The sequence below is a fragment of the Nicotiana tabacum genome, chromosome 19, assembly GCF_000715075.1.
Source record: "Nicotiana tabacum cultivar K326 chromosome 19, ASM71507v2, whole genome shotgun sequence".
NCBI classification, from domain to species: domain Eukaryota; kingdom Viridiplantae; phylum Streptophyta; class Magnoliopsida; order Solanales; family Solanaceae; genus Nicotiana; species Nicotiana tabacum.
Genome location: NC_134098.1, coordinates 76,838,362 through 76,910,450, shown reverse-complemented (window position 1 = coordinate 76,910,450; position 72,089 = coordinate 76,838,362). Strand labels below are relative to the sequence as shown.

The window sequence follows — 72,089 nt, the reverse complement described above, 5'->3', positions numbered from 1 at the left end:
CAAGGCTAACTCAGCCCGAAAAATAGCTAAATACAACTAGAGGAAGATAAGAGGGAGAAGAGCAGGGGCTGCAATCGCCAAACAGCTACCTTGCTATCTCCAAGAAAATCTGCAACCAGAACACTCAATAACCGCTACCGTGTCCAACTACACCTGAATCTGCACACAAGGTGCAGGGAGTAACGTGAGTATGCCAACTCAGTAAGTAACAACAATAAATAAAGACTGAGCAGTAATGACGAGCAATAAAGCATATAACGTTCATATCAGGAAATCTCAGTAAAATACCACATGCTCTTAAAAATCAGGATTTGAATCAAACATCTCGTTTAAATCCAGTTCCAGTAAAAAAATCATTTAAAGATATTTTTCCAACAGTTTTTCAAACAAAGGCTCAATGCAAAGGTGAGCAAAAATGATGAAATCATAAACAGCCCCTCGGGCAAAACATCACTCATATACAGCCCCTAGGGCAAACCTCACAGTCACTCGTGCCACTCGGGCATACCTCACAATCGCTCATGCCTCCCAGTCACTCAGCACTCAACACTCGCACTCAGTAGGTACCTGCGCTCACTGGGGGTGTGTACAGACTCCAGAGGGGCTCCTTTAGCCCAAGCGCTATAATCTGCACGGATAACTCACGTGCCAAAATAATAAAGTATGCTGCAGGCGGGCAGCCCCGATCCACACTCATCCTCACAAATCAGGACCTCGGCCTCACTCAGTCATAAATATGCTGCAGGCGGGCAGCCCCGATCTATACTCATCCTCACAAATCAGGCCCTCGCCCTCACTCAGTCATAAACCTCTCAAGCCACTCGGGCATTTCAGTAAAACAGGGCATTCGGCCAAAACATTTATATGCATCAAAATAGAGTCATACAACTAAGTTATGCGGTAAACAAGTATAAACATGACTGAGTATAGATTTTCAATCAAAAACAGTGAGAGGATGGTAAGAAACAGCCCCTAAGGGTCCAAACAGCTTTGGCGCAAGGCCCAAACATGGCATTCAGCCCAATTTACAGAAATTCTTTCTAAAACATATAAGTATCATATGGTTTCAACAAAGTATGCAACTTTACAGTTGCTACGGGGCGGACCAAGTCACAAAACCCCAACAGTGCACGCCCACACGCCCATCACCTAACATGTGCGTCACTTCAAAATAGTAGAATGATACGAAATCTGGGGTTTCATACCCTCAGTACTAGATTTACAATCGTTACTTACCTCAAACCGGTCAAATCTCTAACCCGCAATGATCTTGCCTCTGGACTCGGCCTCCAAATGCTCCGAATATATTCACAATCAGTACAATACCATCAATACGTGCTAATGGGATGAATTCCACAAGAAAAACTATAAAATTAGACCAAAATCCAAAATTGGCTCAAAAATTGCCTGTGGGGCCCACGTCTCGGAACCCGACAAAAGTTACAAAATCCGAAAACCCATTCAATCACGAGTCTACCCATACTAATTTTACCAAAATCCGATCTCAACTCGACCCTCAAATCTACAAATATTATTTCCAAATTTCTAAGTTCCAATCTCCGATTTACAACCCAAAATCATGTAATCTAGTCGGATTATTCGATGATAATTCAATATCATGTAATCATGATAATTCGCCTCTCCTCAAGCTCTAATTTGTCAAAAATGACAAATGGGACGAAGTCCCTATTTTTATAATTCTGCCCAGACAACCTCGGTTCTGCCTCGATCTTGGCCTTCGATCGAGGTCTTCGATCTTGGCCTTCGATCTTGGTCCTCGATCCTAGCCCTTGATTCTGGTTCTCGATCCTAGGCCTTCGATCATGGCCCTCGACTCTGGGCTCGATTATGGCTTCGATCGTGGCCCTCGACCCTGGGCTCGATCTGGGCTCACATCTGGGCTCGATTTCTGGGTTCGATTCCGAGAGATTTCTGGGCTCGAATCTGGCAGAAGAAATTTCCAACAGAAGGAAATTGCAGCAGTTGTTGTAGTTCAATTTTTGATCCGTTAACCATCCGAAACTCACCCGAGGCCCTCGGGACCTCAACCAAATATACCAACAAGTCCTAAAATATCATACGAACTTAGTCGAATCCTCAAATCACCTCAAACAACGCTAAAACCATGAATTACACACTAATTTAAGCCTAATGTACTTTGAAATTTCTAATTTCTACAAACGACTCCGGAACCTATCAAATCACGTCCGATTGACCTCAAATTTTGCACACAAGTCATAAATGACATAACAGAGGTATTCCAATTTTCAGAATCGGATTCCGAACCCGATATCAAAAAGTCAGCCCCCGGTCAAACTTCTCAAAAATTAAACTTTTGGCATTTCAAGCCTAATTCCTCTACGGACCTCCAAATAATATTTCGGACACGCTCCTATGCCCAAAATCACCATACGGAGCTATTGAAATTATCAGGATTCGAATCCGAGATCGAATGCTAAAGAGTCAAATTTTGGTCAACTCTCCCAATTTAAAGCTTCAACAATGAAATTCATTCTTCCAATTCGATTCCGAAATACCTGCGACCTAAAACCAACGATTCACACAAGTCAAAGTACATCATAGGGAGCTACTCATGCCCTCAAACAACCGAGCGAAGTGCAAATGTTTAAAATGACCGGTCGGGTCGTTACAGCCTCACACGATCAATAACGATAACTAACATAAGAATCAAGTATCATATACGTACCTCAAGGCTGTGATGTCTCAGTCTGATCCTCCTCCGGAAGTGGAAACAAGTGAGGATACCTAGTTTTCATTTCTTCTTCAGCTTCCCGAGGCATCTCCTCCACATTATTGTTAATCCAAAGTATTTTAACTGAAACTACATCCTTAGTTCTTAATATCTGAACTTATCTATCTAGTATAGAAATGGGAGCTTACTCATATGATAGCTGCTCTGTAACCTGAACATCGTCAACTGGAATGACTTTAGAGAAATCTCCAATACACCTACGGAGCATAGACACATGAAAGACTGGATGTACATACTTCAATTTGGAACGCAAGTCTAACTCAAATGCTACTTGGCCTACTCTGCGTATAATCTTATAAAGTCCAATGTACCAAGGGCAAAGATTTACTTTCTTACTGAATCTCATAACGCCTTTCATCGGTAATACCTTTAGGAATACCCAGTCGTCTACCTGAAACTCCAAGTCTCGTCGTCGATTATCTGCATAAGACTTCTGATGACTCTATGCTATTAATAGCCTTTCCCTTATAAGCTTAATCTTCTCAACTGCCTGCTATACCAACTCTGGTCCTACTAACTTAGTTTCCCCAATCTCGAACCATCATATAGGAGACCTACACTTTCGTCCGTAAAGAGCTTCGTATGGAGCCATCTGGAATGATAACTATTATTATATGCGAACTCAATAAGTGGAAGATGATCATCCCAGCTACCCCTGAAGTCCATCACACAAGACCGTAGCATATCCTCCAGTGTCTGAATAGTACGCCCAGCCTGACCGTCTGTCTGTGGATGAAATATTGTACTAAGACTTACCCGAGGCCCCAATTCTTTTTAGAAGGACCTCCAGAAATTAGGTGTAAACTGAGCACCTCTATCTGAGATAATAGATATAGGGACACCATGAAGTCGTACTATCTCCTTAATGTAAATCCTTGCATAATCCTCTGCTGAATACATAGTCCTGACAGACAGAAAATGGGCTACTTTTGTAAGTCTATCGACAATAACCTATATAGCATCGAACTTACGTTGGGTACAAGGTAAGCCTATGATGAAATCCATATTAATCACTTCCCATTTCCAAGTCGGAATCTCTATAGCCTGTAACAATCCACAGGGTTTCTGATGCTCAATCTTAACCTACTGACAATTAGGGCACTGAGCAACAAACTCTGCTATATCCTTCTTCATTTCGTCCCACCAGTATATTCCCCTGATATCATGATACATCTTCGTCGCTCCTGGATAAAAAGAATAACAAGATTAGTGAGCTTCTCTCATAACCTGCTGGCGCAACCCTGCCACATTAGAACACATAATTGACCTTGATATCTGAGGACTCTGTCGCACCCCATTTTCTCGCGAAAGCGGGTTTCGACATGTGACAACTCTTTTAAATAGGTAATAAAAGAGAAGATTCGCCACCTAACGATTTTTTAAGGTGCATTAGGGCACCTATTTGCGGATAACTCTCTGTTTGACTAGTCAACCCCATCAAAGATCGGGTAAGGGCTCAAATTACCTCGGAGAAAAGGTGTTAGGCACTCTTCGAGGTCCACAATTGTGGGTCCCGGCCAAATTTTAAACTAAGTGGGATGAATGAAAACTAAATTGCAAGTTAGTAATCTATATTAAATGACGCGAGTCGTCTATTAATTATCCTAAGTGAGATAGGCATGAAAAAGGAGAAAGAACACCTTCTAGCAATAGGTAAAAGAAAGGAAGTTTTGTATAAAATGAATCGCACATAAAGCTGTATCAAAATAGTCATTTAAAAAATATATTAAGGGGTAAGAAAAAATTTGGGCGAAAGCGAAACGAGTTTTTATTACTAATAAAAATAGCCTTTACATAGAAACAATACAGATTCAAGTAATAGTATAAAACTATTGGATGCAAAAAGTAAAGCGTAACTAATCCAGCAACAAATATGAATATGAATATAAATAAATAGAGTATGGCATGATTATTTAGTAAAAGAGGAGCCTAAGTTTTTACACCTAATGGATCAACTCCCGTGCAAAGCCTACTAAGACTTTTATAGCCAAAAGTGCAATGGCTATTTGGGCAATTTGTGTATTATGTCTGCTATCCTCATTAGTATTTTTAAGTTGTTACCTAAAGCGCACTATTTAATTCTAAATCGCGTCTTAATTCAAAATTACCCGTCCCTTCCTATAGTCCAGGAGGCTTTGAATACTATTTTAAAGGGATGGTTCTAGACTTAAGAAAAATCTCAAACTTCTACTTCTATTCTTATTAGCGTCACATAAAAGGAGCATATTGGGACTTACACAAATAACACATAAGGCAAGTAAGGGCTCATGTTGGCCTCCGAATTAATTAAGTAATTGTTAATGTAGTAAAAAATGGTCAAGCGTACTGTAAAATATGATAAGTCTTCTTGAATAATACTCATAATATAAGCATACGTATAAAGATGTGATTAGATCTAAAGAAATAAAAAATATGAAGCAGACGTTGGGCTAAATTAAAACGAAGTTCTGAATTAATTAAAAGGAACAGAAAAAAAAGTAAAGGCTTAGAAGCTTTGGTCAAAGACAAATGACAGTATTTATCTTTTAAAGTGAACCCAACATACAAGTAAGGACCAAGGCACCACAGAAAGCTCAAATGCAAAAGCTATCCAATTTAATGTGTTAACATGTTTTCAAGAAGAAATGAAAGCAAATAACAACAGGTAATCACATAGCACACACGCATGAAATATCCCTTATCCCAAGTAGCCCCGTTTCACTATTACATTCAGTTATTACATGCTATCTGAATAGAGCTTATAACTAGAGCCTAGGAAATTAGCTAACTGAACTTCAAACTTTGGCAGACTCCTCGTAGACTCTTATGAGCTTTCCTAATCTCCCTGTTACTCCAAACTCAGGTCTGAAAAGTTGAACTTTGGCCAAAACTATCAAGTCTAGGCCCCTGCAATCGAACAGAAGCAACAAACGCACAAAGAAAGCAGACAACTTGGACTATTTTCCAAAGAAACAACTTTGCTATTATTAGTTAAAGCATTATCTTCTAAACACATAATCTATAGGTGAATATGTCCAAGTTAAACCAAGTCAAGGAGAAAAACAACACTAGAAACTTCAAATTTGACACAGAAGCATGAATGAATGGCGTAGGTCCTAAAAAACATGATATTTAAGTGATTGAATTGAACTCAAACATCCCAGCTTGTAGTATTCAATAGCAAATAAGTTCTGTTAAGCATAAAGTCATGATATCAAAATGATTAAAATCCTCATAACATGGTACCTATTTAGGATAAGTCTAACAGTGAGAAAATAGGCAAATACAAATCATGACTTTCAAGCAAGAAACATCCTGGAGTTCATTGTTAAACATTGAAATCTCAAGCATTAGATATCAAGCTAACTTCCTTAGGTCTAGACAATGGTTATTAGGTGATCGACATGTTCACACTATCTCATTCAAGGATATTGCAAGACGTGATGTCAATTCAAATTCATATAGTTAGACCTAAGAGGTGACTTCTAATGTACAACGAATCAGGGAACCATACGGGAGGCACAACACATAGCGATTAAGTGACGTACCTGGTTATTAACTTGGCATGCTCGAAATGGAATGTCGCACAACATTCGGCATGTCCAAGTGCAAATACAACGTGCAAATAGAATAAAAGAGACGAAAATTTTAAGAGAGCAGAGGACAAAAAACAAGTCTATTCTACCATACAATTAACACATAAAGAAATTATCATGCGTCGTTCAGGGAACTAACCAGTTGGAGAGCGGAATAACAATATAATAAGAAGATTAGAAATCCAGTAACTTCAACAGCAACAAATAAGCCAGATACTCTCCAAAGTATGCAGTAATACGTGCGAAAATTCAAACAGCAATAAGGAGAAACCAATACTTGAACTCGATACATCCAGATTGTATCAAACTAATTTTTAAAAAAAAATAAGCCTTGCTTTGGCTTATGGTCGGCAAAGCATAGAAGTAGCGAAAAGAAAAAAAAAACTAGCAGTGAAACAGTGATCAAAGCAGTGATCAAAAGCCAGTTCTCTGAAGCGTGTAATTGGGAGCTATCTACAGATGTAAGGTATGGAAGTATAATATGTGAGTTGCAGAGATAAACAGAGCCTCCCCAAAACCATCCGTATTTATAATTGAATCCTTTATAGCCGTTACGGTCTCCAATTGAGCTATCAAAATCAGACCCAAACAATCACGGTAGAATTGGAGTCATAGCAATAAAAGGGGATAGGGGTTTCCATTTGAAAAAATTAATCGTAGCAGAGTAAAGTCCATCCAAATAAAAGATTTTCACTACTAAAAGATAAAAATAGTATTAAAATAGAGAAGAATTAGAGCTCTTACCTTATATCATGTCCAAGTTCATCTAATTAATTTGAACCTACGGATGTTGAGATGGAAAGAAGAACATACAAACCTTCAATTACGATAGTGATTTCGACTAAAATTGAAGCTAAAATCACGGCTCCCAATCACAATTTCTTTACAGATTTGAAGAAGAAAAGAATTAAGGAAAGAAAATTTTAAAAAAAGGAAAGAAAAGAGAAATAAATAAAGAAAGCAAATCAAAGAATTGGGGAAAGGTGTTGGCGAGTTGCTGGCGCAATTGAATTTTGGGAATTGGAAAAGTTATCAGTTTAGAGGCTAAAGGCTATTTAGGGGAATTCGGCTTAATTGATTTTGGGGTTAGGTGTAAGGTTGATAATTGAGCGACTATTAAATTAAAATGACATAATAATAAAGTAATTAGGAATGATAATTAGTAAATAAAAAATAAGATACAAGAAGTTAAAAAAACAAATAATATTTTATATAAATATTTGAACAAGCTAAAGAATAAATTGTAAATGCTTTTATATTTTTAAAAGTTGCTACTATGTAGTAAAAACAAATTATAAAGGATGTAACAACAACAACAACAACTTCAAACAATAATAATAATAATAATAATAATAATAATAATAATAATAATAATAATAATAATAATAATAATAATAATAATAAAAAGTTGTAGTACTTGTTATAATACATAAAAAAATGCTTATAAATATTATTATGACTCTTAAATAAAATAGTAACTCATTAGCATAATATGGAGTAAGGATGGACAAAATTGGGTGTCAACAGACTTTATCTCCTGTAATCTCAAATGATGTATTCTCCTTTTGAGGGGATGTATCTTTGTAATGAGCTAGCACAAGATCATCATGCTGGCGTTCCTTCACTTCAGTTACTAAAGAGGATGTTGTCGTATCCTGAATAGTAACTCCTGTATCACCTAAGTCCAGTAATCGAATTCCAAGACTAGTTAGCTGATGAATCTCATGGGCTATCCCATACTTCTCTGTCTGTAAATATGACATGCTATTCATAGATCTATGGCTGAGGGCGTCGGCTACTACATTCGCCTTCCCCGATGGTATAAAATATCAACGTCATAGTCTTTCAGTAAATTCAACCATCTTTTTTGGCGTAAATTCAATTCCTTTTGATTGAAGATATATTGAAGGCTCTTATGATCCGTATAGATATCAACATGAATGTCATACAAATAGTTCCTCCACATCTTTAGTGCATGAATCACCGCGGCTAACTCTAAATCGTGGGTCAGATAATTCTTCTCGTGTTTTCTTAGTTGTCTTTAAACAGAAGCAATTACTTTTCATGGTCGTTCTGCCACTTGTTGCATGAATACATGGCTTATCTCATTGCCCACAAATACTGGAATTTTCTCTAACTCATATGATCTCAAATATTATCTTTTGATTTTTTTTTCCGTTCGTTAGCCAAGATATGTGCCACTTTCTTATGGAGTGCATATAATGTTGTTGTGAGACTGTTGTTACAAGACCATTTCTTCCTTATGTCACTATGCTTAAGTTGAAGCCGTCTTCCTTATTCCCTCAGCTAGTCTTTCTTTGTAATACTTAAGAGAGACCCTTTGATTGCTGTAAAGCTGCGAGATTATTGCATCGTATACCCGAAAGAATTCTTGATGTTCTTACTCACCTATAATTATTCTTAATTACTTACCTTCACGCCCTTGTGCTCGTAAGGTTGATTCTAAACTAAAATTTTTGACTGTTTTCTCAGTGGCACCATTTTTTTTCGTAACAATTATACGGTACCTTTAACAACCCCAACTCCTATATGAATATTTCTCAAGAATTACAATGTCATCATATTTGCGAGACTGAATTCCCTATGTTGGGTTTCACTATGTTTATTTTGCACAACCTGTTGATTTGTCTGTATCCTCTTGTTTAGCTATGGCTAGGCTCTTCCTGAATCAACTACTAACTACACGTTAGTCCATTCTCATATTTATGTTCTACGTAATCTCTCTTGGGTTATATCCTTTGTCTTAACTTACCCCGCACACTGGCTCCTTATGTATCAAGTGTTCATTTGCACTTATTTATTAATAACATCTAGTGATGGAACCCTTACTACCTCTCCCCGTCGTCATGCTTACATAATGTTCTAGAGTTGTATCATATCCGTAGGATCTGAATAAATGCAATTTTATTCCTTTCGCCTTTCTACCACATTCTTCTTTTACTATTCCATAGTTACCTTAACCACATAACTCTGACTTAATACCATATCACACCATCTTCCCCCTTTAGGGGAGTACTGACATTCATTGCTATGAAGATTTACCTATAAATATTTCACCTCTTCATATTTGGCATCTTTTCACATCTTTACGGACTTTTACTTGCCTTGCGGTAACCCTTTTGTACCAGGGATAATTTAATTTCTTACATACAAAGGTGACACCTAGTGTAACTGGCACACTTAGTCCCTTAAGCTTAACTCTGTTCACAACGCTTGTTTTAGGGAAGCGTCTTCCTGAATGACCTTTAAAGGTTACTCTTCTGTTATCCATTCAATTATCGCCGGAACACAATCTCTGAAATTCTCACGATGTCAATTATTATCAAATCCTTTGGTCCCGAATTCATGTTCAGTTTATCTTATTAACTAGCCCATACTAATTTCTATTACCCCTGGGGTCTAACTTTTCCTTTTGGTAATCACGTATAAGTTACCAACTCATTTCTCGAAATGGGGACATGACTTTATGGCTTATACTCTTTTATTGTCTCAAGGCCTATAACTTTTTGTCTTTTCCTTCACTTGACTATAGAATCTGTAGTCCTGTCATATTTTAATTTACCGTTGTCATCCATTTATCACATCTTACTCATAATGCTTCATTTACTTTCTTCTTATTCTCCTGCTAATATTTCTGTCTATCACCTTATTATGAAAACTTCTTCAAAACATTCTTTCACTTTTAGCCCCCCTTGATTCAACTCACTGGCTCTTCGGGTCGCCTAACACTCTCTTTTTACTAGGGACGGGATTCATACAAAGGTAAATATTTATCCCTTCTAGGATTCCAATGCCAATCTTCTGAAATTTCTGAATATTCTAGTATCCATATCTGATTGTACTATTTTAGAGTGCACCATCTGGGTGTCTCACAAGGAGAACCATTATCACGTTTGTAATATCCCTCGAAAATGTGAGCTAATGATAACAATCCATCCATAATTTTGGGTTACTCTAACCCTAGCTGGATGATGATATCCCATCCTTCTCTTAATTTATATTTGTTAGCTCCCATAGGGCATAACTAAAATGGGTGTTGTCAAGTGAATATATCTTTGTTATTGTTGAAAGTAACTCAGAATGCTTATATTTCTCTGTCGGAATTGTAAATACAAATAATCTTCACTAACTGGGTACCTTGTATCCTTCTTCACCTAGCTTCTTTTACTTGTTGAAACTTGTATCTACCTTCTGATTCTCTCGTTGCTTTTTACCATAGGGGTAGATAGATATTCATGCCTTAGGGCTCCTTATCAAGAGGCTCACATGTCGTAGTACACACATATCTACTGAAGGCCTTACATTTACTCATCATAAGCATGACGCAAAATCGAATTCCTCTGACTCAATTCTTCCACAGCCGCATTCAATCTCTTACCAAACATGAGGGAATACTAGACATAGGACGACCCAACATAATATAGAAACTTATACATGTGACATACGGGCCTATAAGGCTGACATGATCATTTGTATACTCAAGACATAGGCCGATAAGGCCATACAAGTATCCATATACATATCATCTGTCTACAAGCCTCTAAGAGTACATAAATATTATAAAGATCGGGACAGGGCCCCGCCATACTAATCAATACATATTCAAATTATACTGACCAAATAGGCAACTCCGGAGCAAGTGGAGTGCACAAACACCTTCTGCTGAGGTGATAGGCTACTAGGAGAACTCTCAGCCTATCTATCGGGACCTGCGGGCATGAAACACAGCGTCCCTAGGCAAAAGAGACGTCGGTACAAATAAAGTACCGAGTATGTAAGGCATGAAAGAAACATGGAGTAAGGAACTCAACCTGTAAGTCTGAATAGCTCTGTGAATCATGAAAATATTTATAATGTCATGCATGTGCGTATAAATGCCATACCATGCATAAGTATATGCGTACATAACATCATCAAGCCTTTGAGGGCATCCCATCATATCATCTCAGCCACTGTGGGCGAAATCATCAATGTATACCAGCTGAACAGGTGGTGGTGCGTATATAACACCATAACCTTTCCCCATACCCCATATACATATACTATACACGTATATAACGCCATATGGTCGTGGGTTAGTATACATATATAAATGGATGCAATGCATAATGAAGTAAGTCAATAAGATCTCTCGGAATATCATGAGGCCCATGAACAGATGATATGATAGTAGGACATATGGCATATCAAGAACATAGGCAAACCTAGTACTTCTACGAATAGAATTATTTGTGAAAGTTGTGTACTTGCTTATTTCTTGCATCATATGGATCATGCCAAAAAGGAAAGAAGGGATAGCCTTAACATACCTTATCACAATATTTTCAATCACCAAGTTGAACTCGCCTCTTCGTACCTTAATCTACAACATCAATAATAATACTATCATTAAGTTACGAAAGGTACAACTATCGCACAACGAACGACAAGCTTATTTTGTATTAAAACGGGCAGCATCTCCCCTATAATCCTTACTTCCTTCAAATTCAAGATAACACCAAACACAACAATAACAACATGTATACATTATTTTTTAACCTTATATACACACCAAAATATTACAAAATATCCCAACATACCCCAATCTCTTCATACACAAAACGGCCACCGTAGTAGTATCAAGCGGCTCGAAAATGCTACGACGAACGACCAGCCCATCACTCTGCATTTATGTGGTGTTTCTCTACAATCTTACTCCTCCAAAACTCCACAAAACAGTAGTAAAACACGCAGCCCAACAGCAACATAAAATAATCCACAAAACAGTATGCTATAAGTGAATAACTCGAACTCACGGCTTTTGATCACCGTCCCGTGAGTTCTAACTATTAGGAAACGAATTTATCAACCTTCCTTAATATTTAAACACTTAAATACAGAAAGTACACATTTTATTAACTATGAAGTACCTTCCAAAACTGAAACTACAAAGAAAAGAGAGGCGATATAGCGATACTTACGTCGTAGGGATCGTTTTAAGGTTTTCGTTTCTTGATTTTTTGCCTGGGATGATAATATTTTTTGAAGATCTTACAGAGAGCTTAAGAGTAAAGTTAGGGGCCTTATTTGGTTGTGTGTTCTGGAAAATTGAAGAAAGAAATGAGATAAGGATATAAATATCCATTTTGTTTGAAAAGTCAAAAGGTGTTACTTGGCACCCTAGCATTGGTCCTTCTTCCAACGGTTATAACTTTTTGTCCGGGTGTCGTATGAGCGTACGGTTAAGAAAGTTAGAAACTAAATTCTAAGACCTTAAATTTGGTATATAATATATCCCAAAAAGACCTTATATAGTACACGAAATGTATTTCTCAAAAAGATCTATAACAAGGCAAATCCTTAGTCGATTTTTCCGCAACTTTAATCCGATTTTTCCCAAACTTCATATTTTCTATACAAACATCATATATAACCATATTATGACTTTAAAATCATTTAAATAATGATTAACAAGTCTCATATTTATTACGTCACCTTGGGACGCATAGGGTGTAACATTTGTAGTCGAAGAAGTGATTCCAATATCGATGCTTGCAATATCGAAGGAGCCGAATTCGGGCGCAAACCAAGAGGACAAATAGCAGTCACCGACACCGGCCACAACCCAGATGTATAAGCAAAAGACTTATGAAGACGACGATTACGGGGTTACGGGGTCCTTTTTGATCCTCGATGACTCCGACGCAACCAAATCGATAGTCGAATATCTGAAACAGGTTATATTGATAGAGCATATACCTGATCGGAAGGTATACCTGGGCACGGGGTTAACTCCCGAGATCAGGAAAAAACTTATTCAATTTCTTGTAGCTAACATAGATTGTTTCACTTAGTCCCATCTTGATATGACAGGGATCCCATCAGAGATAACAACTCACAAGCTAAGCCTAGACCCGAAAATCAATCCGGTCAAGCAGAAGAGGAGGCCCCAGTCCGAGGACAAACATGCTTTCATCAAGGACGAGGTATCTAAACTCCTTAAAATAGGGTCCATTTGGGAGGTTAAATACCTGGATTGGTTAGCAAACGTAATGGTAGTCCCTAAAAAGAAGAATAAACTAAGAATGTGTGTAGATTACAAAGATTTGAATAAGGCATGCCCCAAAAACTCTTTTCCTTTCCCCAACATCGATCGTATGATCGATTCCACGACCGGCCACGAGATCCTCCATTTTCTCGACGCCTATTCCGGGTACAATCAAATATGGATAACCTCCTTTATCACTAAATACGACACATATTGTTATAATATGATGCCATTCAGAGTAAAAGAAATTCTGGTGCCATCTATCAACGCCTAGTAAACTGGATGTTTGAGGAACAAATAGGAAAATCGATAGAGGTTTACATTGACGATATGTTGGTAAAGTCCCTGTGAGCAGAGAACCATTTAAAACATATGCAGAAAACCTTCAGCATATTGAAGAAGTACAATATGAAGCTGAACTCGGAACAATATGCGTTCGTAGTCGGATCAGGTAAATTTGTCGGGTTCATGGTATCCAACCGAGAAATCGTGATCAACCTTTTCAAGATCAAAACCATCAAAGATATCACGATCGTGGACAGCATAAAGATCGTGTAAAGGCTAACCGGCACATAGCCTCCCTAGGGCGATTTATTTCGAGGTCGCCTGACAAAAGCCATCGATTCTTTGCACTATTGAAAAAGAAGAATAACTTTTCGTGGACTCCGGAATGCCAACGAGCTTTGGAGGAGATAAAGAGATACTTATCGAACCCGCCACTACTTCACACACCAAAGACAGACGAACGATTGTACTTGTACGATCTCGGAGATAGCTTAAGTGGAGTCCTAGTTCGGGAAGAGCAAGGTACGCAATTTCCAATTTATTATGTTAGTAGGACCTTAGGTGTGGCCGAAACTAGGTACCCTCACCTAGAAAAACTGGCGCTCGCCCTACTAAGCGCCTCTAGGAAGATAAAACCATACTTACAGTGTCACCTCATATGTGTCGTAATTACTTACCCATTAAGGATTATTATTGTTACACCCCACATTTTTGTATATGAAAGCACGCCATAAATAAATTGACGAGAACTCGAAAATGAGATGTTACATCCCGTATTTTTTTGTACGCTAATATTTCATCGTAAGTTAATCGACGTAAGCTCGGGAACGAGATTATTTTGAGATGATAAGTATTATGCTATTCCAAACAAGTGATGAGAATATTCATGAAGGAGAGAGGGTAAGCAAATCAAAAAAAATGAAATTCCTCGAAATGTGACAATTTGGGATAAAATACGGTCCGAGCTATAATACCCGGTATTTATGGATTAATGCCATACAAGGTACCATATGGCCATGATAGTATGATGTATAAAGTGTATTAAAAAGGAGTAGTATTTTAGGTAATTTGAGATAATTCTCAATTATGTGGATAATCGGGTAATTATTAATTTTAGTGAGAGGTTAACAATTAATTAAGGAATTAAGTGGATAAATTTGGATAAGACTAACCCCCTCCCCAACGTGGCAGCAAACCCACCCCTAATAAATGACTCATAATGTCATTTGGTAATGTGGCAAAGTTTGAGAACTCTTTGGTTAAAGTATTAGAAATAATCTATATAATATTCTATAACTTATAAGATATGTTTGATCTTAAAAAATGGATAACTCTTTTACCAATTATAATCTTGATTCATAGACTTGCTTAAGCTCACGGGTGAAGCTCAAGAATTTCAAGAATCGCTTTATTCGCTACAAGACTTCTAATTCACAAAAGAACGTGAATTAGCAGTTAGCAAAGTAGCGGATTTTGAGCAAAGAATTTCATACAAAGTTACACTGCGTAATAGTAACGGGATTTGCAATTCTAAGAGAGCACTGTACAATCTTTTTCACGAATATCATACGGATTTTTCCCTACTTCGCTCCGCCGTTACGTGTTGTCGCAATCAACGGGTGTTAAAGGGATTGTCAAGAGAATCAGTTCAGGTATGTTAAGGCTATCCCTTCTTTTCTTTTGGCATGATCTATACGACACAAACAAAACGAGCAAATGAACAATTTTCATAAATGACTCTATTCATAGTAATATTAGGGGTGTCTATATTCTTGATTCCTCATTATTATATCTTCTGTTCGTGGGTCTCAGAAAAATACGTATTTGATAAAATTTATCCGACATGCATATTATTTTTATGACATTCTGAGAATATCTTATTAACGTGTTTCTTATGCATTTCATGCATTTATACATGTACATTGATCCATGACCAGATGGCATTATATACGCATATATTATATGTATATGGGATATGGAAAAAGGTTATGGCGTTATATACGCACCACCACCTGATCAGCTGGTATACATTGATAATTTTTTTCACAGTGGCCGAGATGATATGATGGGATGCCCTCAGAGGCTTGATGATGTTATGAACGCATATACCTATGCATGGTATGACATTTATACGCACATGCATGACATCTTAAAATTTCATGATTCATAGAGCTATTCAGAATTTCGGGTTGAGTTCTTTACTCCATGTTTCTCTCATGTCTATTATTTACTGATTTTTATTTCTTACATACTCGGTACATTATTTGTACTAACGTCCCTTTTTCCTGGGGATGCTGCGTTTTATGCCCGCAGGTCCCGATAGACAGATCGAGAGTCCTCCAAATAGGCGATCAGCTGAGCGGAAGATGTTGGTGCACTCCATTTATTTCGGAGTTGCTTGTTTGGTTAGTATGATTTAAATGTGTATTGTTTGGTATGGCGGGGCTCTGTCCCGACCTTTATGACATTTCTATACCCTTAGAGGCTTGTAGACATATGTCGTGTACGTGAAAGATTGTACGGCCTTGTCGGCCTATGTTTTGAGTTTATAAATGATCATGTTGGCCTATTAGGCCCGTATGTCACGTGTATATGATGATGTAATAATAAAGATACATTATGTTGATACTCGGTTGAGTAAGGTACCGGATGCCCGTCGCGGCCCATCGGTTTGGGTCGTGACAAAAGTGATATCAGAGCAGTTCTGTCCTAGGGAGTCTACAAGTCGTGTCTAGTAGAGTCTTATTTATGGGTGTGTTGTGCACCATACTTATAAGCAGGAGGCTACAGGGCATTTAGGATTGTCACTCTTTCTTCTTACTCTAGATCGTGTGGTAGAACTCAGTTGTAAGAACTCAATTTCCTAAACTTTATCTTATTCATAATACGACGATGCCTACATCTAAAAAGACGGTTGATAAGAGATTGCATGTGGCTGTAAAAGAGTTGAGTCAGAGGGACTCAATTTTGTATGATGCTTATGATGAGTAAATATAAGGTCTTCAGTAGATCATATGTGTACTAAGACGTGTAAGCCTTTTGATAAGGAGCCTTAAGGCAAAAATATCTATCCACCCCTATGGTGAAAGACAATGAGAGATTCAGAAGATAGATACAAATTTCAACAAGTAAAAGAAGGAAGATGAATAAGGGTACGAGGCGCCCAGTTAATGAAGATTATCAGTATTTACAATTCAGACAGAGGAATGTAAGCCTTTTGAGTTACCTTCAACAATAACAGAGGTATGTATAATTTGGCCACACCCATTTCATTTATACCCTATTGGGGGCTAACAGGTGTAGTTTAAGAAAAGGACAGGATATCAGGATCCGATTGGGGTTAGAGTAACCCAAAATAGTGAATGGATTGTTTGTGTTAGTTGACATTTCCGAAGGATATTACAAAGGTGCTAATAGATCTCCTTGTGAGGCACCCAAATGGTGCACTCTAAAATATTACAATTAGATGTGAATACTACCATGATAAAAAAAAATCAGAAGATAGGCACTGAAAGCCTGGAAGGGATAAATATTACCTTAGTGTAGCTCCCGTCCCCAGTGGAGAAAGAATGTTAGGCAACCCAAAGAGCCAATGGATGGAGCAAGGGGAGCTAAAAGCAAAAGAATGTCTTGTTCGAGTTTTCAGAATAAAGTGATAGACATAAATGTTAGCGGAAAATAAGAAGAGAGTTAATGAAGCATTATGAGTAAGATGTGATACATGGATGACAACGGTAGATCAAAAAGATGACAGTATTACAGAGTCTATAGTCAAAGTGAAGGAAAGGACGAGAGGTGACAGGCCTTGAGACAACAAAAGAGTATAGACCATAAAGTCATATCCTCATTTCGAGAAATACGTTCGTGACTCCAACGCGATTACCAAAAGGAAAAATTACACACCAGAGTAATAAGAAATCAGTATGGATTGGTGAACAAGATAAACTAAACATGAATTAGGGACTGAGTGATTCAATAATGGTCGACATCATAAAAATTTTAGATTTCGTTCCGGCGATAATAGAATGGACGACAGAAGAATACCCTTTAAAGGTCGTTCAGGAAGACGGTTCCCTAAAGCAAGCAAGGTGAGTAAAGTTAAGCTTAAGGGACTGTATGTGCCAGTTACACTAAGTGTTACCCTCGCGAGTGAGGAATTTTGTTATCCTTGGTACATAAGGATTACCGCTAGGCGAGTAAGGATCATCGATGATGTGAAATGATACCAAAGATGAAGAGGTAAAACATCTATAGGTAGATCCTCGTGGCTTCAGCTCTTAGTACTCCCCTAAGGGGAGAATATGGAGTTACGTGGCATTAAGTCGGAATTAAGTAATTCTATTAACTATGGAATAGTAAAGGAAGAGTGCGACAAAAATGAAAAGGGGATGAGATTGTACGTATTCAAATCCTACAAATGTGCTACAATTCCAGGATATTATGCAAGCACGATGTCAAGGAGAGGAAATAAGGGTTCCTGCCTGAGATGTTATTGATAAATAAGGAGCATGTGCGAGACGTAAGTTAAGATAAAGGAAATGACCCAAGAAAGATTATGCGGAATATTAATATGAGAAAGGGCCAACGAGTAGTCAGTAATTGATTCAGGAAGAGCCTAGTTATGGCTAAACATGGGGTTACAGACGAGGTAGCAGACCGTGTAAGATAAACATAGTAAAACCCAATATGGGGAATTCAGTCTCGCATATATGACCTCGGAACCCTTGAGAAATATTCAGATAGAAATTGGGGTAGTTAAATGTGACGTATAAGTGTTACATAAATAAAAGAGGATACCACTGGAAACAGTCAAAATTTAAGTTCAAAAGCAACACTACAAGCACACGAGCGTAAGCTACGGATAATTATAGGAGAGAAAGGACATTAAGTATTCGGTGTAAATAGCTCGTAGCTTTACAAGAGTCATAGAATCCTCCCTAAATACTACAATGAAAGACTAGCTGAGAAAGTAAGGAAGGAAGCTTTAACCTAAGCTGGGTGACCTAAGGAGGGAATGGTCTTATAACAACAGTCTCACAACAACATTGTATGCACTCCATAAGAAAATAGCACCTACTGTGGCTAATGAACGGGAAGTAAAATCAGAAGTGATATTCAACATCATATGAGTTGTATGGAATTTCAATATACATGGGCATGAAGATAAGCTAAGTATGCACGCAAAAAGGGGGCAGAAAGACCAGGAAAAGTAATTGCTTACGTTTGAAGAAAGCTGAGATAGAACAAAAAGAATTATTAGATTCATGATCCAAAGTTAGTTACGTTATGAACGCACTTAAGAGTTTGGAAGTTTTATACATGCAGCATATACAGCCGTAGAAGATTCCGGTATAAGTTAAAAGAAAGAATTGAGCCCAGGTCATAGATGAAGGATTGTATTATTAAAGGATTGTATCATGGACATTCCTCAGCGCCCATGAAAGGCTAAACTTAATAACTAATACCATGAGCCGCAGATCAAGAGATAGCTTAAGCCTACATAAAATCTGATCAGAAGAAGGAGGAAACTAAAGAGTTATATCAATGAAGTAAATCAAGAATCTAATTATTGGACCCAAAAAATTATAGAAATCGTGATTGAGAACATTACAGGATCACTCTTAATATCAAAGGTACCAGAGGGATAGTACAACAACCATGTTCTATAACGGCCCTATGATAAAGCCGGTTAGAAAAGTACCAGCCTTATAAGAAGTCAGTACGAAACTCCCACCGGATTGTGTATGTACCAGAGGTGCAAGTATTATAATAGAGCTTCAAGTTATGGACGTGAATTATACCTATGTGGAAGGGAGGTCATGAAAGAGATAGAAGATACGATGCGAGATTTTAAGGTAAGTAAGGTAAAGGTGAACAACGTACAAGATACTCAAAGGTAGAAGATCGTGAATATTCCATGCTTCGATAGAAGGCTAGAAGCATTGGGATTCAATATCCAAGAACGATAATAGCGTCATCAGTGACGTACCTTCCAGCCTATAGTTTGTAAGTACCGAGAGATCTAGTCAAGAGAGTAAAGAAGAGTTGGAGATGATGTGATGTCTCGCTTAATATTCCAGAATAACATAAGGGAATCAATGGTGCAAGAAAGTTGAAGTAAGGTTGTGAATAGTATAAATAGATACGTAGAGGTCGCAAGCTAAAGTATAGTAAAGCGACAAGATTTTATGACATGAGTAAGGATGAGAAAGGGCGAGTAAGAAAGTGACGAGAATGGGTCGGTTCTCGGGATTAATCCCATGAAAACATGAGAGACGATGTGTTCTCTAAGTTATATAAGGCTCAGTATAGCCTGAATGAACTCAAATAAGTCTAAGACTAGTAGCATTTAGAAGAGATGGAATGCTGCCCTGGTAGTGAAATGAAGGTGTAATTGTGACAGATAAAAGATAACGGTTGGGCCTTCGACTGAATAATGATTTGAAGAAAGAAAAATAAAGGGGAGAAGGAGAAAAGATTTCGCGAATGGCACGAGATCAAAATACCCCCATAAGGTGAATCACATCGAGATACTATGAAATACGATTACGGAAATCACTTCAAATATTCCTCGATGCAACGTAAGCCCTAGTGGCAAGGTTTTACGTAAGAAGATTCAAGTTATCAGTGGTATATTGTAGATCAATATTGAGGTGAATCAACAATGGATGGACAAAAATCACAAAGTACGAGATGAGATTAGACCGTCGTTCTTAAGATGAACAGTAATGAGGAAGCATTAAAGGACTTAGATTTATACATATGGGATAAGCAACAAGAATAACCTAGAGTTTGGTAGCAGGCCTCAGTAACGATAAATCAAAGTACGTGTTATGGTATATTATGACCTACCTAGATGTAGTAAAGTCATACGGATGGATAACCGGGGCTATGAAACAAGATATAGCAATAGCAGTAAGTTCGACAAAGTACTAAGGGAAGGACTTCAGTATGCCTATAAATGCCCAGAGGGACATCTTTAGTTCTGTATATGTTCACAAAGTGAAGCCTAGATATTGGCTAAAAGCTGAAGGAAAGAGTCGCATAGGCGCATTTATAAGGTCAGAGTCGCACATGCTGCATGATAGAAGGTAGCAACAGTTACGAGATTGGAAGGATTCCGATCACATGTCGTGGTGTGAGAAAGAGACCTAAATGGAGGGGATGCCCTGGCCTTTGGATTTATTCACAGAACAGTTGCCTAGATGGCAAGGAGAGTAATAAAGTATTCGGAAGACATAGACTATGAAAATGATCAGTGCACCAGTCAACATTCGAGGACGAATGTTCCAAAGGGGGGAATGATGTTACACCCCACATTTTCGTATATGAAAGCACGCCATAAATATATTGATGAGAGCTCGGCAATGAGATGTTACATCCCGTATTTTTTTTTGTACGCTAATATTTCGTCATAAGTTAATGGACGTAAGCTCAGGAACGAGATTATTTTGAGATTATAAGTATTATGCTATTCCAAACAAGTGATAAAAATATTCATGAAGGAGAGAGGGTAAGCAAATCGAAGAAAATGAAATTCCTCGAAGTTTGATAATTTGGGATAAAATACGGTCTGAGTTATAATATCCGGTATTTATGGATTAATGCTATACACGGTACCATATGGCCATGATATCATGATGTATAAAGTGTATTAAAAAGGAGTAGTATTTTAGGTAATTTGAGATAATTTTCAATTATGTGAATAATCGGATAATTATTGATTTTAGTGGGAGGTTAACAATTAATTAAGGAATTAAGTGGATAAATTTGGATAAGACTAACCCCCTCCCAACATGGCAGCAAACCCACCCCTAATAAATGACCCATAATGTCATTTGGTAATGTGGCAAAGTTTGAGAACTCTTTGGTTAAAGTATTAGAAATAATCTATATAATATTCTATAACTTATAAGATATGTTTGATCTTAAGAAATGGATAACTCTTTTACCAATTATAATCTTGATTCATAGACTTGCTTAAGCTCACGGGTGAAGCTCAAGAATTTCAAGAATCACCTTATTCACTACAAGACTTCTAATTCACAAAAGAACATGAATTAGCAGTTAGCAAAGTAGTGGATTTTGAGAAAAGAATTTCATACAAAGTTACACTGTGTAATAGTAACGGGATTTGCAATTCTAAGTGATCACGGTACAATCTTTCTCACGAACATCATACGGATTTTCTCCTACTTCGCTCCGCCGTTACGTGTTGTCGCAATCAACGGGTGTTAAAGGGATTGTCAAGAGAATCGGTTCAGGTATATTAAGGCTATCCCTTCTTTCCTTTTGGCATGATCTATATGACACGAACGAAACGAGCAAATGCACAATTTTCATAAATGTCTCTATTCATAGTAATATTAGGAGTGTCAATATTCTTGATTCCCCATGTTAATTATTATTATATCTTCTGTTCATGGGTCTCAGAAAAATACATATTTGATAAAATTTATCCAACATGCATATCATTTTTATGACATTTCGAGAAAATCTTATTAACGTGTTTCTTATACATTTTCATGCATTTATACATGTACATTGACCCATGACTAGATGGCGTTATATATGTGTATATTATATGTATATGGGATATGGAAAAAGGTTATGGCGTTATATACGCACCACCACCTGATCAGCTGATATAGGTTGATGATTTTGCCCACAATGGCTGAGATGATATGATGGGATGCCCTCAGAGGCTTGATGATATTATGAACCCATATACCTATGCATGGTATGACATTTATACGCACATGCATGACATTATAAATTTTCATGATTCATAATGCTATTCAGAATTTTAGGTTGAGTTCTTTACTCTATATTTCTCTTTATTTGTACTAACGTCCCTTTTGCCTGGGGACGCTGCGTTTCATGCCCGCAGGTCCCAATAGACAGGTCGAGAGTCCTCCAAGTAGGCGATCAGCTGAGCGGAAGATGTTGGTGCACTCCATTTATTCCGGAGTTGCTTGTTTGGTTAGTATGATTTAGATGTGTATTGTTTGGTATGTCGGGGTTCTGTCCCGACCTTTATGACATTTTTGTACCCTTAGAGGCTTGTAGACATATATCGTGTACCAAGTGCGACTCACTTCTTGTGGTAAACCAAGTTAATGGGACATTCGAGGTTAGGGAAGAACGAATGCAGATATACTTGGACAAGTTACATGTGACATTACATCGGTTCAGAGAATGGACTTTGCAACATGTAACTCCATAACCTCGGTACCTATAGGTAACGACATTACAGGTGACATTACATCGGTCGAAGACAACGAGATAAACTCGGGAGAAGTTGTACAGCTTATGAGATCGGTGGTGGAAGAAGGCCACGCCGAGATCAACTCAACGAGCCTAACTTGTGACTAGAGGAATAAGTACGTGGAATATCTCTGGACCGAAAAACTACCCTCGGACCCAAATGAATCAAGAGCCCTACGTATGAAGTGAGACCAATTTAGTTCGAGGATGGAACCTTAGTCAGAAGAACGATTGGTGGCCCGATCGCGATATGTTTGGGACCAGGGGATACCGAATACATTTTAAGGGGAATCCACGAAGGTACCTATAGGAATCATTCGGGCGCCGAATCACTGGTTCAAAAAATAATCAGAGCCGGTTGCTACTTGATCGACATGGAAAAAGACGCAAAGGAGTACATTCGAAAATGAGATGGATGCCAAAGGAATGCTTCGATGATTCATCGAGCATGAGAACCGCTACATTCGGTCTTATCACCATTGCCATTCATGAAATGAGGGATGGACATTGTTGGCCCCCTTCCACGGGTTTCCGGTAAGGCTCAATTTATTTTATTTATGACATACTATTTTTCTAAATGGGTGGAAGCACGGGCATATGAGAAGGTCAGAGAAAATGAAATTATCGATTTTATATGGGACTACATCATATGTCGGTTAGGAATACCGGCCGAGATCGTGTGAGACAACGGGAAACATCGACAGCAAAGTAAGCAAGTTTCTCGAAGACCATAATATCAAAAGGATCTTATCCACTTCCTACCACACTAGTGGGAACGGACAAGCATAATCCACCAATAAAACCATAATCCAAAACCTCAAAAAGAGGTTGACCGATGCCAAAGGAAGATGGAAGGAGATATTGCCCGAGGTCCTATGGGCATACCGTACAACCTCAAAATCCAGTACCGGGGCCACCCCCATTTTCTTTGGTCAATAGCACCGAAACTTTAATATCGGTCGAGGTCAGAGAATCGAGCATCAAATTCTGATATGCAACAAAGGAATCAAACGACGAGGCTATGAGTACGAGCCTGGAGCTATTAGATAAAAGGCGTGAAGCCGCCCTTATCCGGTTGGCCGCTCAAAAATAGCGGATCGAGAGATATTATAATCGAAGGGCCAACCTTCGATACTTCAATACCGGGGACTTGGTACTAAGAAAATTTACACTGAACACGTGAAACCCGAACAAAGGGAAATTGGGGCTAAACTGTGAAGGACCGTACCAAATAATCGAGATTACCTAAAAAGGATCCTACAAGCTCGGAATAATAAATGACAAGCAATTGCCAAGCAACTGGAATATAACTCACTTGAAGCAATATTACCGGTAAGGTACGATATCGTTCTTTCTTTTATTTTACATTTCAAACTAATACTTGCATGTGACCAACTAGGGATGATGCGAGATCCTAGGTCTGAAAGAATGCGTAGCACTCTTTTTCCGTTGAACCGGCTTTGTTCCAAATGGGTTTTCCGGCAAGGTTTTTAACAAGGCCACAAGTAAATTGTGCTAACTTAGAATTGAAGGCTAGCTACGAACCGGTGACAATAATCACAACAGCATTCGGGGCCAATCTTCAGTTAGCCCCGAACACTGGGGGCAATTCCCTCGAATATTGACTTTAACAAGGAAAGAAACTTCGTGATTGAAGGGTCTCAATCAATATGATTTATTGTAAGGGCCAAACGGTCAAATGAACCGTGCCCACACAAACCGCTCGAGCCCTGGCACAAAACATGTATACATGTATAACTATTGTGCACAAGAATATAAAGAAGATTCTTCCTTGTACATAAACATCTTGTCCTTTAAAAAAAATTCTTACATCTTTCAAGAAGATAAAGCTATCGAGCCCAAGGGCCACCTTAATATGAGTTCAAACATTCACTCTCACTCGGGGACTGGTACTTTGGCATTGCCCGAATTTAAAGGCTAAGGCCATTCCGAGTTAACAAAACCCGAGGGAACAAAACTTATTTGGCAATGCCCGAATTTAAAGGCTAAGGCCAGTCCGGGTTAACAAAACTTGAGGGCACAAAGCTTATTTGGCATTGCCCGATTTAAAAGGCTAAAGTCGTTCCGAGTTAATAACACTCGAGGGCATGAAGCTTATTTGGCATTGCCCGAATTAAAAGGCTAAGGCCGTTCCGAGTTAATAACACTCGAGGGCATGAAACTTATTTAGCGTTGCCCGAATTAAAAGGCTAAGGTTGTTCCGAGTTAATAACACTCGAGGGCATGAAGTTTATTTGGCATTGCCGGAATTAAAAGGCTAATACCGTTTCAAGTTAATAACACTCGAGGGCATGAAGCTTATGTGGTGTTGCCTGAATTAAAAGGCTAAGGCCGTTCCGAGTTAACAAAAACCGAGGGCACAAAAGCTTATTTGACATTGGCCGAACTAAAAATGCTACAGCCATATTAACACGACTCGGATACGTCCGAGACTCATAACAAAAATAAGGCCTTCCAAAAATTCTTATAACTGGTTCTAAAGGCTACCCTCGGCAAGCTATAAACCTAAATTATTTTGGGAAAAAGTTTTCGATAACACTGAATCCCTACAATGCCTCAACACAAAGTAACGTTAAAAGCAAGTCGAACATAACCTAACTATTTCATGCTAAGGCATTTCGACCTTTGCGAAGACAAATAAAAAAGCAAAGGAAAAATTCAAAAGTGATATATATATATATCAAATTTTCTTTACAAGAGCTGAATAACTCCGATACATATTTTTTACAAAGGCCGAACGGCCTCAACAAAAAAGATGGTACAAAAAGATGGCCTAATCTTCATCGGGGGCCACGTCATTGCCTACAGGGTATTCGCCACCATCAGACTCACCCGACTCGTCAGGCCCCTTGGAATCTTCCTCGGGATAAGCCAGCTTCCTGGCCTTGGCTTCGTATATCTTGGTTGTCTCGACTTCAGCCAATAAGTCAAAATTCTGAGCATGGACTCCCTTGAGGGCATCCCTCGACATCGGCCTTATGCTGGGCCACCTTATCGTCAGCCTTGGCTCTGACCACGGCAACCTCTGACTTGGCCGCCTTAAGCTCCTTGGCCAGATTTTCTTGACCGGAGACAACCGAGTTCAGTTGAGACTGAAGCCCTTCGATCTTTTTGGCCTGCACCAAGTTTTTCTCCTTTTTAGCCTGAAAATGAACCTCAACCGAAGCTAACTGAGCTCGGGCAGTCTCCTTCTCCGAGGCCAGGCGATCCATGTTTTTCTTCCATTCTTCGACCTCGGCTTTGACCGTATCCACCTCCCACCAGAGCTGCTCGATCTGCTCAAGCTTTTTTTGAACCTGCAGGTTCTGATCGTTAGCCATTGTATCTGACTCATCATGACTAACTTAAAAAACTCTTCTTACCTGCTTGAACAAATCGGCATGCTCCTTCCGAGCCGTTTCTAGCTCAGACTAGGATTTTTCACTAAGAAACTTGTAAGCATTCTTCTTCTCAGTAAGCTACTGGGTCTCGACCTCGTAACATTTGAACTCTTCCAGGTATTGAAGAAAAGCCTCGTGATGAAGTACTAACTCCTGCAAGAGCAAAGGAAAATGTCACTATTATTTACGAATAAATCCAAGTACATAATAAGGGAAATTCGAAGTTACCCGATTCAACGCCTATTGAGCTTCGTTGAATAGGCATGGCGCTTCCACCTCGTTCATTTTGGCATGATCCTCTTCGATCACCAAGCACCGAAGGTAACTGGCCATCCCCATGGGGGAAGAGAGAACCTGTGCATCCTCCGGAATGGACATAAAGATTGCTCGCTTCCGGTAGGATTAACACTCGGAGTCGGGAACCGATTTACTAATTTTGGGCTCGAAGAAGACCCACCAACTCCGGAGACGGTATCTTCTTTGGTACTGGTAGGTCACCCAACCTGGTTACATCCTCTGAGGTGGTAGAATCTAAGCCGTCGAAGAAGTTGTGAAAAAATATTGCTGCTCCTTGGGGGCCCTCCCTGAGAAGACCTTTCAATGTCTGAGCCTCGTTTATCATAGAATCAGTAAACAAAGGCGACCCAGAGAGATTTATCACACCGAGTGCCTCCTTCGGAACATTGTCTTCTGACCGAGAAGTACCGTCCATGATTTCTTTATCGGCCTCCCCATCTCGGGGCAAAATGGCCTCAACCATACCTAGTTCGGGGGCCTCGGCCATTGCTTCTTCTTCAGGCCTCCCTGGTTTGAGGCATTTTGGAACCGCTTCTCACGCGGGCCACCAATTCGGATTCTTCTTCTTCTTCGGACTCATCCCTCAACCGGTGGACTGAGTCCGATGGGAGTCTTCGGGCACTGGTATTTTCTTTAAGTTTGCGCGTCACCCGCTTCCTCGATCTCTTCTTTTCAGGGCTCGAGGAGCTCGAAGCTTTTTTCCTTTTATTCTCTTTATCCTGCTTCGGAGCAGGGGGCTCGGTGAAAATGTCATCATCACCGGACGGAGGCCTCATTTCAACATCTTTCGGTAAACCTACAAAAGGAAAGTAAAACAAGTTAAAAATCGACGGCGTGAAAGTAAGGTCGAATATAACTTAAAGAAAAAATCTCACCATGAGAACGGGCCTCCCATCTGCCCTTCGAAAGCTCACGATATGAGCGCTCAGAGTAATATCTATGTGTTCCAATACCCTTGACCCACTCCTTGAGTCAGGGTACTGCACCATGCATCCGAGCAGTAGTTGCACCATCACAAAATATCGATGAAGAAGGAAAGAAAAGGAAAAGCTATAAAATAAATCTTGAAGGCAAGGTTTTACTTACGTTTCATGTTCCATTTTTCAGAAAATGGCATATCCTCGGCTAGGATTAAATGTGAGGTCTTCACTCTAACAAATCAGCCCAATCAACCTCAGTCCTGATTCTTATCGATGCTCGAGAATGGGGACTTACTCCCCGACGTGCAAGCTTGATTAATCCCCCTCGATAAAGTCGGGGACTATACAAACACATTAAATGATCGATGGTGAAGGGACACCCCTCGATCTTGCTCATGAAGAAGCGAAGAAGAATTACTATCCTCCAAAACGAGGGGTGAATTTGACCAAGGGTCACCTCGTACCTCTTATAGAAGGCGACGATGACTTGATCCAAGGGGCCCAACATGAAGGAATAAGTGTAAACACTCAATAAATCCTCCACGTGGGTGGTAATGGCTTCCTCGGACTTGGGTACCACCATGTGCTTGTCAGCCCAGTTACAATCTTTTTTGACCTCGGAGAGAACGTCATCGGTGACCGAACAGATATATCTCGAGACCGGTTCACACCGAACCGGCACCGAGGAGGTTTTCTCGACCTTAAAATCAGTACCGGTTGGGCACCCCGTAGGTACGAATAATTTCAGAGGGGGTTCCGGTACCCGTTCCTCAACAGCAATAGACGAAACATTTTTTTCAACAGATGGTCGTGAGGAAGCGCAGTTTTCTTTTTGAGGAACAAACTTTGAAGTTTTTGCCCATTTCTTATAAACAGTGGAGAAAATAAAGTGTTGGTAAAAAAGGAGGCGAGCTTAGCAAATAACTTATGTAAATTTTCAAAGAACTAGAAGAGAAGAAGTTTTGAGGCTAAGCTAGAAAATCAGAAGATGAAGGTGATGAAGCTTTCTTTAGAAAACAAGAGAAGAGTTTGAATGTAAAAGTTCTAATGAATGGATTAAAGGATATTTATAGTTTTCTCAAACGGCGGTTCACATCCTGAAGTGGCCGACTATTAACTGACACATATTTAATGCCATGAAGACTGGGCCGACGGGACATTTCAACTATTCTTGTCACTTACATCATGAATTCGTCGTCATGATTTATCGAAATGGGAATCGGAAGCTCGTATCATTTCTCATCAATTACACTCCAAAAAACAAAGGGATTTTGACGTCATGTTTTTGTCACTTGCGTCATGATATATCGAAGTGAGAATCTGAGGCTCATGTCATTCATCGTCATCTACTCTCCGAAGAACGAGGGGACTATCAGTATACTGGTAAAATCGAGCTTGATATTCGATCGAGCTTCCGAACTCCCTGATTAGGCCAGGGTCAAAATATCTGTGGTCGAGTGAAGTCGAGCTCGAAGATCGATCTAACGTCTAACACCATCGGCCAAGATCGGCACATGGTGATTATGATCGAAACCCAAAGCATTGTCAACGTTAGCCATCGAAACCATTAGATTTGCCCTCGGTTTTACCGAAGGCGTAACCGGTCCTATTTCCAACGGCCTCGAAGAAAGCTTTGTCAACTCATCCGGCAGGGGTCCGTAATTCTCGCCATTAATCAGTCATTATGGCAGAAATCACAGAACAACTCAAAAAGAGAACTAACGGTCAACAAATCAAGGACTTTTGCCTTTTATAGAATAATAAAATAATATCTTAAAAAGTAGATATCTCCTAGTATATAAAGGGGACTTGACAATTCATTAGGGACATTGTAACATACACTCATAAGCAATACATTATCGTTATACTTATTTCTTTGCTATCTTGGTGTCAATCAAAGTGCATTCAATTCAAGGGTGGCTTGCGTTCTTAAGCTGAAATCATCAAATTCCTGTGGTTTGTAGTTATTTTATCGCTATTTATTTTAATTGTAATCTAATTTATCGCTTTGTATCAAGTTAATTCACACATCCTTATAACTACTAACAAATTCAATTGTTATCCGATTTTGAGGGTAAACAAGTGTAAATGCTCAATAGGAACAACCATAAATTCAAGTGTTTAAATGAAAAATTATGTCAACTTTAAATCTTTTCGTATGTGTTCAATCCTTCTAAAATTTTATGCCAACTCATCACTTATATAAATAATCCATAATATGCCCCTAACATCGCGACGCTACAGGAGTCGGGACTAATTCATTAATCAATTAAAAGAAATGAAAGCAGTAAGAACCGTACGTGATTGGTAATCTACACACGGCAGTAGATCGTTAGAATTACGCATTCTAGTCTCTAGAAAAGCCAATTGGATGGTTTCTTAAGTTTAAAAATGGGCTTGACAAACCGGTACAAATTTAAGGGGGGCGTTAGGCCATTTGTTAGGCTATTTTGCAATCGCTGAACCTATGTGTTAGCGTTAGTGATGGCAAAAGTGAAACAAGAAATTCTCTCAAAAAATTATTATATTTAAAAATTCATGAATAATATGCTTTATCTTTCGGTTAACTTTCTATTTGTATTAAATATAGATTGATCAGATAATTTATTAAGTAATTTTTACATTATACGTTTTCGATACATCCATATTCGACTCACCCGGCCGTTTGACCCCCTAGTTAGCGTGTTAGGTAATCTACACATGGCAGTTGATCCTTAGGATTATTAGTTTTAGTTTGGCGCTCTGAAGATTTTGCGGAGGCGACAATGTGTAGGTAGGCCACGTCAATATTATCTACCCCAGAAACTGCTTTAGCCATAAAGACGACAAACACACCTTATCACTATATATCACCGTCCATTATTTGTCCCCTTTAAATCCCAGCTTCACTGCTCATTACTCCATCGCCTTCTTTACTGCAACTTCAATCAAAGAATGGATTCTACCCCATCATCCGAAATTGTTTATGATATCCCAATGCTTTTTCAGGTCTACAAAGATGGCCGTGTCGAAAGGTATCGAAAACATGACTTTGTCCCTCCTTCCGACAATCCAATTACAGGTGTCCGATCCAAAGATGTCGTCATCGTACCAGAAAACAACGTAACAGTACGACTTTTCCTTCCTAAAATCACCCAAAACGACCAGAAATTTCCTGTCCTTGTGTACCTCCACGGGGGCGGGTTTGCAATAGAATCAGCGTTTTCTACTTACTACGATAGTTACCTTCACTCTGTAGCTGCAGAAACCAATGTACTTGCTATATCCGTCGAGTATCGATTAGCCCCAGAACACAAAATTCCTTCGTGTTATGATGATTCGTGGGCTGTTATGAAATGGGTTGCTCAGCACGCAAATGGTGAACAGGGAACTGAACCATGGCTGAAAATCCATGCCGACTTCTCCCGAGTTTTCTTGGCAGGTAAATGGGCCGGTTGGGTCAAATTTAAGTTGATGAAAACGGGTCAAATCGATAAATGAATCGTGATCTAGACTGTCAAAAGTTTGCACGAATAAGAATGGATTGGTTCACGACGGAGCATAACTCAACTTGCTGATCAACATGACCCGATGTCTCATCTCTTTTTACCACTAATAAAATATGAAATCTAATACTATATTTTTTAATGATCAATTATTAGGTTAAATTCTTTCCAAGTTTACAGAATTTGCATCTTCATATTTGAATTTGTATATTTGAGTTTTTTGGTTGCATTTTGATTGATTAAGGGGTAATTTTAGAAGTTATTTTGAATTCAACCTGTCGGATCAAGCAAATAACGGGACATAACTCAATCCGTTTAAACATGAGCAGGTTGAATTAGTTACCAAAATATGTAGTGATTTTGCCACCTCTTTTGGCAGGTGACAGCGCAGGAGCCAATATTGCTCATAACATGATGATGCGAGCAAGTGTAGATGAAGATAAATTAGGAGATGGCTTGAAACTTGTTGGAATGGCACTGGTTCAGCCCTATTTTGGTAACAATGGGCCAGATAGAATTTGGTCATATTGTTGCCCAGAAAATCCGAATACAGATGACCCAAGATTCAATCCAGCAGCTCATCCAAGTTTGTTGTCTAAGCTTATTTGCTCGAAGATTTTGATATGCACTGGGGAGAAGGATTTTATAAGAGATAGAGGCTGGACATACTATGAAGCACTAAAGAAATGTGGATGGAAAGGTGAAGTGGAGATTAAAGAGACAGAAGGAGAAGAACATGTTTTTCATTTGGTTAAACCAACTTGTGACAAAGCTAAGGCCTTGATGAAATGGCTGGCCGATTTCTTTCAATAATCAAGCTGAATTCTTGTTGTGTAAAATCTCTCTACTAGTTCAGTTGTTTCTCTTTTTTCATTTCTAATTAAATAAGTCAATGTCTCAGGTAACTTATATGCTTCACTTTCTCGGAATAAAACTTGAAGTGGAAATGCAAAGAAGATTTTAGCAGAATTCATAATCAAGCCATGAACTGAATGAATTTGAAGTGATCTTATCCTACCAATTTTATTAACGTCACAAAACGATTTCTGTATATGAGCACACTTGAGTAGATAAATTGGCTAATTGCATAAGGTTGTTTGGGACTGAGGCAGCTATTGTTGTTGTTGAAAGTTGTAGCAGCACTTTATACAGTAACTGCGCAATGTGCCTTGCTACTGCAAACTTTGGTCACGGAATAGCTCACGCAATTTTTCAATTTTTCGTTTTCATTTAAGAACAAAAATAAAAGGAAAATAGTCATTTGGTTAGATGGGAAAGGGAGTATTCAACGGGGAACTCTTAAGTAATTGCATTTGAACGTTTTTCAACTAATTTGAATGCAGTGGACTTTCGGTGATATGAGATGCCAACTTCAAAGGGATAAATTGTAACAAATTAATTTTTACACTTGCAGTACTTGTATAAACAAAAAAAAAACAAAGTACTTTTGAGTTTGAAGAAACTTGGACAACCGGTGCATTCGATGTTTAAGTGTGCAATAAAATTAGGAATTAAATTCATCCTCCAATTTTCCTCACAAGGTGAAGGAGGAAATCATATAATTCCCGTCCGGATAATTTTCCAAAACATATGCTTTCTAAACATATTACTATAAAGTATGATTTAGAACAAAGGTGAGATACGTTGCTAAGAAACTTATCTTGAAAACAGGACAAAACTTCTTAAGTTAAAATAAATATCCACACAACTAGTTTTGTTTGTCAAAAACTAATCGGGCAAGCCTACCGTAAAAATCCAAAGGCCAATGCAAAGTCTGGTTGTTGATTTTTCTAGTCCTTTTCCATAAATACGAAAGCCACAAACAATTTGGATTTGGCTCACCTCCTTTAGGTGATCTCTCTAGTTCCTTCAATGCCACTCTGTATAGTATACACGTGTCTATTTGTATACGGTCGAAATAGATTTCGGCCTTCCTACGTTCGATCGAGTTCGAATGTTAAAAAGTCGGAATTACATTTTCGGGAGTGAGCTCCGAAGTCGGTATTAACGAGCCTCGAGCCCGAAGGTCGATCGAGGGGTCGGCTCGATAACTCTATCGAGCCCGTGGCCGAATCGATCCGCAAGGCACTACTTCGAGGTCGGAAATACGCGACGCACATCTCGAAGGTCGGACTCGAGCCAAGACCGAAAGGCCCAACCCAGTAACGAACTCGAGCCAGTATCGAGCTCACAGACAAGAGTCGTTGCGACCGCACCAAGAGAGAGAATCTTGACAGGAATCAAGGAAGAGACAGGTCATCATGGGCCTTCCACTATATGTTTTATTTTATTATTTTTTGTAATAACCCTCTTCTATAAAAGGGGGAATCCTTTTTAAGCTAAAGGGCAGAATGCATTGTAACAAAAGATCACTTCTCATATTGAAAGATAGTTCCTCATGCTTGTTTTATTTTAACTTATTCATTCTTTTGCTCAATATTCCCATTCTTATAGTCAGGAATATACGTATCTCTATTTCCCTATACGATTTATATCACATTGTATCGTATATCCTTAGAACCACACATAAAATCTAACGTTATCCGATTTTTTCGGTAAATAGTTTGGCGCTCACCGTGGGGCTAAGGGTAACAGTGATCGTTTGATACAAATCTAAAGTGCACGTCAGCTTATAACTTCAAATCAGCAATGGCTTTACTTATCGACCACGAAGCCGGCCTTCAAGATGAAACCAATAACTTGGCACCTGGGGCCGGAAGGCCAATTAACGATGGCACCGAGGCTCGAATCGAAGTACCCGAAATTCGAGCCGAAATACCATTGGATGTCAATTCACAAATAGCTTTGGAGGCAAATCAGCGTTCCGAACCGGAATGAAGCATTCAGGGCGGTACTCGATCCATAGCCCGAGACACACAAAACGCGATGAAAATCGGGGCCAGCTTACGTACGATCTTCGAGATGCTACAAGCCCAACAAGTAGCGATAGCTCAGTTACAGAGCCAAACTCGCGCACAAAGCAGGCAGGATTCCAATCCACTTCGAGAAGTCACCCTCGGAACAGAGCCCGCCATAGTGAAATCAAATGAGCAAGAATCGGGGACTACTCCTAAAATTACTAAATTGCTCGAGGAACTCACAAAACGAGTCGAAGCCAACGACAAGAGAGTGGAAACATACAATGTTAGGGTCGATCAAATCCCGGGGGCTCCACCAATGATAAAGGGGCTTGATTCAAAAAAAATTCATACAAAAGCCTTTTCCGTCGAGTGCGGTGCCGAAACCAATCCCAAAAAAATTCCGTATAGCCCGAAATTCTCAAATATAACGGTACGACCAATCCTAACGAACATGTCACCTCTTACACATGTGCCATCAAAGGCAACGATTTGGAGGACGATGAGATCGAATCCGTGTTGTTGAAAAAGTTCAAGGAGACCCTCTCGAAGGGAGCGATGATCTGGTATCACAATTTACCATCGAATTCCATCGATTCTTTTGCCATGTTAGCAGATTCGTTCGTAAAGGCACATGCTGGTGCCATAAAGATTGCAACAAGGAAATCAGACATCTTCAAAGTAAAGCAAAGGGAGAATGAAATGCTGAGGGAATTCGTATCCCGATTTCAAATGAAACGCATGGAATTACCACCGATCACAGACGATTGGGCCGTACAAGCTTTCACCCAAGGGTTGAATAAGCTAAGCTCGACATCATCACATCGGCTGAAACAAAATTTGATCGAGTATCCAGCGATAACTTGGGCAGATGTACACAACCGATACCAATCGAAAATTAGGGTCGAGGATGATCAGTTGGGAGCTCCGTACGGACCCGTGCATTAGAATAGGACAGTTACTAAAAACCAAAAGGAGATCGACAGAGAACAAAGGTCAAACAGTGACCGATATCGACCGTATGTCGCAGATCGGGTGAACAACGGTTCAGTACGCAATGCAGTTCAAAATAATCGAAGGATTGATCGAGGGAAAAATTCTCGGGACTTATCAGTAAGAGCGGCTTCGATAAATATGCCGATCCTATAGAAGCACCTCGATTATCAGAATATAACTTCAGCGTTGGTGCATCCGCTATCGTGTCAGCCATCGGACGCATCAAAGACACTAAATGGCCTCGACCCTTGCAGACCGATCCTGCCCGAAGAAATCCCAATCAAACGTGCGAATATCATCGTACCCATGGCCACAGAACGGAAGATTGCAAGCAACTAAGAGAGGAGATAGTCCGCTTATTTAACAAAGGGCACCTTCGGGAATTTCCGAGTGATAGGGCGAGGAACCATTTTAAAAACAGGGATTTCAGCAAGCAAAACGAGCAAGAAGAACCGCAGCACGTCATCCACATGATCATCGGCGGCATCGATACCCCTCAGGGACCAGTGCTTAAACGCACTAAAACATCGATTGTGAGGGAAAAGCGATCTCGGACTCAAGATTATGTACCCATGGGGACTTTGTCCTTTGATGATGAAGATGCAGAAGGGGTCATCCAACCTCATAACGACGCACTGGTAATATCCGTACTCATGAATAAAACTAAAATTAAGCGTGTGTTAATCGATCCAGGTAGCTCGGCCAATATCATCCGATTGAAGATAGTAGAGCAGTTCGGCCTACAGGATCAGATCATACCCGTAACTCTGGTTCTAAACGGGTTCAATATGGCATGTGAAACCACCAAAGGCGAGATAATCCTACCAATAAATGTGGCCGGAACCATCCAGGAAACAAAGTTTCACGTGATCGAAGGTGATATGAGATAAAACGCCCTTTTCGGAAGGCCCTGGATCCACAACATGAGAGTTGTACCTTCGACCCTACACCAGGCCCTCAAATTCCCGACATCGAGAGGTGTCAAAATGGTGTACGGAGAACAGCCAGCCGCAAAGGAAATGTTCGTCGTCGAGGAAGCTAAACCAATGTCCTCACCTTCACCAATAAAAAGATCGGGCTCGGAAGGAGAATGGGACACCAAATAGCAATCACAGACATCGGCTTCGACCCAGCCAGACAACCAAAAAATCGAAGAGGATGATGATCAAAGGGTCCCTCGATCTTTCGTGATTCCCAAGGACTCTGACGCCACCAAATCAACAATCGAGGAACTAGAGCAAGTCACATTAATCGAGCACTGGCCCGAGCGAAAGGTATACTTGGGAATGGGATCCATTCGAGAGGTGAAATATCCCGAATGGTTAGCCAACGTAGTTGCAGTCCTTAAAAAAGGGAACAAACTTAGAATGTGTGTAGACTATAAGGATTTGAACAAAGCATGCCCCAAAGATTCCTTTCCGCTGCCCAACATCGATCGCGTGATCGATGCCACGGCCGGCCACGAGATCCTCACTTTTCTCGATGCCTATTCCGGGTATAATCAAATCTGGATGAACCCGGAGGACCAGGAAAATATTGTATTTGTCACCAAATATGGAATGTATTGTTATAATGTGATGCCCTTCGGGCTAAAGAATGCAGGGGTTACTTACCAACGCCTAGTAAATAAAATATTCGAAGAACAAATAGGAAAATCAATGAAAGTTTATATTGATGACATGCTAGTTAATCCCTGCGCGCATAGGACCATTTGACCCATTTGTAGGAAACGTTCGAAATTTTGAGGAAATACAACATGAAGCTCAATCCCGAAAAATGTGCTTTCGGAGTCGGTTCGGGCAGGTTCCTCGGCTTCATGGTGTCACATCGGGGAATAGAGATTAACCCCGATAAAATCAAGGCCATCGAAGACATCATCGTTGTGGACAACGTGAAGGCCGTACAAAGGCTAACGGGTCGGATTGCAGCCTTAGGCCGGTTCATTTCAAGATCATCTGACCGAAGTCACAAATTTTTCTCTCTACTCAAAAAGAAGAACGATTTTGCTTGGACCCCGGAGTGCCAACAAGCATTATAGGAACTAAAATGATATCTATCAAGCCTACCACTACTTCACACTCCAAAAATAGACGAAAAACTTTGTTTGTACTTGGCAGTATCGGAAGTCGCCGTAAGCGGTGTCCTAGTTCGAGAAGAGCAAAGTACGCAATTCCCCGTTTATTATATGAGTCGAACCTTAGGAGAAGCGGAAACTAGATATCCGCTCCTAGAAAAATTGGCACTTGCACTGATAAGCGCCTCTAGAACTCCTATTGAAATCACGCCAACCCTCGTACCCGAAGTCGAAAAAGAACTCCTATTGAAATCAGGTACATCATCGGGGGTATGGATCCTTTTTACGGATGGGGCTTCGAACGTGAAAGGGTCCGGGCTGGGCATAGTTTTGAAATCACCCACGGGTAACACTATTAGGGAATCTACTAAAACTATCAGGTTGATTAACAACGAGGCCGAGTATGAAGCCTTGATTGCAGGTCTCGAGCTAGCTAGAAACTTGGGAGCAGAAGTCATTGAAGCCAATTGCGACTCTTTGCTGGTGGTGAGTCAAGTAAACAAAACCTTCGAAGTTCGAGAAGGTAGAATGCAAAGGTATTTAGATAAACTGCTTGTCACTTTGCACCATTTCAAACAATGGACTTTACGGCATGTCCCACGGGAACAGAATAATGAGGCCGATGCGCTTGCAAATTTAGGGTCGTCGATCGAGGTAGATAACTTGGACTTGGGGAATGTTGTTCAACTTTCGAGATCGGTAATGGAAGAAGGTCATGTCGAAATAAATTCTACAAGCTTAACCTGAGATTGGAGAAACAAGTATATTGAATACTTGAAAAGCGAAAAACTCCCATCGGACCCTAAAGATTCCAGAACCTTACGGACTAAAGCTGCCCGATTCACGCTGGCATCGGACGGAACGTTGTACCAAAGAATATTCGATGGACCGTTGGCAGTATGCTTGGGTCCGGGAGATATCGATTACATCTTACGGGAAGTGCACGAGGGTACTTGCGGGAATCACTCTGGAGCCGATACATTAGTTCGAAAAATAATCAGAGCAGGGTATTATTGGATCGATATGGGCAAAGGTGCGAAGGAATTTGTTCGTAAATGTGACAAATGTCAAAGGTTTGCACCAATGATCCACCAACCCGGAGAGCAACTCCACTCAGTCCTATCCCCATGGTCGTTCATGAAGTGGGGAATGAATATCGTTGGCCCTATGCCATCAACCCCAGGTAAAGCCAAATTCATTTTATTTATGACTGACTATTTTTCTAAATGGGTTGAAGCGCAGGCATTCGAAAAAATAAGAGAGAAAGAAGTTATAGACTTTATTTGGGATCATATCATATGCCGATTCGGGATACCCGCCGAAATAGTGTGTGACAATGGAAAACAATTCGTTGGCAGCAAAGTAACAAGATTCCTCCAAAACCACAAAATAAGAAGGATACTATCGACGCCATACCACCCCAGTGGGAATGGATAGGCCGAATCAACGAACAAAACTGTCATTCAAAACATAAAGAAGAGGTTGAATGACGCTAAAGGGAAATGGAGAGAAATCCTGCCCGAAGTCCTTTGGGCATATCGGACGACGTCAAAATTCAGTACGGGGGCGACCCCATTCTCCTTAGTATATGGGTCTGAAGCATTGATACCAATCGAAGTTGGTGAACCCAGTGCCAGATTTCGATTCGCGATGGAAGAATCAAATAACGAGGCTATGAATACCAGCCTCGAACTATCGGACGAAAGACGAGAAGCTACTCTCGTCCAATTGGCCGCCCAAAAGCAGCGAATCGAAAGATATTATAATCGAAGAACCAAGCTCCACCATTTTAAGCCTGGGGACTTAGTGTTAAGAAAAATTACCATCAATACCCAAAATCCGAACGAAGGAAAACTAGGACCGAATTGGGAAGGACCATATCAGGTGTTCGAAAACATCAGAAAGGGATCGTACAGGCTCGGCATTATAAACGGCAAACAGCTATCAAGCAGCTGGAATGTATCACATCTAAAACGGTACTACTGCTAAGGTACGACCTTTCCATATTCATTTATATTTCAAAACTGACCCCTGCAGAAGTCCGAACAAGGGCTAAGATGGATCTCTCGCTTGAAAGCATGCGTTGCACTCTTTTTCCCTTAGACTGGTTTTATCCCAAATGGGTTATTCAGCAAGGTTTTTAATGAGGCAACCATTGATCGTGCAACATTTACAATAATATTCGAGGCCTCGCAAGAGAGTTATTTCATAACAACAGGGTTCCAATAGGAAAAATTGTAAGAGCCAAATGGTCGAAGCGAACCATGCTCATATAGATTGGCCCGAACCCAGGCGTGTAATAACGTGCGAAGAAAGTTCTCTTCTTTATCGGCATCTTATATCCAAGGAAAATTCCTCTATTTTGAGATTTATTATGCAAACAGAATCAAGTTAAATTCGACCATCACGCCCACGGGCTACATTACCTCGAGTTCGAATCATTCACTCGACAACTAAAGCCTACGAACTACTTTTATTTCGAGTTCGAGCAATCACTCACTCGACTATCACGCCCACAGGCTACAGTATCTCGAGTTCGAATCATTCACTCGACGACTAAAGCCTACGGGCTACTTTTGTTTCGAGTTCGAGCAATCACTCACTCGACCATCACGCCCACGGGCTATATTACCTCGAGTTCGAATCATTCACTTGATGACTAAAGCCTACGGGCTACTTTTGTTTCGAGTTCGAGCAATCACTCACTCGACCATCACGCCCACGGGCTATATTACCTCGAGTTCGAATCATTCACTCGACGACTAAAGCCTACGAGCTACTTTTATTTCGAGTTCGAGCAATCGCTCACTCAACCATCATGCCCACGGGCTAAATTACCTCGAGTTCGAATTATTCACTCGATGACTAAAGCCTACGGGCTACTTTTATTTCGAGTTCGAGCAATCACTCTCTCGACCATCGCACCCTCGGGCTATATTTCTTCGAGTTCGAATCATTCACTCGATGATTAAAGCCTACGGGTTACTTTTACTTCAAGTTCAAGCGAAGCACAACTCAACTATTACGCCTACGGATTATATTTCCTCAGGATCGAATCACTAACTCAACTAGTAAGCCCAAGGTCTATGTCACTTCAAACGAATCAATAATAGAGACTACAAAGTCCAAGTTTGATTGAATTGTTAAGATTCTTGTGAAAACATTTATAAAGGCACACATAAAGTCTGCACAAATCGGCCAAAGTTGTCTATATACAAAAATTTCTACGTGATTACAAACATAACTATGGACTAATCTTCCTGATCACCCTCGGATCCGCTCTTACTACCGTCATCGTCATCATCATCGCCATCAGAAACCAAGGCTTCAGCTTCGGCTTCGAGCTCTTTAGCCTTTTTTATTTCTTCAGTAAGGTCGAGACCCCGAACATGTATCTCCTCGAGGGTCTCCCTCTGAGACCTATATTTGGCAAGTTCGGCAATCCAGTGTGCTCGGGTGTCGGCAGTATCCGCCGCCTCTCGTGCCTCAATCTGAGCAGCCTCGGCATCATCCGGATACACGGCAATGGACCTATCCGCCAAGATTTTAGACGACTCAACCTCGGCCTTGGCCTCGGCAAGCTGGGCTTCAAGCTCCTCGATCCTTTTAGCTTGAGCCGAACTCTTTTGCTTGACGTTTCGAAGCTGGACATCGGCCGATAATAAGTTGGTCAAAATGGTCTCTTTTTCCGCAGCCAGGCGATCGATAGTCTCCTTCCACCAATTACATCCGGCTTTGATTTGATCGACTTCTTCCCGAAGTGACCCAATCATTTCAACCTTCTGCTGCAGCTGAGACAACGAAGGGTTAACTTCCACAGTCGAGTCAAACCCATACTTTAACAGAATCAGGCTCACCTGCTTGTCAAGTTCGGCCTCTTCTTCGTGAGCCTTAGCCAAATCCGCTTGAAGGTCCTTTATAGCCTCGTCATTTTGGCTGCAAAGAATCCGCAAGGCGTCTCTCTCCCCCGAGACCTTCTGAAGCTCGACCTCACACTGGCCAAGGTCGACCCGAAATCTACTAATGGCCTACACAATAGGGAAAGAACACGAGTCAAATTTGGAAAGAGAACAAAGAAACCAAGTATAGTAAAATCATTACCCGAGTAATGAAACGTTGGGCCTCTTCCAGTAGAAGAGAAGCGTCCCCGATATCGGAAGCATCACCGACTCCGGTAAAGCAATCCTGATAGGGATCCCCTGCACTAGAGCCTCCGCCCATATCGGGGGTCTTCAATTCTCGAGCTTCCTTTAACGCCTCCTCAGAAAAGGTGGGAAGAGAAGGCGAATGACCCACTGTCATAGTCCCAAGTGAATCACTCGGGGCGTTCCGATCAAGACTCGGGATCCCGGAATCAACCCCGACCGGTACAGCTGCCATCGGTTCAGGAGCTTCGGTGACCTCGATAGCTCTGGAAGATCGGTACACTAAGGCCGAGGCATCTCCTTCTTCCTCTTCTTCTTCTTCCTCTTCTCTCAATTGTTGGACCGAGTCACTCGAAAGGGAAATTGCTTTCCTCCTCACCCTTCGAGTTTCGGGCTTGGGGCCCTCTGATCAAGAGGCAGCTTTGCGCTTCTTGTCTTTCCCCGGTTTCGGGACTGGGGACTTGGTTCCTTCTTCACCACTCGAAGGCCTCAAAACAACATCCTTGGTTACGCCTGCATGACAGGAAATCGGTAACGAATGGAATACAGAGAGCGCTTCGAAGGAAACGGGAAGTAAAACCTTACCATGGTTCTTGGCTTCCCATCTGCCTTTAGCCAAATCACGCCAAGCACGTTCGGCATAAGAGGAAGTTGAGGCTAACTTCCGAACCCAATCCTCGAGGTCGGGCACCGCTTGTGGCATCCAAGGGGCAGCTGTATATCGGGAAGAAGCGTAAAAAAAAATTATCTATGAAAACAACTTACGATCGAAATTTCATTCCTCGGGGAACGACATCTTCTCTTCCGGAATAAGGTCACGGGTCCTCACCCGGATGTAACGCCCCATCCAACCCCGATCCTTGTCTTCGTCGATGCTCGACATCAAAGCTTTCGATGCCCGACGGTGAAGTCTGATTAATCCTTAGAAGATTTGAGGCCGATACAACCGAATGAGGTGATTCGGGGTAAAATCCAGCCCCCCAGCTTTGGTGGAGAAGAAGCGAAGTAGGATCACTATACGCCACACAGAGGGATGAATCTGACCAAGGGTGACCTGATATCTCTTGCAAAAATCGATGATCACCGGGTCGACCTGACCCAATGTGAAGGGATAAGTGTAAACACTTAAAAACCTCTCCACATGGGTGATGACACTCTCTTCGGGGGATGGAATTTGCAACAAAACCTCGGAACTCCAGTTACAGTCTTTTCTAATGGCCTCGAGATGACCCTCCGTTATAGAGCACATATACATCGACACGTGCTCGCATCGACCCGGGACGGATGAAGGATTCTCAACCTTAAAATCGATCTTTAGAATACACGGGCCGGGGATATAGTCATGGGTGGACGGCTCCACCGGCGCCTTGTCGCCGGACGGCCGTGAAGAAGAAGTTTTCTCCTTCTGAGGCACAGTTTTCGAAGTCTTGGCCATTGATACGGGAGGAAGAAAGATAAATGAAAATGAAAAATAGACTGCACCAAAACTCTGGTAGCAACAAGAAAGGAAGAAAAGATGAGAAAATTTGGGGGAGTGAACGCGTGAAAGAAGTAAATGATAGATGGAAGAGCTATTTATAGGCTCGCACCATGACGATTCAATATCACAGGTGGCCGGCCGCCATCTGACAAGCATTAAATACCTTGAAAGGCTGAATCGATAGGACAGCTATCACATACGTCATAATCGATCCCTGTGAAAATGTCGGCTTATGACCCGATCGAACCACTAAAAATCACGTCGATTCTCACCGCATCCTTCGTGAGAAACGAGGGGACTATCTATATACGGTCGAAATAGATTTCGGCCTTCCTACGTTCGATCGAGTTCGAGTGTTAAAAAGTCAGAATTACATTTTCAGGAGTGAGCTCCGAAGTCGGTATTAACAAGCCTCGAGCCCGAAGGTTGATCAAGGGGTCGGCTCGATAACCCTATCGAGCCCGTGGCCGAATCGATCCGTAAGGCACTACTTCGAGGTCGGAAATGCGCGACGCCCATCTTGAAGGTCGGACTCGATCCAAGACCGAAAGGCCCAACCCAGTAACGAACTCGAGCCAGTATCGAGCTCACAGACAAGAGTCGTTGCGACCGCACCAAGAGAGAGAATCTTGGCAGGAATCAAGGAAGAGACAGGTCATCATGGGCCTTCCACTATATGTTTTATTTTATTATTTTTTGTAATAACCCTCTTCTATAAAAGGGAAATCCTTTTAAGCTAAAGGGCAGAATACATTGTAACAAAAGATCACTTCTCATATTGAAAAATAGTTCTTCATGCTTGTTTTATTTTACCTTATTCATTCTTTTGCTCAATATTTTCATTCTCATAGTCAGGAATATACGTATCTCTATTTTCCTACATGATTTATATCGAATTATATCGCATATCCTTAGAACCACACACAAAATCTAACGTTATCCGATTTTTTCGGTAAACACTATTCAATAATTTATTGGATGAGATTTATTTTGTTAACCAATTGGTTTTAACTATGGTTACCAACAGTTCTCTCTCCTCTCTCTTCCCTCTTTCCTTTCACTGTCATAGCAGAAACCTTCCCTCGCTTCCAATTCTCTCAAGAAAATAGAGCAAGTGAATGCAAACATTTGTTTGTAATTTTATATTAACCAAATAATTGGAAAACTACAATTTTATAATATCTTATACCTCTGAAATTATTATCATGTATATGAACAAATGGGAAGAATGTCAACATAGAAATGCTGAAACTAAGAGAATAGTCTCAGTTGAATATTACAGTTATAAATGTAAACTAAGAGAAAAAGAAAACCCAAGAAAAAATATAGTTGATCTCATAAGAGAAATACAAATTTTGCATAAGTACATCAAGCCTTTTTCATTCTTCCCAATTTTCATGCCCTCTTTAGGTCTTTTAGTTGGCCTTTATAGTTTAAAAAAATCCCAAGTTAAAACATTTTCTTTCCTGGAGACGACAGCGAAGCTTGTCCATCACCATTGCCGTCAAAACAAAGCTTTAAAATAGTCCAATGCTTCTCGATCCTTGGATTTTTTAAATTTTATAACCAAGTGCATCTTTTTGATTTTGCTCCTCTTCTTATTGAAAGACTTGGGATAAAATGTGTTATCTTTTTTTTATAGTGATGTGAAAACAGTAATTTCGTATTAGCAATTTGCATCTACTTGTACTACTTTCGGAGAGATTGGATAGGTAAGGAAAGGTTCTTATTCGCCTTTCACGGGGAAAGGCGGAAGTGAGAAGGCAATGATAATTGGTAACCATAGTTAATACTAATTGGTTAACAAAATAAATCTTGTCCATTAAATTATTGAATGGACACGTGCAAATTACACAGAGTGGCATTGAAAGAACCGGAGAGATCACGTACAGGAGGTGAGCCAAATCCAAACAATTTAGCTTTTTTAGGACCACACAATTAGGATATTAACAAGTTCTAACAATTTGCTAGTAATTGTTATTCCATAATAGTCCTTGGCATTTTGTCAACACATGAGCACCCTCAGTCCCTCACGCATGAAATTCTGCGAAGATTTAAGTATTAGAGTGACAATGACGTATGGGCTATGCTCACTTGAATTGTTTGTATATATGGTGGTACAATATTTTTTTTTAATGCAATATTATTGACTTATTTTCAGCGGTCCAAATCGTCGGATAAAAAGAAAAAATAGACGTCTGAAAAAGAAGAAAACAAGTGAGGACAAAAAAGGTCTCTGTCCTCTAGAAACTGTTCAGTGTTGTTTCACTACAATTTTCTTGTATTTCATAAAATATTTCTATTATTTATAGTACTTTTTCTAAATATATTTATTTTATTTTATTTTAAAAAAAGAACTAAACAAACAATTTGTTAAGTCTTCTAATTGGAACAAACATGTAGGCAAACAACTAAAAGAGTACCAAATATTTGCTTTTAAAAGTACCTGTCACAGCACTTGAGAGCATGGTATACCAAACCTTCCTCTGCAACTTAGCTTTCAGCAATGGCGGAAATACAACATGACCTTTTCCCATTGATCAGAGTTTACAAAGATGGCCGAATCGAGAGGCTGATGGGCGAAGGCGTTGTCCCAGCTGAATTGGATCCTGAAACCGGAGTCCAAATCAAAGATGTCCAAATTGATCCAACAATTAATCTATCAGCAAGACTTTACCTGCCCAAAAATCTCGAACCCGGTTCAAAAAATTTCCCTTTTCGTCTACTTTCACGGCGGCGGCTTTGTGATTGAATCTGCTTCTTCAACTTCATACCACAAGCATCTTAATTTGGTAGCAACTGAAGCCAATGTTATAATCGTTTCTGTTAACTACAGGTTAGCTCCTAAATACCCATTACCTATAGCTTATGAAGATTCCTGGGTAGCTGTCAAATGGGTCGCTTCACATGCTAAAGGTGATGGTCATGAGCCATGGCTAAAAGACCACGCTGATTTTAATCATGTTTATTTTGGTGGAGATAGCGCTGGTGCTAATATTTCTCATAATATGGCAATTCGGGTCGGGTTGGAAAAGTTGGATGGCGTCAAACTTGATGGGATTTTTCTAGCCTGTCCGTATTTCTGGGGGATTGATTTAATTGACGGCGAGGCTGAAAACTTGGATTGCAAAAATTACATTGAGAAGCTCTGGGCTTTTGCGCATCCAAATAGCTCCGGATTAGATGACCTGTTGATCAACCCGGAAAAGGATCCGAAATTGTCTAGCTTGGGGTGCGACAAAGTACTTATTTATGTTGCTGGAAAAGATCCGCTGAGATACAGGGGATTGTACTATAAGGAGTTACTATTAGAGAAGAGTGGGTGGCAAGGAACAACGGAGGTTGTGGAGATTAAGGATGAAGAACATGTGTTTCATTTGTTTGCTCCTAAGAGTGAAAATGCCATTGTCGTGCTGAAAAAATTGGTCTCTTTCCTTAATCAGTCCAAGGCCTAATGCCTCAAGACGATGCTTTTTTCATTTTTAGTTGTTGCTCATGTATACTGGAAAGGATGATCTTAGCTTAATTTGTAACGATGAACGAAAATAGTTATGTTTTCGCACTTTTCACCTGTTAATTTCAATTTGAGCTAATTCCTTCTCTTTTACTTTCCTTGTTTGTTTAATCTTGCTGAAGTTGATTTTAATCACTTTCATTTTTTTCAATTAAAGCTTAAGTGTCGCGATTAATGAGATCCAAAATAAGTCATATGGTACCGATCTAATGATTTTAAACTAATGAAGACTTCCAAGTAAAACATCACCTCTTACTTCGTTGAAGTTCCTATACTTCAGTAGACCAAGTGAACAGTGTAAATATTTCATTTACTCTAATATTATTCTTTTTGACCCAAACACGTCTAATCGTCTAAATTAAATCCTTAGCCCCAGGGCTGTATCTTCCTGCTGCTTATGCACATTCATCATTCGTGACAAGTGCTGAAATGGTACTCCGTACGGTTCTTTTTATTTGTCGCTTTAGAACACAAATTTAATTCAAAATATTTGTTACTTTAGAAAATTAAAAAATATTAAATAATATAGAGTATTATTTTTCTAACTTAGACCTACTATTTTGAGAAGGTGTATAGTTAGGTGACTTTTTTTTTATAAAAATTAGTTTAATAACTTTCGTGATACTTATATATAGTTGATTGATTTTTTTATTAAGAAAAATAGTTCTGTGAAATTTAGGGGAATAAAATGAAACTTGAGTAGTCATTCGCGAAATTAACACTGTAGATTTATTTAAATTCAATTCCCATTTATCCTTTAATCTTGTTGCTCTTTATGCTTGACTTGTTTTATTTTCGTTTTCGATCCTTTCACGAGAAAAAGCTTCTGTTAATAAATCTAATGCTAAGTATTGTCTACGTTTCATTTAATGTGAAAGGATTTAAACTACGAAGATTAAACTATTTAATTTTTAGCGTAAAATTGTATAAAGAACACATTAAAAATGGATGGCTTGTTTTCTCTCTCGTTGCACGTTAAGCGTAACATGCGCCAATCATGGGGTAAGAGAGCCCGCATTCCATCCCAGAAGACTTTAATGTTCAAGGAAGCTTCAACTTCGGATGGCAACAATCAGCAATGTCAGAAATCAAGCATAGGAAGTGCAGGAACATAAGGAAAAATGCAATCCAGTCCACAATTTAATGAAACAGAAACCATAAGTAATGAAACAGAGAAAGTTCAACAAATTGCAGCAACGCGACTTTGGAATGAGGTGATACAGACTTCTCCAAGTAACACTCAAGCAGATCCCATGAGTAGCAGCAAAAAATCTGCTGATGAGGTAGAAGAGGAACTTGAGGCGCAACAGACGAAGGGTTCGATTTGGGATGATTTTGACATTGAAAAAATCTCAATTTGCAGGGTAAAAATTAGAGTATGTACTTGCCCCTTCCCTGGCTCTCGTTGCACGTATCCCGAGTCGGGAGGTAAACTAAAAGTGAAAATAAAATTCCATATCCGATGTGGTACTTTTCTCCCTCCGGTTCGTTTATCTGTAGGCATACGAGTCTTTTCTAGAAATAAAGGATTGTTACCCTTGTCCCTCACAGCACCACCCTTGAAGCTGAACCAAATTCTTGTGCCGCAAGTGACAACCGTTTTGCCACCATACGAACATGGTATATGGGATAAATCTGAGGCCCAAACTGAGAAGTGTTGCACCCCCTTGAAATGAGTGTATGCACATCATACCTCCCACGGTTGTTGCCAAAGCTCCAAGTGAACCCGAAATAGGACATGGACTTGGATCTACCAAATGATAAAAATGCCTCTGAGATTCAATCATAAACCACTTTATCTCGATTCTATGTACCCCCCCCCCCCAAGTAGTAAAGTAAAAAAGGGCTCTTTGTCTTAATTCCCTCGTTCAGGACATATGGAAGCAGGTTATGGATCTGTTTAAGTTGGCCAATCAATCCCTCTTTTCTTTTCCCTGCCTCCGGACACCTTAGAATAGATTTGATTGGAAGGAGGGTGAGGAACAAACACAGTGGTTTGACTGTTGGGATCCCAATCGGCCTGCATTAGCGAAAAATGGAAACTATCGAATCATGGGTAACTCGCTTTATCGGGATAGGAAAAATTGCAACATCGGCATTTCTTTTCTTCCCTAAATCGATCCACTAGTAGGTAGCGGTATGAAAGATCCATTATGGTGGGATGGACCATTCTCGAATTTGGCCGGTATTTTTGTCAATCAGCGGAAGACTCACGCATACTGGGAGGGTACGACTTCAAATGAGGGACTTGATCGAACGGCGCCGACTCAATAGAAGAATGAAATAGGTGGAATTAGAGAGGGAAATGGCATCTTGCCAAGTTTATGTCGGAGGTGCGGCTCAGGTAAGCCTTCAATCTTGCAATCTCATCAATATCATTGCTCCCAAAACACATGGTGAGGCTTCGATTGCTGAGATTAAATTAGATGATATAAGTTCTGAATTTGAGTATTGGGGGAAAGCGATGATTTGCTATTCTTAGGTGCTCACCCTCTTTTTGTTGTGATTCAAGGGTATATCAAGAGGCTTTGGGAAAAATTTGGATTTGATAGGATTGTAAAGCTTTAAAATAGAGTAATTGTAGTAAGGTTTGAAACTGAAACATGGAAGCAGGAGGTGATTCGAGGTGGAATATACCACTTTGATAAATACCCTTTTATCGTTAAGGCATGGTCTCCAAAATTGGAATTCCCCTGCGGAGGAACTATTAACTGCTCCAATTTGGGCCAAGTTTCCTGGTCTAGACTTTAAATATTGGAGTAAGAAAGGATTGAGCAAGATTGGCAACTTGGATGGAAAATCAATTATGGTGGACCATAATACTGAAAAGAGAAGTGACTTGAATTTTGCAAGGCTATTAGTTGAAGTAGAAATGAATGCACAACTGCCAAATGTGGTGCTATTCAGAAACGAGAGAGGCAAATCGATTGAACAGAAGGTGAATTATGACTAGAAACCTACTCTGTGCAGTCACTATTCAAAATATGGTCATGCAGAAGATGTTTGCAGTATAAAGAAGAAGAAGAAGCAAATTCAAAAGTAACAAACTGAATTACCTACTGCTAATCAACATGAGACGAATAGAGGAAAAGAAAGTGAACAAGACCAGCATGCAAAAAATCCAAACCACAAGGATAAATCCAAAGGGACTGAAGGTCCTCAGGAGGTTGTCCAAAAGAAGCCAGACTCACAGAATAATATATGGTGGCAAACTCCACTAAGAACCGGGAAGGCTCAACCAAGGCAAACAAAAGAAAGCTCAAATGTTTTGCAAGCATTGCATAGCAAGGAAACCAACCAATCAACCATCAAAAGAACGGTCTTAAATGTGGGAGGTCAGACTATCTATCACCAGAGGGATAGTTAAGTTACTTAGTTGGAATGTGAGGAGGCTTAATGCCCCTAATAAGAAAAAGGAGTAGAGCTCATTTGCAATGAAGAGAAAGTAGGACTTATAAGCATGCTTGAAACAAAAGTAAAAAGTAATAAGATTGAATAGTTAGCCAATAAAATGGTTGTATGATGGAATTATGTTTCCAATCTTGCTCATCACTATAATGGCAGGATTTGGATCACATGGAGACCTGACTACTATAAAGTAGTACCAGTTGTTATGTCTGCACAATTTGTCATTTGTAAAGTAGTACCAGTTCTTATGTGGATGCTTTTAATACAAAAGAGGAAAGGAAAGAGCTATGGGAAAGTCTAGTGACTCACAGCATGAGATGCACCAGACCTTGGGTGGTTTTGGGGGATTTCAAATCAGTTTTAAAGCCAGAGGACACGAGAAGAGGCAATTCAGTAACCTGGTTAAAGGTTATTGATTTTCATAACTTGTTGAAGAATGTGGATTACTGGAATTACCTGCTCAAGGAAATAGGTATACCTGGAATTATAAACATGAGGATCAAAAGGTATTTTCAAAAATTGATTGGGTATTCATTAATGGGGATTGGTTGGACGCAATGCCAGCATGTAGGGCATTATTCCTACCATAAGGCATAAGTGATCACTATCCTATTAAAGCATCATTGGCAAGTGAAAGAACCAAAGGTAGGAAGTCTTTTCTCATCTATAACATGTGGGCTCAGCATCCACAACTTGAAACCATTGTTACTGAGGGATGGAGTACTAAGATTTAAGGCAAAATGTATACAATAGTAAAGAAGCTGAAGTTGCTAAAGAACAAGCTCAAGGCATTAAGAGCTAGGTATTCCCACTCAATTGTAGCAGAAGCAGGTGAGGATGGGAAAGTGCTTAAACAGGCCCAGATCCAGCTGCAGAGTAATCCAACTAGTGCAGATTGTCAGCAGACTGAAGCTCAGGCATATTCAAAGTTCAGACAACTATCTTACTTGGCTGAAATCTACTTACAGCAAATGAGTAAAAATACTTTGATAAAGTTGGGAGATGATAACACTAGGTAATTTTATTCAATAATAAAGCATATGAAGTTGAAGCAAGCAACTACACAGTTGAAGGACTCGTCAGGAAATTGACAGACTGACCTTGAAGTTATTGCAAATATATTTATCAACTACTATGAAGAGTTACTGGGAAGGAGATCATATTCTAGAGTGACAACCTTTAATAGCATTCTTAAATGCCATGACATACTGAGGCACTATAATAGGAAGACATAGATGTCTTATGAAAATTAACCTTAGGAAAGCATATGATATGGTTGGCTGGAAATTTCTGGAAGAAACATTAAGAGGATTTGCTTTTCCAAATAAGTTCATCCAGTGGATTATGATATGTGTATCAACTACAAAGTTCTCAATTAAAGTCAATGGATAGAATCATGGCTTTTTGCAGGAAAGAGAGGTCTCAGGCAAGGGGATCATATTTTTCCCCTACTATTTGTCATAGTGATGGAGTATCTATCCAGAATGCTAAAGACAGTTAGGATGTTACCAGATTTCAAGTATCATCCCATGTGTAAGTTAGTGAAACTTACTCACCTTATCTTTGCGGATGGCTTGATGTTTTTTTGCAAATGAATGAGAGTTCAGTAAATAAAATCATGAAGGCAATAAGTAACTTTAGTGATATTACTGGATTGGTTACAAATATGGAAAAGTCAAGTATTCACATGGCTGGGATAAATGACAGTACAAAGGAAAAACTCCTGGCTAGAACAGGATTCACTTTTGGAACCCTTCCTATCAAGTATTTGGGCTTTCCCCTTTCTCCAGAAAAGTGGAACAAACTGGATTGTCATATGCTGGTGAAAAAAATCACACAGAGAATCAAAGTTACCTATTTACAGCATTTATCCTATGCAGTCAGATTGTAAGTCAATGCATGCAATGTTGTTCTCTATTCACAGTTTCTGGGGCACAATGTTCATCATTCCTCAAAATGTTCATAAGGAGGGGGATAATATTTGTAAGAACTGTCTGTGGGGAAGTTCTGAGGAGAAGAAGAAAATACCTTTGGTAGCTTGAGAAAGAGTCTGTTGTCCGAAGAAGTTAGGGGGCTGAATGTTAAGGGTAGCAAACTCTGGAACATAGCTTTAGTGGGAAAGTTGATATGACAACTGCTCGTGTGTAAAGAATCACTGTGGGTTAAATGGGTGCATGGTATATATGCGAGGACAGAAATAAATATCCGGGATCATAAACCTCCTATAGACTACAGTTGGTATTTGAAGAAAATTAATAGTCTCAAAGTTCTAATGCAGGGGTGGTACACACATGGCAAGTATACACTAATAGTGAAAGGTGACTATTCCATCACTAGTAGTTATCCTGCACTCTTGGGTGTCAAACCAAGGCTGGAGATAGCATAATTAATATGAACCTCCTTAGCTATGCCTAAGTATAGAATTATACTATGGGTGTGTAACGACCCGGCCGGTCGTTTTGAGAGTAATAGCCATGCCGGGAGGTTTCGTATTGATTTTTGGAGTGATTTGGGACACTTAGTCTCTAAATAAAAGCTTAAGTCTTAGGATTTTGACCGCAGTCGGAACTGTGTGAAGACGACTTCGGAATAGAGTTTTGTTAGTTCTGTTAGCTCCGTTGGGTGATTTTGGACTTAGGAGCGTATTCGGATTATGTTTTAGAGGTCCGTAGCCCATTTAGGCTTGAAATGGCGAAAGTCAAATTTTTGGAGATTTGGACCGGCAGAGAAAATTTTGATATCGGGGTCGGATTTTGATTCTGTAAGTTGAAGTAGATCCGTAATATTGAATATGATTTTTGTGCAAAATTTGGGATGAATCAGACGTGGTTTGGTTGGTTTCGGCATCGATTGTCGAATTTGAAAGTTTCAAGTTCTTTAAATTTGAATCGGAGGAAGGATTGTGATTTTAGCATTGTTTGATATGGTTTGAGGGCTCCACTAAGTTCGTATGGTATTTTAGGATTGGTTGGTATATTTGGTCGAGGTCCCGGAGGCCTCGAGTGAGTATCGGGTGCTTAACAGATTGAGTTTGGGACTTATACAATTACTGGAGTTGTAGCACTTGGTGTAATCGCACCTACGCATGGAGCCGTAGAAGCGGTTTTGGCCCTGTCCAGCTAGAACCGCAGGTGCGTCCATAGATGCGCAGAAGCGGAGGAGGAGCGCATATGTAGATTCAGTCCCCCTCAACTGTTTTTTGCACCTGCGATGGGATATCCACATGTGCGGTACCGGAGGTGCGGTTGACGGCTCGCAGAAGCGAGATTTCTGGGCAGAAAAGAGGAAAAATTGAGGTTTTGATTCATTTCTCTATTTTTTGGACTTGGGAGCTTGGAAGTTGGCGATTCTTTGAGGGATTTTTAGAGAGGTATTTGGGGTAACGATTCCTAACTCGTTTTTTGTTGTATTTCATTAATCTATAGTTGTTTTCTCCATTTAATTTCGGATTTGGATTGAAAAGTTGAAAAATGGGAAAAAAGTTCCCTAACCGAATTTCTAAGTTTTGATTGGGATTTAGATATCGGATTTGGTTAATTTTGATACGAGTAAACTCGTGAATGAATAAGTGTTCGTATTTTGTGGTTTTTACCCGATTCCGAGACGTGGGCCGGGTCGACTTTTTAGAGTGAATTTTGGAATTTTTATTAAAGTGTTGATTTCATTAATTAGATGGGTCTATTATGGTTGTATTTATGATATGTAATTACTTCTGGCTAGGTTTGGGCCATTACGAATCGGATATTCATGGGAAAAGCATTTTGACCGATTGATTGAGCTTGGTTCGAGGTAAGTGGCTTGCCTAACCTTGTGGGGGAACTCCCCATAAGATTTGTACTGTTTTTGATATATGAGCGTCGTGTACGTGAGGTGACGAGTACGTACATGGGCTAATTGTGTAAAAAACTATTTTTCTACTAAGTAATAACCTGATTTCTTTCTTATTCGAGTTTCATCAGCATGTGTAGTATCCTGCTAGATTAGAATAACATGCCTACTTGACTTAACCGTTTACTTGAACTACGTGCAACATGTTTAGTGAATTTACCTATATTTTCTTAACTGGTACTTAGGTTGAACTGTAGAATTTCGTGCCGTAACTATTGAATTCTATTGTTTTCGCTGCATATTTACTTTGGGACTACGGAACGGTATTCCGGGAGATCCCCATATACTGCATATTTACTTTGGGACTACGTAACGGTATTCCGGGATATCCTCATGTACTGCATATTTACTTTGGGACTACAGAACGGTATTCTAGGAGATCCCCATGTACTGTATATTTACTTTGGGACTGCAGAACGGTATTCTAGGAAATTCTCATGTACTGCATATTTTCTTTGGGACTACAGAACGGTATTCCGGGAGATCCTCCTGTACTGCATATTTACTTTGGGACTACGGAACGTTATTCCGAAAAATCCCCATGTACTGCACATTTACGTTTGGGACTACGAGACGGTATCTGGGGAGATACCCTGTTGTGTTTCTGTGTACTGAGCTGTTACCTTCTATGGTTTCATTGTTGTTAAATTTTAGCCTTTATTTTATTGCAGTATTACACTCTATCTTGTTTATTTATATATTTACCAGTAGGTCCCTAACCTGACCTCGTCACTACTCGATCGAGATTAGACTTGGTACTTATTGGTACCGATTGTGATGTACTCATACTACTCTCTGCACATGTTTTTTATGTGCAGATCCATGTATTCCTTATCAACCGCACTATCATTGAGCCGGGACAGCTTTGGAGACTTCAAGGTATATCTGCCGCGTCCGCAGACCTCGGAGTCCCCTTCTACTCTCCCCCATGTCCATTATCTTCTGTATTTTCTTTTGATAGACTATAATGTAGAGAGACACTAGATTTTCCGTCTGTAGTTTGTGATTCACAATGGTCCGGGTTTTAGGATTGTTGTGTATTTGTTTTTGAATAGTTGGTTAAATTTATATTTTTATTTCATTATTCCGTAAAACGTTAGGCTTACCTAGCTGTAGAGACTAGGTGTCATCACGACGTCACACGGAGGGGAAATTGGGTCATGACAAGTTGGTATCAGAGCTCTAAGTTCATAGGTGTCGTGAGTCACAAGCCGGTTTATTAGAGTCTCGCGGATCGGTACGGAGGCGTCTGTACTTATCTTCGGGAGACTATGGAACTATTAGCTAAATTTCACTACTTTGATTCCTTGTCGTGCGAAAATTATTGACTTCAAAAATTCTAAACTTTTGTATTTTATTCTCTCACAGATGGTGAGGACACGTATAAGCGGATCTTATGACCAGGCACCCGCGCCTTCTGCTAGAGCCGCGAGAGGCCGGTGCCTGGGTAGTGGCCGAGGACGTCCACATGGTGCAGCCAGAGCACCCGCACGAGGTGCTACAGAGGAGCCCCCAGTAGCTCTAGCTGGGGGACAGGCACCTGAGGTACCTGTTTTTGCACCAGCCCTCCAGGAGAATCTAGGCCAGTTTCTGAGCATGTTCAATACCTTAGCTCGGGCTGGATTGATTCCACTCGCTCCTGCCATATCTCAGGTCGGGGGAGGAGCACAGACTCCTATCGTTGGTACTCCAGAGCAGCGAGTTCAGGTCGACCAAGTTCCAGAGATTGTACGAATGCAGTTTGTAGCTCCAGCTCAGCCCGAGGTTAGGGCAGCAGCTTCTGAGGTAGAGCAACTCAGACTTGAGAGGTACAAGAAGTACCACCCACCTACCTTCAGCGGATTGGCTGCAGATGATTCTCAGGGTTTTCTAGATGAGTGTCATCGTATTCTCCGTACTATGGGCGTAGCGGAGACGAGCGGTTTTTTTTTAAACTATATTCCAGCTTAGAGGAGCAGCCTATCAATGGTGGTGTGGTTATGAGCTAAGTAGTCCGGATGAGGCAGTTTCTCTTACATTGACTCAGTTCTCGAACATATTTTTGAGAGAGTATGTCCCTCAGAGCCTCAGGGACTCATGTCGCGTGGAGTTTGAGCAGCTGCGCCCGGGATCTATGACTGTGTCAGAGTATGCAGTATGTTTTAGTGATTTTGGCCCGATATGCACCGGCCTTGGTTGCCACAGTTCGAGAAAGGGTTCAGCGGTTTATTGAGGGACTCCACCCCAGTATCCGGAGTAGTATGGCCAGGGAGTTGGAGATGGATATTTCTTATCAGCAGGCTGTGAGTATTGCCAGGAGATTTGAGGGCATGTTTGCCCGGGATAGAGAGGAGAGGGAGGCCAAGAGGTCTCGAGAGACTGGTTATTATTCTACAGCTCATGTCCTAGCAACTCGCCAGGGTAGAGGTTATGTGAGCTGCCCCATTCATTCAGCTCTTCCATCTGCCAGCAGTGTTCCAGCTCCTTCTAGACCCCAGGAGCCTTATTATGTACCGCTAGTATCTAGTGTGCCTCCTGCACGAGGTGTTCCTAGCGGCTAGTTCAACAGATCTGGCCCGAGCCAGCCACAACAGCTACGTCCTCCCAGAGCTTGTTTTGAGTGTGGCGACACTCGCCATGTGGTGAGGGATTGCCCTAGGATTAGGAGGGGTGCACCTTCACAGACTTCTCAGCCACAACGTGCTCCACCGGGTCCTCAGGCTATGATTAGGGCACCAGCTACCACCCCACTTGCTCAGCCAGCCCGAGGTGGAGGTCGGGGAGGTAAAGGTCACCCTAGAGGGGGAGGACAGGCCAGATATTATGCCCTTCCTGCTCGTACAGAGGCAGTCACTTATGATTCTGTCATTGCAGGTATTGTCTCGGTCTGTTATAGAGATACGTCGGTATTATTTGACCCAGGCTCTACATATTCTTATGTGTCCTCTTATTTTTCCCCATAATTGAGCGTATCTCGAGATTCTTTGAGTTCCCATGTTTATGTGTCTACTCCTGTGGGAGATTCTCTTGTTGTGGATCACATGTATCGGTCGTGTTTGATTGCTCTTAGTGGTTTTGAGACCAGAGCCGATTTATTATTTCTCAGCATGGTGGACTTTGATATTATTTTGGGCATGGACTGGTTGTCGCCCCATTATGCTATTCTTGATTGTCATGCTAAAATCGTGATGCTGGCTATGCCGGGTTTTACTGCGGTTAGAGTGGAGAGGTACCTTAGAGTATACTCCCAGCAGAGTTATTTCATTTCTTAAAGATCAACGAATGGTTGAGAAGGGGTGTGACGCGTATTTAGCTTATGTGAGAGATGTCAGTATTGATACCCCTACAGTTGAGTCAGTTCCAGTAGTGAGGGACTTTCCAGATGTGTTACCAGCTGATCTTCCGGGCATGTCGCCCGACAGAGATATTGATTTTGGCATTGATTTGTTGTCGGGCACTCAGCCCATCTATATTCCCCCATATCGTATGGCTCCTCCTGAGTTAAAGGAGTTGAAGAAGCAGTTACAGGAATTGCTTGATCAGGGCTTCATTCGGCCCAGTGTGTCACCTTGGGGTGCTCCTGTCTTATTTGTTAAGAAAAAGGATGGTTCTATGCGGATGTGTATTGATTAACGCCAGTTGAACAAAGTCACGGTGAAGAACATGTATCCATTGCCTCATATTGATGACTTATTTGATCAATTACAGGGTGCCAGAGTGTTTTCCAAGTTGACTTACATTCAAGTTATCATCAGTTGACGTACGTGAAAGTACGCCATAAATAAATTGATGGAAACTCGAAAATGAGATATTACATCCCGCATTTTCGTACGTAAAAGCTTCGTCGTGAGTTAATTGACGTAGACTCGGGGATGAGATTATTTTTGAGATTTATAAGCATTTATGCTACTTATAACACATGATAAGTAAAGTCTCGTGAAGGTTAAAGGGTGAACGAATCAAACATAATGAGTTTCGTTGAAGATTGTCGATTTGGAAAAACAAAATATGGTCCGAGCTATAATACCTGGTACTTATGGATTAGTGCCATACAAGGTACTACATGACCATGATAGTAAGATGTATAAGGTATGTTAAAAGTGAGTAGTATTTTAAGTAAGTTGAGATAATTCTTAATTATGTGGTTAATGGGTTAATTATTGATTTTTAGTGGGAGATTAACTAGTTAATTAATCATAATTTGGATAAGTTTAAAGAGGTATAACGTGGAAGCCCCTCCCTTTCAAAGTAATGACTCTTAAAGTCATATTATTATGTGGAAAAGTCTAAAAAACGTGAGCCACACATCTACTTTCAAGAAAGAGTTACAAATCCCACGTTTCTTGACACTTTTGGAAAATAAGGCAAGACTATTTCCTTTTCTCTACAACTACTACAAATATAATATTAGTAGAACTCCTTTTTAATTGAAAAGGCATGGTGCTTGAAAATGTTTCTGTCGGCAACAAAGAAAAATCACTCCCTTTTCTCAAAGTTCAATTATTCAAATTCACAAAGAAGGCAATGGAAATTCAAGTCTCTTATAGGGCTAAACTCATATACCTGTTTCCACTAATTATGATTGAGGCGTGGTGAGGATTGTTCATGGATACAAGTAGATAGTTGGTCTTAAAGGTATGTTAAGGCTATCCCTTCTTTCTTTTGTCATGATCAATACGATGCAAATGAAACGAGTAAAAGCACAACTTTCATAAACGACTCTATTCATAGAAATATTAGGAGTGTCTATATTCTTGATTCCCCATGTGAATTATTATTATATCTTCTGTTCATGGGTCTCATAAAAATACGTATTTGATAAAATTTATCCGACATGCATATTATTTTTATGATATTTCGAGAAAATCTTGTTAACGTATTTTTTAAGGCATATTATTTTTATGACATTCCGAGAAAATATTATTAACGTATTTCTTATGCATTTCATGCATTTATACATATACATTGACCCATGACCAGATGGCGTTATATACACGTATATATGTATATTATATGTATATGGGATATGGGAAAAGGTTATGACGTTATATACGCACCACCACCTGATCAGCTGGTATACGTTGATGATTTGCCCACAGTGGCCGAAATAATATGATGGGATGCCCTCAGAGGCTTGATGATGTTATGAACGCATATACCAATGCATGGTATGACATTTATACGCATATGCATGATATTATAAAAATAAAATAATTCACAGAGCTATGCAGACGTACATGTCGAGTCTTTTACTCCATGTTTCTCTCATGTCTATTATTTACTGATTTTCATTCCTTACATACTTGGTACATTATTTGTACTGAACGTCCCTTTTGCCCGGGGACACTGCGTTTTATGCCCGCAGGTCTCGATAGACAGGTCGAGAGTCCTCCAAGTAGGCGATCAGCTCAGCGGAATATGTTGGTGCACTCTATTTATTCCGGAGTTGCTTATGTGGTCAGTATGATTAGGACATGTACTTATTAGTATGGCGGGGCCCTGTCCCGACCTTTATGACATTTATGTACTCTTAGAGGCTTGTAGACATATACCGTGTACGTGAAAGATTATAGGCCTAATATGTTTTGAGTTTATAAATGATGATGTTGGCCTATTAGGCCCGTATGTCATGTGTATATGATGATGTAATAAGAAAGATACGTTACGTTGGTACTCGATTGAGTAAGGTATCGGGTGCCCGTCGCGGCCCATCGGCTTGGGTCGTGACAAAAGTGGAATCAGAGTAGTTTTGTCCTAGGGAGTCTACAAGCCGTGTCTAGTAGAGTCTTGTTTATGGGTGTGTCGTGCACCACACTTATAAGCAGGAGGCTATAGGGCATTTAGGATTGTCACTCTTTCTTCTTACTCTAGATCGTATGGTAGAGCTCAGTTATAAGAATTCAAATTCAAAAATTCTTTTTTTATTCATAATACAACGATGCCTACATCCAGAAAGACGGTTGGTAAGAGATATAGCTGTGGAAGAGTTGAGTCAGAGGAACTCAATTTTTGCCTCATGCTTATGAGTGATAAATATGAGGTATTCAGCAGATCATATGTACACTAAGACCTGTAAGCCTCTTGATAAGGAATCTTAAGGCAAGAATATTTATCCACCTTTATGGTGAAAGACAATGAGAGATTCAGAAGATAAATACAAGTTTTAAGAAGAAAAAGAAGCAAGATGAAAAAGGGTACGAGGTATCCAGTTAATAAAGATTATCATTATTTACCATTCAGGAAAGGAGATATAAGCATTTTGAGTTACCTTCAACAGTGACAGATATATGAATCGGTCACACCGATCTCAGTTATGCCCTATAGGAGCTAACATACATAGTTTAAGAGAAGGATGAGTTATCAGGATCCGGCTGGGGATAGAGTAACCCAAAATAGTGGATGGATTGGTAGAGTTAGTTGACATTTCCGAAGGATAGAGCAAACGTGGTAATGGATCTCCTTGTGAGACACCTCGATGGTGCACTCTAAAATAGTACAACTAGATATGAGTACTACAAAGATAAGCACTGGAAGCCTGAAAGGGATAAATATTACCTTAGTGTGGCTCCCATCCCTGGTAGAAAGAGAATGTTAGGCAATTCGAGGAGCCAGTAGATGGAGCAAGGGGAGGTAAAAGAAAAAGAATGTCTTGTTCGAGTTTTCAGAATAAAATGATAGACATAAATGTTTGCGGGAAATAAGAAGAGAGTTAATAAAGTATTATGAGTAAGATGTGATACATGAATGACAATGGTAGATCAAAAAGATGATAGTATTACAAAGTCTATAGTCAGGTGAAGGAAAGGACGAGAGGTGACAGGTTTTGAGACAATAAAAGAGTATAGGCCATAAAGTCATATCCTCATTTCGAGAAATAAGTTCGTGACTCCAGCGCGATTACCAAAAGGAAAAATTAGACCCCAGAGTAATAAGAAATTAGTATGGATTGGTGAATAAGATAAACTAAATATGAACTAGGAACTGAATGATTCGATAATGGTCGACATCATGAGAATTTCAGATTTCGTTCCGGCGATAATAGAATGGACGACAGAAGAATACCCTTTAAAGGTCATTCAGGAAGACGCGTCCCTAAAGAAAGCAAGGTGAGTAAGGTTAAGCTTAAGGGACTGTATATGCCAGTTACACTAAGTGTCACCCTCGCGAGTGAGGAATTTTGTTACCCTTGGTACAGAAGGATTACCGCGAGGCGAGTAAGGATCATCGATGATGTGAAAAGATGCCAAAGATGAGAAGGTAAAACATCTATACGTAGATCATCGTAGCACTAAATCTTAGTGTTCCCCTAAAGGGGGGAATATGGAGTGATGTGGTATTAAGTTAGAATTAAGTGGTTCTAGTAAATATGGAATGGTAATGGAAGAATGCGAAGAGAAAAAAAATGAAAAAGGGATGAGATTGCACTTATTCAAAGCCTACAGATATGCTACGATTCCAGAACATTATGCAAACACGGCATCAAGGAAAAGAAGTAAGGGTCCCTGCCCGAGATGTTATTGATAAATAAGGATCCAGTGCGAGACGTAAGTTAATGCAAAGGAAATAACCCAAGAAAGATTATGCGGAATATTGATATGAGAATGGGCCAACGAGTAGTTAGTAGTTGATCCAGGAAAAGCCTAGTTATGGCTAAACAAGAGGACACAAACAAATCAATAGACTGTGCAAGATGAACATGTGAACCCCAATATGGGGAATTTAGTCTCGCAGATACGACATCGTGATCATTGAAAAATATTTAGATAGGAGTTGGGGTAGTTAAAGGTACCATATGAGTGTTACAGAGATAAAAGAGAGTGCCGCTGGGAAGTCAGTCAAAAATATCAAGTTCAGAAGCAACCCTACAAACACAAAGGGGTAGAAATAAGTAACTACGGATAATTATAGGCAAGGAAGGACATCAAAAGGTATGTCGAGTATACAATGTAATAAGCTCACAGCTTTACAAGAATCATAGGATCCTCCCTAAATACTACAATGAAAGACTAGCTGAGGAAGTAAGGAAGAAGGCTTCAACCTAAGCTCAGTAACCTAAGGAGGAAATGGTCTTGTAACAACAATCTCACAACAACATTGTATGCTCTCCATAAGGAAGTGGTACCTACCGTGGCTAAGGAATGGGAAGAAAAAAATCAAAAGTAATATTCGAGATCATATGAGTTACACGAAAATCGGCATGCGTGGGAACTAAGATAAAGCCAAGTATACATGCAACAAGTGGCAAAACGACCAGGAAAAGTAATTGCTTACATTTAAAGAAAGTGGAGAAGGAACGAAAGGAATTATTCGATCAGTAATCCAGAGCAAGTTACGTTATGAATGCACGTAAGATTTCGGAGTATTATCCATGCAGCACATATGTGACATTCATACAGTTGTAAAAGACTCAGGTATAAGTTAAAAGAAAGAATTGAGCCCAGGGTATAAACAAAGGATTGAATTATTAGAAGATTGTATCATGGATATTCTATAGCACCCATGGAAGGCTAAAGTAATAACTAATACCAAGAGTCGCAGATCGGAAGATAGCTCAAGCCTACATAAAGGCTTATCAGAAGGAAGAGGAAACTAAAGAGTTACATTAACTGAGTAAATCATGAGTCTGATTATTGGACCAAGAAAATTTTAGACCTCGTGATTGAGAACATTGCAGTATCACTCATAAATACAAGAGAGATAGTACATTAACCATATTCTATAATGGCTCTACGATAAAGCCAGTCAGAAAAGTACCAGCCTTATAAGAAGTCAGTATGAAGCTCCCACTCGATTGTGTGTGCACCAGAGGTGCAAGTATTATAATAGAGCTTCAAGTTGTGGATATGAATTATACCTATGTGAAAGGGAGGTCATGAAAGAGATAGAAGACGTGATGCGAGATTTTAAGGTAAGTAAGGTAAAAGTGAACAACGTACGAGATACTTAAATACAGAAGGTTGGGAATAGTCCGTACTGCGGATATAAAGCTAGAAGCATGGGGGTTCAGTATCCATAAAGAAGAGTTTGAGACAATGCGATGTCTCGCTCGATGTTCTAGAAATAACGTAAGGAAATCTATGGTGCAAGTAAGTTGAAAGGAGGTTGCGAGTAGTATAAATGGATATATATAAGTGGCAAACTAAAGTATGGTAAAGCGACAAGGTTTTAGGAAGTCAGGAATAAGGATAAGAAAGGGCGAGTGAGAAGGTGACGAGAATAGATAAGTCCTTACGATTAAGCCTATGAAAATAAGAAGAGTTATGGTTTCTCTAAGTTATACAAAGCTTAGTATAGCCTGAATGAAATCAAATGAGTCTAAGACTAATGTCATTTAGAAGAAATGGAATGTTACTCTGGTGGTAGAATGAGGGTGTAATTATGATGGATAAAGAATAACGTTTGGGCCTTCGATTGAGTAATGACTTGAAGGGGATTAAAATACCCACGTAAGGTGAATCGCATTGGGATGCTATGAAATACGGTTATGGAAGTATAGTATCGCCCCTAGGTGGACCAATCTAATTACTCCAGGTGTCCCCAATGAGACGTGAGCCCTTGCGGCAGTGTTACATAAGAGATCAAGTTAGTAGTGGCAGATGATAGATCAATATTGAGGTGAGTCAACAATAGATGGACACAAGTCACAAAGTATGAGGTGAGATTAGGCTGTCATTCTTAAGATGAACAAGTAATGAGAAAGCATTAAAGGACTTAGATTTATACATATGGGATAAGTAACGAAAGTAACCTGGAGTTCAGTAACATACCTCAGTAACGATAAATAAAAGTAAGAGTTATGGTATAGTATGACCTACCTAGATGCGGTAGAGTCATACGAACGGATAAACGGACCTATGAAATAAGATATAGCAATATTCGTAAGTTAAAAAAAAAGGGTATCGAGCAAAGAACTTCAAGTATACCTATAGATGGCCAAAGGGACATCTTGTCAAGCTCTGTATATGTTTACAAAGTGAGGCCTAGATATTGGCTAAAAGTTGGAAGGAAAAGAAGAGAAGAGTCGCATAGGCGCACTTACAAAGTCAGAGTCATACAGGCTGCATGACAGGAGGTAGCAACAATTACGAGATTGGAAAGATCTCGACCACAAGTCATGGTATGAGAAAGAGGACTAAAGGGGGGTATACCCTAGACTTTGGATTTATTCAAAGAACAGTTGCCTACATGGCTAGAAGAATATTAAAGTATTCGCAAAAGCTATGGGTTATGAGAATGATAAGTGCATCAGTTAACATTCGAGGACGAATGTTCCAAAGGAGGGAATAATGTTACACCCCATATTTTTGTATGTAAAAATATGCCATAAGTAAATTGATGAAAGCTCGGAAATGAGATATTACATCCCGTATTTTCGTATGTAAAAGCTTCGTCGTAAGTTAATCGACATAGACTCGGGGATGAGATTATTTTTGAGGTTATAAGCATTTATACTACTTATAACACGCGATAAGTAAAGTGCCGTGAAGGTTAAAGGGTGGACAAATCAAAGATAATGAGTTTCATTGTAGATTGTCGATTTGGAAAACAAAATATATGGTCCGAGCTATAATACCTAGTATTTATGGATTAGTGCCATACAAGGTACTACATGACCATGATAGTAAGATGTATAAGGTATGTTAAAAGTGAGTAGTATTTTAAGTAAGTTGAGATAATTCTTAATTATGTGGTTAATGGGGTAATTGTTGATTATTAGTGGGAGATTAACTAGTTAATTAATCATAATTTGGATAAGTTTAAAGAGGTATAATGTGGCAGCCCCTCCCTTTCAAAGTAATGACTCTTAAAGTCATATTATTATGTGGCAAAGTCTAAAAAAACGTGAGTCACACATCTACTTTCAAGAAAGAGTTACAAATCCCACGTTTCTTGACACTTTTGAAAAATAAGGCAAGACTATTTCCTTTTCTCTACAACTACTACAAATATAATATTAGTAGAACTCCTTTTTAATTGAAAAGGCATGGTGCTTGAAAATGTTTCTGTCGGCAGCAAAGAAAAATCACTCCCTTTTCTCAAAGTTCAATTATTCAAATTCAGAAAGAAGGCAATGGAAATTCAAGTCTCTTATAGGGCGAAACTCATATACCCGTTTCCAGTAATTATGATTGAGGCGTGGTGAGGATTGTTCATGGAAATATTAGGGGTATCTATATTCTTGATTCTCCATGTGAATTATTATTATATCTTCTGTTCATGGGTCTCAAAAAATATGTATTTGATAAAATTTATCCGACAGGCATATTATTTTTATGACATTCCGAGAAAATCTTGTTAACGTATTTCTTAAGGCATATTATTTTTATGACATTCCAAGAAAATATTATTAACGTATTTCTTATGCATTGCATGCATTTATACATATACATTGGCCCATGATCAGATGGCATAATATATATATGGCGTTATATACGCGTATATATGTATATTATATGTATATGGGATATGGGAAAAGGTTATGACGTTATATACGCACCACCACCTGATCAACTGGTATACGTTGATGATTTGCCTACAATGACCGAAATGATATGATGGGATGCCCTCAGAGGCTTGATGATGTTATGAACGCATATACCAATGCATGGTATGACATTTATAAGCATATGCATGACATTATAAAAATGAAATGATTCACAGAGCTATGCAGACGTACATGTCGAGTCTTTTACTCTATGTTTCTCTCATGTCTATTATTTACTGATTTTCATTCCTTACATACTCGGTACATTATTTGTACTGACGTCCCTTTTGCCTGGGGACGCTGCGTTTCATGCCCGCAAGTCTCGATAGACAGGTCGAGAGTCCTCCAAATAGGCGATCAGCTCAGCGGAAGATGTTGGTGCACTCCATTAGTTCCGGAGTTGCTTATGTGGTCAGTATAATTAGGACATGTACCGATTAGTATGGCGGGGCCGTATCCCGACCTTTATGACATTTATGTACTCTTAGAGGCTTGTAGACATATACCGTGTACGTAAAAGATTGTACTGCCTTGTCGGCCTATGTTTTGAGTTTATAAATGATGATGTTGGCCTATTAGGATCGTATGTCATGTGTATATGATGATGTAATAAGAAAGATACGTTACGTTGGTACTCAATTGAGTATTTAGGATATCATCAGTTGAAGATTCGGGAGCCAGATATCCCGAAGACTGCTTTCAGGACCAGATATGGTCACTATGAGTTTCTTGTTATGTTTTTTGGGCTAACCAATGCCCCATCAACTTTTATGCACTTGATGCACAGTGTGTTCTGGCTTATCTTGACTCATTCGTCATTGTATTTATTGACGACATTCTGGTGTACTCTTGGACTCGGGAAGATCATGAGCAGCACCTGAGGACTGCACTTCAGACCTTGAGAGAAAAGGAGTTATATGCAAAATTTTCAAAGTATGAGTTTTGGCTAGACTTAGTGGCATTCTTGGGTCATATAGTATCGGGTGAGGGGATCCATGTGGATTCGAAGAAGATTAAAGCAGTACAGAGTTGGCCCAAACCGTCCTTATCTACAGAGATCCGGAGTTTTCTTGGTTTGGCGAGGTATTACCGTCGCTTTATAGAGGGATTCTCATCTATTTGTAGCACCTATGACTAGGCTGACCCAGAAGGGTGCTCCGTTCAGGTGGACAGAGGAATGTGAGGAGGGCTTTCAGAAGCTCAAGACATCTTTGACTACGGCCCCAGTATTGGTATTGCCTACAGGTTCAGGGTCTTATACTGTATATTGTGATGCATCATAGATTAGTCTCGGCGTGATGTTGATGCAGGATGGTAGGGTGATTGCCTACACGTCCAGACAACTGAAGGTGCATAAAAAGAACTATCTTGTCCACGACCTTGAGTTAGCAACTATTGTTCATGCCTTGAAGATTTGGCGGCATTATTTGTATGGTGTTCCTTGTGAGATTTACATCGATCACCAGAGTTTTCAGCATCTGTTCAAGCAAAAGGATCTTAATTTGCGTCAGAGGAGGTGGTTGGAGCTACTTAAGGATTATGATATCACTATTTTGTACCACCCTGGGAAGGCCAATGTGGTGGCCGATGCTTTGAGCCACCGGGTAGAGAATTTGGGGAGCTTAGCATATCTACCAGCAGTAGAGAGATCCATGGCGTTGGATGTTCAGGCCTTAGCCAGCCAGTTTGTGAGATTAGATATTTCTGAGCCGAGTCGAGTATTGGCTTGTCTGGTCTCTCTGTCTTCTCTTTATGATCGTATCAGGGAGCGTCAGTTTGATGACCCCTATCTACTTGTCCTTAAGGATACAGTCCAGCACGGTGATGCTAAGGAGGTCACTATTGGAGATGATGGTGCATTGAGGATGCATGGCAGGCTATGTGTGCCCAATGTAGATGGTTTGCATGAGTTGATTCTTTAAAAGGCTCACTGTTCGCGGTACTCTATTCATCCGGGTGCCACGAAGATGTATCAGGACTTGAGGCAGCATTACTGGTGGAGGAGAATGAAGAAGGACATAATGGAGTATGTGGCTCGGTGCCTAAATTGCCAGCATGTGAAGTATGAGCATCAGCGACCAGGTAAGTTACTTCAGAAATTGGAGATTCCGGAATGGAAATGGGAGAGGATCACTATGGATTTCGTTGTTGGACTCCCACGGACTCAGTGGAGGTTTGATGCAGTTTGGGTGATTGTGGATATGCTGACCAAGTCGGCTCATTTTATTCTTGTGATGACTACCTATTCTTCCGAGCAGCTAGCTCAAATCTACATCCGTGAGATCGTCAGGCTTTATGGCATACCGGTATCTATTATCTCTGGCCGGGGTACGTAGTTTACATCACGGTTCTGGAGAGCTGTACAACATGAGTTGGGTACTCGGGTTGAGTTGAGCACAATATTTCACCCTCAGACGGACGAGCAGTCCGAGCGCACTATTCAGATACTGGAGGATATGCTCCGGGCATTTGTGATGAATTTTGGGGGTGCTTGGGACCAGTTCTTGCCACTTGCGGATTTTGCTTACAACAACAATTATCAGTCCAGATTTCAGATGACATCGTATGAGGCTCTTTATGGTAGGCGGTGTCGGTCCCCAGTGGGTTGGTTCGAGCCCGGCGAAGCCAGATTATTGGGTACGGACTTGGTTCAGGATGCCTTGGAAAAGGTTAAGGTGATTCATGATAGATTTCGCACATCCCAGTCCAGACAGAAGAGTTATGCGGATCGGAAGGTTCACGATGTGGCATTCATGGTTGGAGAGCGAGTCTTGCTCCGGGTTTCGCCTATGAAAGGCGTTATGAGGTTTGGAAAGAAGGGCAAGCTGAGCCCAAGGTTCATTGGTCCATTTGAGGTATTGCAGCGAGTTGGGGAGGTTGCTTATGAGCTTGACTTGCCTCCCAGTCTAGCAGGAGTTCATCCGGTATTCCATATTTCTATGTTCCGAAAGTATCACGGCGATCCGTCTCATGTGTTGGATTTCAGCTCAGTCCAGTTGGACAAGGATCTATCTTATGTTGAGGAGCCAGTGTCTATTTTAGACATGTAGGTCAGAAAACTAAGATCAAAGAATATTGCTTCCGCGAAGGTTCAGTGGAGGGGACAGCCGGTCGAGGAGGCGACTTGGGAGACCGAGCAAGATATGCGTAATCATTATCCTCATCTTTTCACCACTTCAGGTATGTCTCTATGCTCGTTCGAGGACGAACGATTATTTTAAGAGGTGGGGATGTAATGATCCGGTCGGTCGTTTTGAGAGTAATAGCCCAGATCCCCTAGTTACTGCTTCTCCCATATCTATTTCTGCTATTGTGATTTACCGGGAGGTTTCGTTTTGGGTTTTGGAGTGATTTGGGACACTTAGTCCCTAAACAAAAGCTTAAGTCTTAGGATTTTGACCGCAATCGGAACTATATGAAGACGACTTCGGAATAGAGTTTCGTCAGTTCTGTTAGCTCTGTTGGGTGATTTTGGACTTAGGAGCGTGTCCGGATTGTGTTTTGGAGGTCCGTAGCCCATTTAGGCTTGAAATGGCGAAAGTCGAATTTTTGGAGATTTGGACCGGTAGTGAAAATTTTGATATCGGGGTCGGATTCCGATTCTAGAAGTTGGAGTTCCGTAATATTGAATATGACTTGTGTACAAAATTTGGGGTCAATCGGACGTGATTTGGTTGGCTTCGGCATCGATTGTCGAATTTGGAAGTTTTAAGTTCATTAAGTTTGAATCGGAGGATGAATTGTGATTTTAGCGTTGTTTGATATGGTTTGAAGACTCGATTAAGTTCGTATGGTGTTTTAGGATTGGTTGGTATGTTTGGTCGAGGTCCCGGAGGCCTTAGCTGAGTTTCGGGTGCTTAACAGATTGAGTTTGGGACTTATGCAATTGCTAGAGCTGTTGCACCTGGTGTAATCGCATCTGCGCACTTTGGGCCGTAGGTGCGGCGCTGCAAAAGCGGCCATGGAGCCGCAGAAGCGGTTTTGGACCTGTCCAGCTGGAACCGCAATGTGCAGAAGCGGACGTGCAGAAGCGGAGGAGGAGCGCAGATGCAGATTCAGCCCTTAACTGTTTTTCGCACCTACGATGGGATTTTCGCAGGTGCGGTACCGCATGTATGGTTGACGGCTCGCAGAAGCGAGATTTCTAGGCAGAAAAGAGGAAAAATCGACGGTTTGATTCAATTCTCCATTTTTTGGACTTGGGAGCTCGGAAGTTGGCGATTATTTGAGGCATTTTCTGATAGAGATTTGGAGTACTGATTCCTAACTCGTTCTTGGTTGTATTTCATTAATCTATAGTTGTTTTCTCCATTTAATTCTGGATTTGGATTGAAAAGTTGGAAAAATGGGGAAAAAGTTCCCTAACCGAATTTCTGAGTTTTGATTGGGATTTAGACATCGGATTTGGTACGAGTAAACTCGTGAGTAAATGAGTATTCGTATTTTGTGACTTTTACCCCGATTCTGAGATGTGGGCCCGAGCCGACTTTTTAGGGCGAATTTCGGAATTTTTATTACAGTATTGATTTCATTAATTAGATGAGTCTATTATGGTTGTATTTAGGATATGTAATTACTTTTGGCTAGGTTTGGGCCATTCAGAACCGGATATTCGTGGGAAAGGCATTTTGACCGATTGATTGAGTTTGGTTCGAGGTAAGTGGCTTGCCTAACCTTGGGGGAAGGGGGGAGAACTCCCCGTAAGATTTGTACTGTTTTGATATATGAGCACCGTGTACGTGAAGTGACGAGTACGTACATAGGCTAATTGTGTTAAAACCCGATTTTCTACTAAGTAATAACCTGATTTCTTTCTTATTCGAGTTTCATCAGCATGTGTAGTATCCTGCTAGATTAGAATAACATGCCTACTTGCCTTAACCGTTTACTTGAACTACGTGTAACATATTTAGTGAATTTACCTGTCTTTTCTTAACTGGTACTTAGGTTGAACTGTAGAATTTCGTGCCGTAACTATTGAATTCTATTATTTTCGCTGCATATTTACTTTGGGACTACGGAACGGTATTCCGGGAGATCCCCATGTATTGCATATTTACTTTGGGACTACGTAACGGTATTCCGGGAGATCCTCATGTACTGCATATTTACTTTGGGACTACAGAACGGTATTTTGGGAGATCCCCATGTACTGCATATTTACTTTGGGACCGCAGAACGGTATTCTAGGAGATCCTCATGTACTGCATATTTTCTTTGGGACTACAGAACGGTATTTCGGGAGATCCTCCTATACTGCATATTTACTTTGGGACTACGGAACGTTATTCCGAAAAATTCCCATGTACTGCACATTTACGTTTGGGACTACGAGACGGTATCTGGGGAGATACCCTGTTGTGTTTCTGTGTACTGAGCTGTTACCTTCTATGGTTTCATTGTTGTTAAATTTCAGCCTTTATTTTATTGCGGTATTACGCTCTATCTTGTTTATTTATATATTTACCAGTAGGGCCCTGACCTGACCTCGTCACTACTCGGCCGAGGTTAGACTTGGCACTTATTGGGTACCGATTATGGTGTACTCATGCTACTCTCTGCACATATGTTTCGTGTGCAGATCCAGGTACTCCTTATAAGCCGCACTATCAGTGAGCCGGGACAACTTTGGAGACTTCAAGGTATATCTGCCGCGTCTGTAGACCTCAGAGTCCCTTTCTACACTTCCCCATGTCCATTATTTTATGTATTTTCTTTTGATAGACTATGATGTAGAGAGACACTAGATTTTCCTTCTGTAGTTTGTGATTCGCGATGTTCCGGGTTTTAGGATTGTTGTGTATTATTTTTTGAATAGTTGGTTAAATTTATATTTTTATTTCATTATTTCGTAAAATGTTAGGCTTATCTAATTTTAGAGGCTAGGTGCCGTCACGACATCACACGGAGGGGAAATTGGGTCGTGACAGGCTGGCAATTGAAGGAAGGTTACTCACTAAAGAAAGATTACTCAAGCTTCAAATATCAGTATTTGATGTCAGGTGTTGTTTATGCGAAGCTCCGGCAACAGAAACAAGTGCTCATCTGTTTGACACTTGCAACTGGTTTAAGGCAATAAAACGAGAAGTAAATCAATGGACATGCATCAAAATACCAGAAGGAGACATCAAACAAGTTCTGGAAAGCATACAAATGAAGCATTGGAAGAAGTATAAGGAGCAGGTAGCTGCAGTATATGAAGCTTTAATATATCTCACTTGGCGAGCTAGAAACTGGAAATTGTTTAGAGGCATAAATGTACATACAGAGGAGATAGTATTACAGATTAGGAAGGAGATTACATAAATAGTAGATATTACTAGGAATTCGAAAAGAGCCAGTAAATGTAGAAAATTAGTGCAGCAGTTACTTTGTAATTAGATACCAGTGTTTTTGTTGGAGGCCTTTCTTTTGCACACAGAAGGAGGGTGCTCTTTATTTGTAATGGTTTTAGGAGTTAATGGTAGTTGACAGTTGTCACAAAAAAAAATTGGATATAGATTGCTCCCAAAAAGAATTATTATATATTTTAAAGCTACATAAATGTTAATATTCCTATAATAATTAATAATTCATGATTTTACAAAGATACCTGAGAAAATTTTGATTAGAGAGTTTTTTTGACTTTTTTTCTAATAGATGGAGCGACTTTTTTATAAAGTTGTATTAAAATTAGCCATAGAAAATCTATGTTACTTGAATTGAGGGACAAGTAACAAGGGGCTATAGCTGCTTTAGTTTTTCCTCTCTTCTAAATGGGAGGTAGGAGAGCTTGCTAAATGGCCTAATGGCTCTCCACAAAATAATTTTGGAACGCACCACATTCATTTTTGACCGTTCACCACTAAAAACCCCTTGGTCGATATTTCTATAATAAAATTTCCCTCCGTACCAAAACCCCATCTTCACACACAACGCGCACACTTCACCTTTCTCCTCATCTTCATTTCTCTCCGACAATGGAGAAGGCGGTTTTACTACGCTCTCTGTCATCCACTTCCACGCTCGCCTTCTCTAGAATATTCTCACGCTCTTCACACCGACTCGCTTCTTACTCCGCTAAACGGCATCGTTTACTCCAGAACCTTTACCGCCGGCGTTCACTTATCCGGAGCAACGGTCGTCTCCTATCGCCTTCGCTCGACTTGAAAAGACAGTTTTACCCTCTCTCAGTTCGAGCCATCGCTACTTCCGTCCCTCAATCCTCTCAA

General features: G+C 40.1%; 2 protein-coding genes and 1 pseudogene across 2 annotated transcripts in view; all 3 read left to right on the top strand.

Moving 5' to 3' along the window:
• Nucleotides 1-30,382: 30,382 nt before the first annotated feature.
• Nucleotides 30,383-31,969, top strand: LOC107809294 (putative carboxylesterase 12). Its single transcript, XM_016633899.2, has 2 exons — nt 30,383-30,987; nt 31,431-31,969. Exons 1-2 carry the CDS (start codon nt 30,501-30,503, stop codon nt 31,862-31,864), a joined length of 921 nt encoding a protein of 306 aa, XP_016489385.1. The 5' UTR covers nt 30,383-30,500; the 3' UTR covers nt 31,865-31,969.
• A 12,995-nt stretch (nt 31,970-44,964) lies between these two features.
• On the top strand, nt 44,965-46,208 carry LOC107778557 (2-hydroxyisoflavanone dehydratase-like; annotated as a pseudogene).
• Nucleotides 46,209-71,567: 25,359 nt separating this feature from the next.
• Nucleotides 71,568-72,089, top strand: part of LOC107815835 (presequence protease 1, chloroplastic/mitochondrial) — a 14,145-nt gene continuing 13,623 nt past the window's right edge. Inside the window, exon 1 of the mRNA XM_016641475.2 lies at nt 71,568-72,089. This exon is cut by the window's right edge and continues 1 nt beyond it. Within this exon, the coding sequence (XP_016496961.2) occupies nt 71,838-72,089 (252 nt within the window). The 5' untranslated portion in view covers nt 71,568-71,837.

Bases quoted from the DNA above. Each gene is read 5' to 3' on its own strand.
- LOC107809294 (XM_016633899.2), top strand. From the start codon at position 30,501: ATGGATTCTACCCCATCATCCGAAATTGTTTATGATATCCCAATGCTT. The intron at 30,988-31,430 runs GTAAATGGGCCG...CTCTTTTGGCAG, and splicing joins CTCCCGAGTTTTCTTGGCAG to GTGACAGCGCAGGAGCCAAT.